A 72,089-nucleotide genomic window follows, 5' to 3' on the forward strand; every position below is an offset into this window, starting at 1 on the left:
TCATCACTTTGAATATATAATGTCACTTTCTTCTGGCTTGCAAAGTTTCTATTAAAAAATCAGCTGATAGTCTTATGGGGTTTCCCTTGTACATAACTGTTTGCTTTTCTCTTGCAGCTTTTAGGATTCTCTTTATGTCTAGGTTTGACATTTTAATTATTATGTACCTTGTTGTGGACCTCTTTGGGTTCATCTTGTTTCTGTGCTTCCTTGTCTTTCCTGGTCTGTTTCCTTCTCTAGGTTAGGGAAGTTTTCAGCTATTATTTCTTCAAATAATTTTCCTATCCTTTTATCTCTCTTTCTCTCTTTTTTATTATGTTATGTTAGTCACCATACAGTACTTCATTAGTTTTTGATGTAGTGTTCCATGATTCATTGTTTGCGTATAACACCCAGTGCCCTTTTATCTCTCTCTTCTTCTCTGGAAACTTTATAATATGGATGTTAGCATGCTTGATATTGTCACAGAAATCCCTTAACCTATCCTCATTTTTTAATTTTGCAGTTCAACTTGATTGCTTTCTTTTACCCTGTCTCCCAGAACACTGATCCATTCTTCTGCAACCTCTAATTTGTTGTTGATTCCCTCTAGTGTATTTTTCATTTCAATTATTGTATTCTTCAGCTCTAACTAGTTCTTTACATATCTATCATCTATCTATCTATCATCTATCTATCTATCTATCTATCTATCTATCATCTATCTACACACACACACACACACACACACACACACACACACACACACATATTCTCTTTTTGTTGAAGTTCTCATAGACTTTATCCACTCTTCTTTCAAGTTCAGTGAGCATCTTTGTGACCATTACTTTGAACTTTTTAACAGACAGATTGCTTATCTCTATTTCACTTTTTCTGTGGTTTTATTTTGTTCTTTTGGAATATATTATTTGGAGCATATCTGTCTTCTCATTTTGTCTGACTCTTTATGTTTCTTTCTATGTATTAGGTAGGTTGGCTACATCTCCTGATCTTGAAAGTAATGGCCTTAGGCAGAAGGGGTCCTTTGGTGGCCTGTAGTGTAATACTCCTGGTCATCAGAACCAGTTGTCCCCTGTGTGGCTGCACATGCCCTCCTGTTATGGCTGAGCTGTGACTACCACAGGTACACTGGTGGGCGAGCTAGCCTTCAACCCATCTGTCTGCAGTGACTCTTTGCAACTGCTGTGGGTATACTGGTGGGTTTGCTCCTGGGGTGACTAGCTGAGAGGCCTAACAGCAGCTATTGCAGGCATACTTCTGTGTGGGTTAGCTAAACCCCTCCTTGGTGTGGGAGATGCTTTGGAGGGGCACCAGTCCTGGCCGGAGCTGCCTACTTGGTATGGTGGGGCAGAAGTTACTTTGGGGGCATCCTGGTCCTGGTCGGTGTGACACAATAGGAACTGCTTTGGAGGGGCACGTGCCAGGGTGGGTGCATTGGATGGGGTAAATCTACAAAGGAACACTGGAGTGGGGCAAGTGGTGCTAGCAAGTAGATGGGGAGTGTCAGAACTGCCTCCCACAAGATCTAGCCACCTGGACTGAGGAAGGGCAAGAAAAATGGCACCTGTTGGCGCTTCAGTTCCCAGAGAAATCTCCTGCAGACCCTTGACCCTCTGGCACACATCCTAAAATTGGTCAGTAGATCTCCTTCATGTATAACCCAGGCACTTTTCAGATTGCAGTTCTGTCCTGGGTCTTGGGCTGAGTGATAAAGTGTACTGTCTTTTTAAGGGTGGAGACTCAGTTTTCTATAGCACTCCTTTTCTCAGGAGTTTAGCTTTACTGATTTTCAAAGCCAGACTCTATGGGGATGCGTTCTTCCAGTGTGGGTCCCCAGGGCCAGGGTGCCCAGCATGAGGCTTGATCCCCTGGCTCCTCCTGCTTGTGATGTCCCTTCCCTTTTTGGGTCACTGCACTGGGGCTCTGGTTTCTGACTGTGTCTCTGTTCCTTTTACCCTCCTCAATGTGGCATTCTCTTTATGACTTTAGCTGTGGAAGATCTGTTCTGCCAGTCTTCAGATTGTTTCCACAGTGATTTGCAATACATATAGTTGTTGCTTTGGTGTGTCCACAGGAGGAAAGGAGTTCAGTATCCTACTTTTAATCTTGTAGGTTTCTTGTAGATAACATTTAGTTGGGTCTTGTTTTTTGATTCACTCTGGCAATCTGTTTTTTGATTGGTTTAGACCATTTTTGTTTCAGGATGGTATTGGTAGTAGTTGGATTAATATCTACCATATTACAATAAATAGCAAGTGTTGGCAAGGATGTGGAGAAAAGTGAACTGTTGTGTGCTGTTGGTGGGACTATAATGCTGGTGCAGCCACTATGGGAAACAGTATGGAGACCCCTCAAAAAATTAAAAATAGAGCTACCATATGATTCAGCAATTCCACTTCTGGGTATTTATCCAAAGAAAATGAAAACACTAAATTTAAAAGATATATGTTTCCCATGTTCACACAGCATTATTTACAATAGCCAATATATGGAAACAACCTAAATGTCCATTGATGGAAGAATGGATAAAGACATTGTGATACACACACACACACACACACACACACACACACACAGGAATATTATTCAGCCGTAAAAAAGAAGGAAGTCTTGCCATTTGTAATATCATGGATGGACCTCAAAGGCATTATATAAATGAAATAAGTCAGATAGAGAGAGACAAATCCTGTACAAACTCTCTTATATGTGGAATCTAAAAAACAAAAACAAAACAACCAAGCTCATAGATATAGAGAACAGATTGGTGGTTGCCAGAGGTGGGGGTAGGAGAAATGGGTGAAGGGGTTAACAGGTTAAAAAAAAAAAAAAGAATTAGGGGCGCCTGGGTGGCACAGCGGTTAAGCATCTGCCTTCGGCTCAGGGCGTGATCCCGGTGATCTGGGATCGAGCCCCACATCAGGCTCTTCTGCTATGAGCCTGCTTCTTCCTCTCCCACTCCCCCTGCTTGTGTTCCCTCTCTCGCTGGCTGTCTCTATCTCTGTCGAATAAATAAATAAAATCTTTAAAAAAAAAGAATTAAATCAAAATTCTAAACAGAAGATCAATAGTACAATAGCATGTCAAAAGAAGTAAAGGCTCCTAGGTGGGTGCCAATATGGAGAATTTGTTTAAGGCAGTAAACCATGCAAGTGTGGCTGAAATGGCAGAGCATGGAGAGAGGGGAGGTAGCTGAAGTTGCAGAGGTGAGCTGGAGACAGAGCATGCATAGACTTGAGAGAAATTCATGACGATGATTTTGGTTTTTTTCTAAGAGCAGAGTGAAGCCCAAAAAGGAATTTAGTCATGTAGTGGCATGATGATAATTGCATTTTTAAAAGATCACTCTGGGTACTGTATGGAGAACAGGTTAGATTAGATTAGAAGACTCAAAGAAACCTATTAAGAAAGGATTTTGAAAAATCTAAAAAAAGGGATGATAACTCTCATTAAAGTCATGGTATGGAGATGGAAGGAAGATAACGGGCTCATGAGAAATAAAAGGGAACATCACATTGCCCTCTTTCCAGACCACATTCCAGGCACACATACCATGGTCCATCTGAATACAGCCACTGTCTAGTGTATGATACCCCTGAAAGTCCATGATTATTAGCTATAATAGAACTTTCCGGTTCAAATTCACACCCCATGTTCCATCCTGTGATTAGTTGATTTCATAAGAGGCAGGAGAAAAACAGTTTGTGATATGTCACAATATGTATACTTTGCCTCCTGGAACTGGCAAATGACAGGTGGTGGGAGGAATATTGACATCCAGCAGGCCACAGTTGAAAGGGGAAAGGCTCATTCACTCCACGGAGGCCCTTGTTTAAAAACCTACCAAACCTGGAAACTCAATTTGCTTCGCTAAGCAGCCCTTCCTCCCATGTGTTGAAAGAACTGTAAAAATCAACAAATCAATCAATCAGTCAGGACTTTCTATAAACAGTTCCATGAAATACACAATGTCCTTAAAAGAATGCATTAACCTTTTAAAATGCAGTACCCATAACTCAACACAATGCCCAGTCCATTAATCCTCTAAATAATGATAATAAGGAGGATGGCAGGGATTATCTTGTATTAGGGGGATACCAGATAGGCAAAGAGGAGAAAGAGTATGAGAACAAATTTTTTGTGATTATGCTTAATATATGATATTATTTGTTATTGGTCTAAATTGGGTTATAAACTGTAACCTGCAAGCTAAGTCCAGCCCACCATCTGATTTTGTGAGTAAAGTTTTATTGGAACATAGCCACACCCATTTGTTTATGAGCTGTCTATGGCTGTTTTCATGCTCATAGCAGCAGTTAAGTAGATGCAAAATTGTATGGCCCACAAATCCTAAAATATTTACATGTACAGTCTGTTGATGAGCCCATCAAAGACATTCTCTAGATCTGTTAGTGTTTTTGAGCTCAAGCATTTCTTTTTTATTCTTAGAATTTTCATATCTCTGCTTATGAATAACCCATCTGTTCTTGCGTGTTGTCTCCTCTGTCCATTAGAGCTCTTAGTATATTAACCATAGTTGTTTTAAATTCCTGGTCTGATAGTTCCAACATCACTGCCATATCTAAGTCTGGTTCTGATGCTTGTTCTATCTCTTCGAATGGTATCTTTTGCCTTTCAGTATGCCTTGAAATTTTTTTGTTTATAGCCAAACATGAGAGACTATGGACTCTGGGAAACAAACTGAGGGCTTCAGAGGGGAAGGGGGTTGGGGAACGGGAGAGGCTGGTGATGGGTATTAAGGAGGGCACGTATTGCACGGTGCACTGGGTGTTATATGCAAGTAATGAATCATGGAACTTTACATCAAAAACTAGGGATGTACTGTATGGTGACTAACATAATATTAAAAAAATATTATTAAAATAAATAAATAAATACATAATAAAAAATAAAGCCAGATATGATGTAATGGATAGAAGGAATTCTGGTAAATGGCTTATAGTGATGTGGTGGTAAGGTGTGTGTGTGTGGGGGGACTGTTCTATAGTTCTATGATTAAGTCTCAGTCTTTGGTGAGCCTGTGCCCCTTGACTGTGACATTTACTAATGTTGCTGTGACAGGGAGAACTTATGTCGGACAGGGTGACTACAGGGGGCTAGCGTTGGGTATTTTGCACCTCCCAGGTCAGCTAGGCTAAAATCCTAGCAGGTTAGCATCTGGTAAAATGGTTTCTCTTGAGGTTAGCCTTGTTGAAAACAGAATGTTTTGTTGTATTTCAAAATGGTTACTTTGTCCTCCTCCTGCTGAAAGCTCTAGGGAATTTTTCTCTGCTATTCACCGTAAGATCCTGTTAGAGTTCCTACAGGTAGAATAAAAGTATGTGGGCAGGGACATCCTATGAGTGGGCCCCCATTTTAACTTTCAGACCCGCCCACATAGAGCCTCCAGCATCTCATCAATTACAGGTTAGGTGTTCTGACCCTGGTGCTGGTTTTCATGGAGGTTTCTGCTTATGTAAGTTGTGCTTCTGTGTATTTGCCTGTCTCTCCAATCTTGGGGACAGTGGTTTTTCCCTCTGACCACACTCTTCTGAGGTATCTAGAGGAATTGCTGATTTTTCAGTTTTTTCAGCTTTTTATTTTGCTCAGATGGACTGGTGACTTCTAAGCTCCTACACCCTGGATTGAGAATCAGAAGTCCCCCAAATAATTTATTTTCACAGTGAGAATCTAAGAAGATTAGTATTATTATTTAAAGACAAAGACAAAGATGTTTTGACTCTTGCCAAACATCTTGAGGACAGGGGAGCCAGAGTCTGAGTCCAAGCAACCTGACCCTGGGATGACTCTAAAGCTGATTCTCTTTATCAGAACACAATGCTTATCTCTTAGATACCTAGTATTCTGTTCAATTGTTGTAAACATTCCAGTGGAGAAGGTTTCTTTGCCTTCTTTACCCATCCATTCTAATGTAGGACATTTTTAGGGGTCAAGAAGTCCCTTCCGAGATTTAATATGCATCTCTTGAGGTGACAGTATAAATTCCTCTGTCCACATTTCTGAAGCAATGAGAACAGCCGTTTGGCACTATCTTTATAATATCTTTGTACATTTCCCTTGAAATCTTGGATCAAGCTCTCTGAGTCAGAAGGAAAAGCAACTTAAAAAATAGCACACACATGTGTGAACAGTTATCACCAAGATAGATATGTACAGGGCAAAGTTGTACTCAATTCTCTTGTAAAGTAAGCTAACTTCATTATCTGTAGACCAGATTGCCTTAATGCCGTATGCTATCGTAATTTGTCTCACTCTTACCCCAAACCAATCTGGAATGACACAGTTAAGCCCCCAGCTGGTGATTTCAGGGTTGAAGAGATGACCTGGCCATCAGCACCAAGCCCCACATTTGATGCTGAGTCCTAATGGATGACAGGGGTGTGACGACTGAGGAATAGGCCAGAGAAGAGCAAAATCTGACTGGGTGAGGTTGAATGCTACATGAAATGGCCAGGTTGTACAGTTCTCCCATGAGTCTTCCCAGAGCCTGCCCATCATCAGAGTCCATGTTCTTGGGGACCCTTGAGTAACAGAATGTTTCTCAGACTTTAATCTCTTCTGTTGGTTTAGCTCTTTGGTACTTTATTGAAAAAGCCTACCTACATCTATCCAGTAGGATTATATAATATGATTGAAATAAAGATCGCTCTCATTTGCTGGTGAAGGACTGGTATGGTCTATTTTAATTTGTTTCCAGTCTCCAAATCTCTTGTGTCAAAACTTTCTTTTTGCTACTTCTCTTGGAGGGGCACTACACAGAAAGACGTTATTTGATGGGTCAGAAGATCCTGTAGCATCATAAGTCATGAACACAAATATTTTAGGCTTTTGTTTGCTCCTCTGTTCTTTCATGTCTCTGGCCTTGGGTCTGTGAACTAAAGGAAAAAAGTTTCCCAAGACCAATAGTAATAGTAAATGAGTTAAGCTATACCAGGATCATACCTGCCCGGTATCCCTTTTTGGTCTTGTGAAACTTCCGTCTTTTTCAAGGCACACATTGCCACTCCGATCAGTGTGATGAGGGCCATCTCCAGACCCGTGGTCATGTAGGCCTCCTGTCCCATAGTGCAACTGTGACTGCTGTATTAGCTAGGCAGTTGCCCCCAGACATGGACTTCCTTAGTGTGTCCCTCAATTTTCAGCACAAGCACCCCATCCTTGCTGCCAAGTTAAGGCCCCTCCTTGGCCTCAAACTGACCATCAACACATCAGTGCAGGAACCAATTGGAACTTTGTACTGAATAAAAAGTTTGGGTCTAACACAAGGATCCCAGTCAGTTACCCTTTTCCTTTTATCGACCCATTAATGACATCTAAATCAGTGTCCTAAGCCTCTTTTCAAAGACCACGATTCTGTAAAGTATCTACTACTCTTCTAAGTGTTCCAACTACACTTGATTTACTTTCCTTCCTTCATCTGGTTGGTCTGTCTTGCCCTGTTTGACAGACAGCTCTAGAGTATGATTTTTGTTGAGGAATATCTTATATGGATAGCTCTTCTGTTAAGAGTACAAATGCCCATAGTTATTTCATAGAGCAATAGAGGATGTATACGACTCCAAAGTCCATGTTTTTAACTATATTATTTCCCTGTTATCTACAGATAGGAGTATTATTTTGGTGGGAGAATATTTTATACATATAGCTCTTCTGTGCAGAGTGTAAATTCCCAAAGTTGGTTCATAGAGATACATAGGATATGCAAAAAAATTAATCCACTAGCTATTTCAGTCATTGTTGATCCACGTTTTTAACATTTTTTCTTTCAAAGGAGGATTTTAAGCAAGAGCATATAACAAGCAGTGAGGCAAAAAAGAGCATGTCACATTTGAGGAAGAGGAGGGGATTGGAGGGCCTGAAGCACAAGGGGTAGAATGATCGAAGATGCAGGGGATGAGCCTCTGGGATAGGATGGGGCCAAGGCAGGAAGGCATCACACACCTCGCTGTAAGTTTTCTTCCCTCTGTGGCGACCTCAGTAGTCTGGTCATTAGCCCTTTTTCTTTACAACCTGGAGAACTGGACCAGGTCCTGATGGATCTCAGCAACCGACCGGCAACCTAAAAGAACAGTTAACAAGCTTATTTCTTTAAAACACCAGTAACCCACCCCATCATGGATAATGGGATGATTCAGTGGGAACGAGCCTGATTTGATCTTTGTGCTCACCCTGAAAAAACATTATGCATGCCAGATGAATAATGTGATTCTGATTGCCTGGAGAATTATTTTGTGAGTCTGTGCCCGAGTCCTCTTAACACAGCCATGTTCAAAATGGCATAGTAAAAATGTAGAAACACTATTTTAGCATTTGAAAAATCAATTCATACATGCCATAGATACACTTGGCCTTTATCCAAGTGCTGATAAAGCTCAGGGATATAGGAAGTATGTGTCAGGGAAAAATATGAGTCAGGAATAAGAGATGGGATGAGCATTTCATACAGCGGTTGCCTTCTAAGGGAAAGTGCTGCAAAATGTAACACTTCTTTAGTGGAGGATCTTAATTAAAATGCAAAATTAGAACTGTAGCTGAGATTAGAAGCAGGGATTGAAGAGAGCAACGTCGGATAAGACGCATGACGAGGAAGGAGAAAGAGAGGGTAGTCTGTTGGTGCAGACTGGAGAGTTGTGACCTTGAGTAGACAGGAAATCCCTGGTGATAAGGCAGAAAGACTCGAAGGCCAGGATGTGTAATGATAAACTTGAAGTTTTTTCCACATGTATGATGTGTGCACCTTCACCTCCCAAAATACAGCTTTAGCAAAATGTATTACTCACGAAAATAGAACTAACGAGAGGGTTCCTTTCCCCTCTAAAAACCATGCCTGGGTTGATTGTAGTGGACAGAAACGGCAGGCATGGGATGCATAAGTAACCCACAAGCTGAAGTCATTCAGCAGAAGCAGGAATTTGGTGCCAGAGGCAGCTCTCCTCGGAATGGACAGTGGTCTTAAGAGCTTTGGGTTTCCCCAGGGCAGAGAATAGTGGGTTTTCCTAGCAGGCACATCTATTCAAGGAGCACAGAGAATGCCAAAATATGATCTTTGGTTATATAACATAATAAAAATAATATTTAAATGATGTAAAAATGTTTCAGTAGTTGCATCCAGGTTATGTTATGACTCCATTTTGAGACCGTTTGACACATAAGCCTTCGTAATGTTTCTGTACTTACTCGACTCTCATCAGATTGGTTTCTGGGTCTCATGTAGTACCAAGGGCACTGCCCTGCCTTTGGCAGAGGCTCAGTAGAAGTTTGAGAGAGAATGCGTATTTGTAATTTTTTCATTACTGTAAATTAGGAGGCTTTACCCTGAAATGTTTTGGCTACTTTAAAGTGAAGTGGGTAGTCACACATTCTTTCAGCTTCTGCTGGTCTTGGAAGCTCCTTGTCTCTCCAACCATCAGAGGGAGAGATGAACCATGAGAGACCATGGATTCCAGGAAAGAAACTGAGGGTCTCAGAGGGGAGGGAGGTGGGGGGATTGGGATAGGCCGGTGATGGGTATTAAGGAGGGCACATGTTGCAATGAGCACTGGGTGTTATATGCAAACAATGAATCCTGGAACACATCAAAAACTAAGGATGTACTGTATGGTGACTAACATAACGTAACATAATAAAGGGAAGTGAGTATTTCCTAAAGACAAACCTCAAAACGTTCATACAAAGTGCAAATAGAGGCCTCCTCCCAGGGCTGTGATGTTATAGGGTCATAAGGGAAATATATCACACATCTCCAGGGGAATTAGGAGAGAGAAATCGTATCAACTGATTCCTCCTGGGTGCTAATTTTTTTCTGTTATTCCTGGGTGTGTGGAAGGGCTAAAGGGTAACAGAATCTTGGCGTTTTCACACTATGATTTTGCATCTTAGTGAGTTCCACCAAAAGCCCAGTCCCCCAGCCCAAGATCCCTTCTTCCCAAGGGCTAGCCTGGGCGCCGGGGAGCGGGGGACTCTTATGCAGAGGATGCCAATGGATGCCCTTCTGCCTGAGTTTCCTATTCTTTCTCATCTCTGTCCCATGTTTGGTTGTGATTACTCATTTTTCTACATATGCATTGAAAACAATACATTCTCATTGTACAATAGTTAGAAGGAGGGGAATATAAACTGTCAGCCTTACACAGGCTCACAATTCTGTTTTTTCTCTGCCCCTTTAAAAAAAGGACACTCTCCACTCTGTTTCAGAAGGAGATTTTCCAACCACCATTTCTACCCCAGAGATTGTTAAGTGTAAACTTTTAGTTGAATAAAAAAACTTTGTTATTGTGAATTCCCCCACCAGGCTTCTGTTAAAAGAAGATTAGACGTCATTTCTCAAAGATGGGAGAAAATATTTGGGGGAGCAGGAGAAGTCATCTGAACCTCCTGGAATCTGTAGAAACTTATGGTCTACCCATCCTTCGCCCCCCTCCCTCCCAGGGGCAAAACACACCAATACGATGTCTGTTCATGCTCATGCCCTCCCCTCCCTCAAGGGAGGGCCTTGGTGACACCAAGTCATTTACTGGCTTATCTTCATAGGCTCTGAAGTGTGTGGCTCTTCTCCTAAGCTGACAGTCCTTGTCCTCCATGCCTTGATCTATTCCCCCCTCCCCCGCCTCTTTTTTTCTTTAATTAGTCTGCTCAGTGGGAAGAAGGCTGGTGCTGGCAGTAATGCTGTTCTAAGTTTTCTAACTTGTATTACTCAAGCCCAAAAGGTTGAGTCTACTAATATAACTCGGACACTGAGTACAAAGCACTTGTCTAAATATCACCAAAACCAGACTTGAGAAGAACCTGGACATCTCGCTTGTGCTCAGCACATGACCGATGCTCTGTGACATTTATGGAAATAAGTTAATGGCATGAAAATGGTCTTGATTTCACATCACAGCGCTTGATTCATTATTTCCTTACTCCTGGAGAAGGTGTCTATTATTACCAAATTTTAGAATTGAAGAATGAATGGAGGTCGCATTGGGGTTCATCTTGTCTGTCCTTTCACACTGTGATCAGTTACATCTACAGCAGATGAAGACAATCAGAGACGGAGCCATTGGCCTTTGGCACTGGGGTAGGGTAGTTCTTTTCTATGAGACTGCTCCAGGCATTTTAGGACATTTAGTGTCCCTAGTCTCTGAGCACTAACTACTGGAAATATCCAACCTGTAGTCGTGCTGACTGGAAAAAAATAAACTCAAAACTCTAAACTCCATATCTTCCCAAAGAGGGCAGTCATCGACAGTCTTAGTTGAGAAGTACTATTTTATAGGTCACTGGGATCCCAGGCTTTGCTAAAAACGTACAGTTTTATGAGCACTACTTTACCATAACTTCATTTTTGACCCAAATCCACCTGCATGTAACTTCCAGATGTTCACATTTCTCTGGCTGTGGTTACCCAGGACGGCACTTCTCCTGCTCCCCCTTCTCTCTTCTTGTTGTATCTGTCTCCCCACTTCCTCTGTGCCTCCTCCTTGACATAATTTCTCAAATCCTAGCAGACCATGAATATGAAAAGATGACCCACAGAACCATACCCAACAAGCCTGCTGTGTGATCTGGACAGGCCAGAGCATAAGGGGACCCTCTTTCCTATAATCTGAAATTGCATTTTCTTTCATAGCAAAGGTATCACATTTTGAGTTTGTGTTCAGTCTTTGTCTGGGACGTCTCTTCCCTCCTTTCTCTTCTAGGCAGCCACTGGGCTGGGGAAGAGTAGCTAGAAGGAGGGGCTACCACTCCCGTTCTGTAGCCCTCACACCTTCAGCTCGAATCAGGAAAAGAATTGTGAAAACTTACCTGTGAGGGTCATGGAAGTGTGGAATTCATTTTTTATAATGTTCAAAACTTCCTCAACGCCATGTTCACCCTGCTCCAAGATGGGGGGTGGGAAAAGACAAAGAAGTGTGAAGAACGTTCTGCCCAGGTGCTGAGTATCTGTTCTAGGTGTGTTCCCAGCTGTGGTAGGGAGGATGGGGATGTCTATGAAATTGGAACCATGCTTGGAATACAGGGAAGCAAAGAGGGAAAGATGGGGGTGAGGGGGCCTGAGAACGTGTAACGCACTGCCGAGGAAGCGGGAGATGCGGGCAAGGGGGAGCTGTCTCTCAGGATCTGTGGCACCTGGAACGGCAGCTCAGCTTGTACGGCAAACCACCGTAAAGTGTGGGGACAAATGAGAAACCCAGTATCTCTCACCTTATAGGCAAGACCCCACAGGATTGGTCTCCCCAGAAATACACATTTAGCCCCAAGGGCCAGAGCCTTGAGCACATCGTTGCCGGTTCGGATCCCACCATCAAGGTACACTTCCATTTTCCCTTTCACAGCAGCCACCACTTCTGTCAAGGCATCGATCTGAGAAAGAGACATGCATGGCTTCAGGGATTTCCATTTTCACTCTCAGGGATCATGGGGCAGAGGTGCCCCCTCAAGGTGGGTTAGGAACAGGAAGTGCAAGTGTGGGTGACGTCTACCAGTTTTTTGCCCTCCCATGTTTGAGCCATGCTTCCTCTCCCCTACCAGAGCAGTGAAGCTACATTCCTGAGCCCCAGGAACTTTCTGTTTTTTGTAAAAGATTTGATTTATTTATTTGAGAGAGAGAGAGAGAGAGAGAGCGTGAGCATGAGCGGGAGGAAGGGGAGAGGGAGAAGGAGAAGCAGGCTCCCCACTGAGCAGGACCCTGGGATCTATGACCTGAGCAGAAGGCAGATGCTTAACCAACTGAGCCACCCAGGTGCCCCCTGAGCCCCAGGGACTTTCTGCAAGCTCTCCCTCTTGCCCTTTTCTGCCCTGACAAAGTGCAGCTTCTCTCTAACTCACTTGTTCGACTATCTACAGCTTGGAAGAAACTCTTGGTTCCTCTTCACATCCTAAAGGGTTTTTACAGTGTTCACCCATTTATGGTGTTCACGTTAATGTTCTTTTTAAAGTACATTTTGACTTTTGATTTTCTCCTACCTTCTCTGTTTCTAGGGTGGCACAGCTAGGAATGCTCTCCATTTTTAAGGCACTGAGTCTTTTTGGCAAAGCAAGTATGTCTGGACTACAGCTTGTCTTGTGTAACTGGGTTGCACATTGTTCCTTACACACCACATTTGAACAACTTGTTCCTGACTCCTGTCTGGGTTATCTGAGACAAGGGTTGGGAATGCAAGCAGCAGTGCTGTTGAGGTAGAGTTGAAGACTCTGAAGGGCAAAACAAAAGCAGCTTATCATTTGGCCTAATTTCTCCCCAGACTTTGTTTCTCACCTTGCCTCCCTAGTTCCAGGGTCTGTAGCTACGAGGCCTTGCCAACTCAGAGTGCCCCAGACTGAGCTGTAGTCCTGAGCACCTCCAAGTCTAGGAGGAGGGGTGACAACAGAGTCTGGGAGCAGAGTCCTTGAGGACAGAGTTCTGGAACTGCCTCAGGGCTCCTGTTCTATGCCTCTTGGACAGACCACTAGGGAGGAGGCGAAACTGGGCCCTGGGGGACTTCTGCTGCAGAAGGAATCAATGGGAATTATATCTCAATGAGATCCTTTGGGTGCCTGAGCAGAATATGAAATCAGGGAGGAAAGAACTTTGTACTCTAATTTACAAGCAGAGGAGAACTGAATACATTTTAGACTTATATGCGAAAACTTGGTGAGAATGCATGTCTAGATAAGGGGTATTTTTATAGCCCCAGCATGGTATTATTTGGAATATTTCTATGATGTTGGGAAAAAGAAATAAAAATATCTGTGCATACTCTTCCAGTGAGCTTTATTGGACAATGGAGCTGATGGAATTTGAGAAACAGACCAGGGAGTGACTTTTAGCCTAGGGAACCGTATTGCTTTAGAGTTACTTTCTTATAGGTCACAATAGGACATCATTAGAGCCTTCTGGGGACAACAGCTAGCTGACCCTTCTCCCAGATCCCAGAAAGAAATATAGGAACTATATGGAACCTTCTAGAGATGGGAACTTCAAAGAGTCACACTCACAGGGAGGAGTCTGGGGTGAGAGAAGTGAGGCATTGGCCTCAGGCACAAAATTTAAGGAATGTCAAAACACTCAGATAAATAACATTTGAATGCAATATTTAAAAATCAAATGGCAAACTTTGACCTGTGAGCTGGGGGTGCTTGTTTTTATAAATAAAGTTTTATTGGATCTGGGGCCAGGATGACAGTGAGATGAGTGGAGGCAGGTTATGCAAGTGCAGGGACAGATCCTATCTTTATTTAAAATGTTGATATTTTGTTCACCATGGAATTTTTTGCATTAATTTTAATTTTTTAAATAGTCCATTAAACTATTATTTATCTTACCAAGTTTTCCTGGCACCTTCCCAAATTCTGAGCCAGAGGTACCTCACTAGCTTCACACCAATCTCAGCACTCTCCCCGGATGACCTAGGGTTTGGTTGTTAAGTCAAGTGGCTTGGGAGAATGACAAGTTGACCAGTATGATGGGGAAGGAGAAATTCTCTCTCTGGCTCCTGCCTTTGCCAACAGTTGTTCTCTATTGAGGAAGTGCAGTGGGGAGCAATTACTCAGCTTCTTTCTCCATGTATTACTCAGTCCTCCCCCCAAGGGAGTAAGACTAGCTAAACTGATTCATGAGAGAGGGTCTGTTGCATAATGTTTTATTAGAGTTATTTCAAAAGTCAACATTCTACTCTATTTGCTGCTTGCTGGTGGTGGGCTCTTTTTTTCTTTCTGTTCCTACCTGTAGGCACAACTGGGACTGCTCAGGACCTGCTATACTTTTTTGCATCCTGTTCTGCCAGTTTCTGGGTGTGTGGGAGGTGGACTGTGGGTATCCTTGCAGAAGTTGGATGAGGGAGCTAGCATGTGCTCTGCCTATCTACTTTCTCCTGGGGTCACAGGTCAAAATTTGGGATGGGAAGTAGGATGCCCAACTGTTCCCTTCAATCAGCTCTCATGGAGATCTACAGTAAACTGTACCCCTTATTCTCCAATTGGGCTTGTTATTCGTGTCTGTTCTCTCTCGGGGAGAGCCTGGTGGGGAGGAGGGGGCGAATCATTGGCACCTAAACCTCCAAGCTTCACAAGCCGGCTGATATGTACAAACCAGCTGATACAGCTTCTCCATTTCCTGGAATTGTCTTAAAGAACTAATTGAGACTGTGCTAAAGATTTAAGGATGGTCATTGATGCATTGCTTAAAATAGTGAAGGCTTGGAAGTCATCAGATGTTCAACAATAGGCAGTGGGTTATATAAATTGTCCATTCACCATTAAAAATGAGAGAAGTGTATACATTGAAATGAAATGATGTTCTTAATATACTGAAATTGAAAAGAGAAAAATTACAAAATAGTATGTAACTTTTAAAAATCTAAAATGTTATCTTTGCATTAAGAAGTTGATAAAAAACGATTCCCATTGATGAAATTAGGGGTGATTTTTATCTTCTTTTTGCATATGTACATTTTATAATTTATCTGCAGTGAACATGTTTTACTTACATAATAGAAAGGCTGAAAAAACTTAAGAGAGAAAAAAACCCACTTCCTTTTCTTTCTTTTTTAAAAAGATTTATTGATTTCTATGTTTAGAGAGAGAGAGAGTACAAGCGGGAGAGGCAGAGGGAAAAAGAGAGAGACTCCCAAGCAGACTCTCTGGGGAGAGTGGAGCTTGCCATGGGGCTCGATCCCACGACCCCGAGACCATGACCCGAGCCAAAACCAAGAATCGGAAGCCCAACCCAATTAGAAGCATCACCCAGGCACCCCCACCCCACACTTCCTTTTCTTAGAATGAATCAAGTAGTGATAGAAGAATCTCTTGTTAAAGATTCCCAGTTAAAGATTCTTTCCTTGCCTGCCTGCTCTTCATCTGTAACGGACATAAATGCAAAAGACAGGGGGAAAATCACAGACTGTCACAGATTTTTAGGAAAGGATTCATATAGCATTTTTTAGTTTTACTGTGAAAGATGGTTATTTATTCGTTTAAGTGAGGAGTTGTTCCTTCCCAGGATGTATCATATGAGAAAATATGTTGTTACACTCCATGCACTCAGGCAATCTTCAAACTGAACACTTCCTCCAGAAGGCAGGAGACCTCAGTGCCTTTGTTACGTCTCTCCTAACTGTGTGAACTTGGAAAAGTTACGTAACGTCTCTAAGCCCTAGGACCCCCATCTGTAAAAGAGTGATGATGATACACATCTTGCAGGATGGTTGTGAGATTTAGAGATGATATATGTGAAGTTTGCAAAAATAACCTGGCACACACTAGGCTGTTAATAATTAGAAGTTCTTGCAATTAACAGGTATATACCAGCATATGTGGTAAGGGAGAGGGGAGTGTGGGCCAAAGTGCACAGAGTACCGTGCTGTAGGCACACACACACACACACACACACACACACACACACACACACACCCTATGAAGTGACCCTACTTACAGAAGCGGGAACGTCATCAAGCTGCCTCCCACCGTGGTTGGAAACAATGATGCCACGGACATTGTGTTTCACAGCTAACTCTGCATCCTCTTTTGTCAAGATCCCTTTAAGGATGATGGGCAATCGAGTTATGCTCTGAAGCCAGGAGAGATCATTCCAGCAGAAGGATGAGTCAATGGGGCACATCTGGAAATAAGGCATTGAATTTCTCTGTGGGGAAGAAAAAAGAACCTTAGACCTGAGCTCCTTTAGGATGGTTTGATCCATTCCAAACTGAGACACATTCAGATAGCCACCTTTCATAAGCCTTAAAAGAGGGGTAACAAAATAAACAACACTTTCAGGTCCTTTTCCTAACAGAATTTGTGCAAAAGAATTACTATCTCAACTGCTTATTCATTAACTATTAATTTTGTCCCTGCTCTTTAATTATTACAGGATCTGGGGACACAAAGACAAATAAGACACAGTCCCTACTTTATTATTTTTTTTGTCAAGTTCAATTAGCCAACATAGAGTATATCATCAGTTTTTGATGTGGTGTTCAATGATTCATTAGTTGTGTATAATTTCTAGTGACACAATCCCTACTTTAAAATAACTCAGAGTTTAGTAAGTGAAGGGGATAAACAAAAGCAGTTATAGGCCGATGTAACATGTTATGCTTGAGATATGCCCAAGGTTATAAGAACGAAGAAATACTTCAATAATCCTGAATCAGATACTACCTTATACCTAGCCTTGGCTCACCATGTGAATCAAATATCCATAAATCCCAATGTATCTCTGGAATCTGAGATAAGGATTCCCGAAAACTTCAAAGCTAATTTGTGGTTAATGTGTGAACTGTTGAGTCACTTGACTGAGTATCACAGCCTCCCATTGGCTGAAAAGACTGGTACCGTTATCTTTAATGTAATCAAGGGACTCCAATGTTACCACGACTTTCTCTCTCTGAAGCACTCCATCCCATCTGACTGTAGGATTTAATGCAGAAGTAGCCTTTGCAGTCACTTATTTCGGAGATTCCAAACAAGTGTGCTGCAGCTCCAGGGAGGAGTTCTAGGTGTAGAGAGAGACGGACCCTCAGTTCTCAATGTAGCTGAGTGAGGGGTCTGGGCTGGCTACACTCTGTGGGCCAGTCACCTTGTCTGTAAGCATCCCCTTCAGGAGGTCAGTTTACCTAAATGTGCTATCCAAAATTATCATTTTCTAAGTGTCCCATAGCGTAGACAATGTTGGAAGAACTTGGTTAATTTATTCTCCTATGCCATGAAAAATTCCTCTCCATAGCTTTGCTATTTCTTAACACCCAGTCCTGGCCAGGACATTTCTTGTGACAGGTTGGGTAGCTCCAGGAGTGAGGACATTTTATGTTATATTCTGTTCATCTGGTAGCTCTGGATAGCAGAAACCAGATCTGCTTTTTGAACCGTGGCATCTGTTGTGTCTGGCAAGAGCAGGCACTCGGTGACTTTTTGTGGAAAGAGAGAAGGAAGGAAGGAAGAGAGGAAATTTGCTTCCTGTCATGCCTGCCCATTGGATATGGTATCCTTCCTACCTCTTTAGGCGAGCGAAGGTCTTTCAGCAACAAGTTCATGTGTAAGTCCAGTTCGTTTCGAAAGTCACATCGCCGGTTGCCAGTTTTGGGTGTATCCACAGTGATGACCAGAGCTTTGAAACCCAGGGATTCAGCCCTCTGGACCACCTGTTTGTTGAGCTGTCGGTCTGACTGCACATAGAGTTGGAACCACTTGAGGCCCCTGGGGGCAGTAGCAACAATGTCTTCGAGGGTACAGCTGGCATAGGTGCTGGTGATGTAGCAGATCCCGGCTGCTTGGGCAGCTGCAGAACAGACAGCACAACTCAGATTGGAGGGAGGGCAGGGTTCTGGACCGGGGTGAGAAACCCTCAGAGTCTGTGCACCTCTGACCTGTTTGCCCTGGGAGTGAAGATAAAGCTTGACTTCACGTGCCTCCCATTAAGGCAGGAGGCACAGGGGGCATTCAGTCAGCCCAGGAGGCCCCCCACTGTATAGCCTGTCTTCCAGTCTCTGTCAAGTTTCCTAGCTAGAGGGGTTATTTATTTATTTATTTATTTATTTATTTATTTAAAGATTTTATTTATTTATTTGACAGAGAGAGGCAGCCAGTGAGAGAGGGAACACAAGCAGGGGGAGTGGGAGAGGAAGAAGCAGGCTCCCAGCAGAGCATGGAGCCTGATGTGGGGCTTGATCCCAGAACGTCGGGATCATGCCCTGGGGCTAAGGCAGACACTTAACGACTGAGCCACCCAGGCACCCCTATTTATTTATTTTTAATTTTTATTTATTTGTCAGAGAGAGAGAGCACAAGTGGGGGAGTGGCAGGCAGAGCAGGCAGAGGGGGAAGCAGGCTCCCCGCTGAGCAGGGATCCCAATGCGGGACTTGATCCCTGGACCCTGGGAACATGACCTGAGCTGAAGGCAGCTGCTTAACTGACTGAGCCACCCAGGCGTCCCTACAGGAGTCATTTAGTCCCCAGAACAGTTTTGGACATGCTGCAGCTTTCAGATGGGAGAATGGGCAGCTCGTGAACTCATTAATAAAGCAGAAGGGAGCTAAAGAGGACACAGGGTGAGGAAATGTAATGCCAGTGGAGAAGGTTGAGTTCTGTACTGGAGAAAGCCTGATATCCTAGTTAGAAGAATGCTAGTTCGATCCCTTCTTAGCTGTGTGCCTTGAGTCTCATTTTCTTCATCTGTAAAATGGGGGGAAATAGTAATACCTTTCTTTATAGGGTTGCTAAGAGATTAAACAAGATACTAGATATGGAAGCATTTTTATGTTTTTTATTTATTATCATTTTTTTAAGTAGGGCTGGGCGTGGACCTCACAATCCTGAGATCCAAGACCAAAGTGGAGATAGAGTTGACGCCTAACCGACTGAGCCACACAGGAACCCCTGGAAGCATTTTTAAAATTACTAAGTGATGTCCTGTACAAAGGCTTAGTGATAACGAGGTTGGCGAGGATGGTGGTGACGGTGCTGTTGACACTGCTGCATATTTTTCATTTCCTACGGTAATTGTTGTTTTCGGTAGGATTCTCCAGTAGGTTAATGTCACTACCATTCCACAATCCGTAGGCAGAGAATCTGGCCTAATCAGGATTTCATATTTTCAATTCCTAACATCAACAGGAGGTACCCCATTCTTCTGCCCCACTACAAAAACACCATCACACGTCCAACCATGAAGATTGAGTAGAGCAGTCATAGTCCTACAGGGTATTCATATTTTAGCCTAGCCAGACTTGGCTTCTAACCAGACAGATGCCACTTGAAGCTGTAGAATCCTTGGATTCATTGCTTCCTATATTACGGAGTCAAAGGAAAAGATCCCAGGGAAATCCTGGGCAACCTGCAAATAAAATATTTCCTAGATGTGACCTAAAGATTCTAAAGGGGTCACAGGACTATTTTCAGCCTCTCCCCCCGCCCCGGTCTTCCTTCTCTTCTCATTATTTTTTGGTGCAGAAGGATGAAGGAAGAGAATAAGGGGGCTACCAGGAAGGAGACATACGCCATAAGAAACTTTTTGTCATATAAGATGACAAAGTCAGTCAAGAAAGGAAACACAACATTTGGGCAGGAACACCTGCCAGGGGCTTTGTTAGGACTTCATGTCACGATTCCTCATCCTAAATTCAGAGATTCACCATTCAGCCCCAGCCCTGGCCCAGGAGGGGTCAGGTCAAAGAGATCCCTATCCTTGAAGCCATGCTGAGAACTCCTTTCCCCATAGACTGTGAGTGGCTTGCTTGATTTCCATATCTATTCATCTGTAGCTGCCCTGTCTAACCATTTGTTATGATGGCAATGGATGTTTTCTCAATCTTAAATGAAATGTTATGCAAACATCCCTCCTTAATTCTGACCAGATTGCTGTCCCTAAACTCCTTCTGGGAGAAATCCTGCTATTGATCTGAAGGATACCTGCATACTTCAGGGCCCCTGGGAAGAGAGCCTCGAGGTGCGGCTGGTTCATACCTCTGGCTGTGCTCATTTCTCCATCCGGCCAGACGAGGCAGTGGAAACCTGTGGGCGCAATGCAAATGGGGGCCGTGATCTCCTCCCCTTGGATTGTGGTCCGGGTGTCCACCTCTCGCACATCTCTCAGGTACCGGGGACGGAGGCGGATTCTGTGCTCAGCAACAAAGATTCTTCTATTAGTGGGGTTACTCTCCAGCATGCAGCTGCTGCCTGGGGCTGGGGTCTCCAGATTCGGATGCAGGTCTACACCAGACTGGGTCCCAAGAAATCTCTGGTGAGGTCAGTTGGCTGATTAGGCCACACAGACTAACATTTCCTTCAGAAACCTTTCCTGACACCCTGGCCCACATTAACCCCACTTTCTCCAAACCCCCAGGGCACGTGTGGCCCACACTGCCTCCAGCCTTGCTCTGGCACAGTTCTATGTCTTTGAGTTTTGCCTTCCCAAGCAGACTCTCAATACTTGGATGCTTTGATTGATTTACCATAACAAGGATTAGAAAAGAAAAGAATGAGCAGGAAGGAGTTCATGGGTTAGAAACAAGTCTCTATAAAGTAAGAAAAGGTCACTGAAAGAGGACAAACCCCAGAGAATGATCATGGTGGGAGCTTGTTTTGTTTTGTTTCTGTTTTTCGCTAGAGGCTAATTCATTTGAAGATTTGACTTAACTACTGCTTTAGAAGAAGGTAGGGAAATTCACAAGTAGTAAATATAGAAAATACACTTTTATGTCCAATAGAGACATAGTCTCAGGGTCCAAAAATGCTTGTTTTTCACAAAATATTATTATCCCTATACACAAACATAGAAAGGTTTTGCTAGCTATACTGTTTGTACAAACTTGGGTAAGATACAAACTTCATCTGTGAAATGGGAGTAATAATCCAGACTTCACAGTTACCTCATGAAGGCAGAATGAGCTAAAGCAAGTAAGAGGTCTAGGATAGTGCTAAACAAGTATGAGAATACAGAACATGCTGTTCACCTTGTATCCCATTTTTCAGTGTTTTTCTGACCTCTCTATTACAGAGGGCAGCAAACTTTTTCTGTAAAAGGCCAGATAGTAAATATTTTAGGCTCCATGGACCATGCAGTCTGTCACAGCTACTCAGATCTGCTGTTGTAATGCAAAAGCAGCCATAGATAACATGTAAATGACTGACCGTGGCTGGTTCTTTTTTTTTTTTTTTTAAGATTTTATTTATTTATTCAACAGAGATAGAGACAGCCAGCGAGAGACGGAACACAAGCAGGGGGAGCGGGAGAAGCAGGCTCATAGAGGAGGAGCCTGATGCGGGACTCGATCCCAGAACACTGGGATCACACCCTGAGCCGAAGGCAGACGCTTAACCGCTGTGCCACCCAGGCGCCCCTGACCGTGGCTGGTTCTAATAAAACTTTATTTATAAACACTGAAATTTCGAATTTCATATAATCTTCACCTGTAACAAGTTATCATTCTTCTTTTGATTCTTTTTTTCAACCATTTAAAAACAGAAAACAAAAATTCTCAGTTTGTGGACCGTCCATAAACAGGTGGTGGGCCTGACGTGGCCTGTGGGCTGTTTACCACCCTGCGCTCTACTCACTGCTGTTCCAGTCCAGCTCTTCTTTGAAATCAACCTCCTTTCACCCTTAAGACTCTTTGGGTCTCTGTATTTCTTGTGTCCCCTCTCCCAACAGACATTATCTCCTTCAAGCCAGAAGTTTAAGAACTCAGGAGATTTAGGCCTACCCCACTGGCTTCTCCTCCCCACTCAGGTAACTGGTAGCCCTGGACTCTTGTCCTATCTTGTCAGGTGGCACAGTTGCTGGGATGCAGAGGGAGGGTGACTCGTGCTGGTTCTGCAGAGGCACTAAGATAAGTTCTTTCTCCATTCATCCTCTCCCTGGCCCACCTATCCCCTACTCCCCCCCAAAAAAACCCAAAACCCAAAGCAATAACAACAGAATCCACTAATATATCTTGAGTACTTTGTGTTCCTTGGAGGCAGAGAGCATGGCTGCTACCTTCCAAGAACCCCTTACCCAGTGCACCTTAGCTTAACAATAGAAAGGATACAGAAGACCAGACTTTTTAAATGCTGCGATGTTATCATCCCGGGTGAAGCATTCATCAGCTCCTCCTTCAATAAAATCCCAAGTTGACTTAGACAGATGATCCTGGGCATAAGCCTGGAAGTCTGTCAAACACACCAAGGGCATTTCTGGACCTTCCAAGGAAAAACCAAAACCAAACAAGACACTGAGAATATGTCAGACATAGAGGAGAGGATAATTGTGGGCGCTATGGCCTGAAGCTATTTGGATTCAACATTAACTCCCCTGTATTCCTTATCCCAGTGGAGGTACTGCCAAAGATGCTGATCCCCAAGCTTCCATTCTCTCACCCCACACCCAAATGCTGATTATCTCGCCTTCTAAATATCCCTCCTGTTTGTCCCCTCATCTTTACAATTCATGGCCTCAGATCCAGTTGAGGGTCTGCCACCTCTTGCAAGATTATTACAAAAATGCCTTCTCTTTGTCTCTTAGCCTCCAGGTTCACTCTCAATCTCATCTCCCTCCAGCTCCCTGGATCTTTCTGAAATGCAGGTCTGATCAAATGCCCCTGCGACAGCATTCACAGCTTTCCTGGACCAGCTCCTTACTGTCTTACCAGCTTCCTTTCTGGGTGGTTTTTCCTTGTCATCTGAGTCACTAGGAGCATTTTCTGAACATGCCCAAGGGCTGTTTACTACCTCTGCACTGGAAGGAGGAGGAGGAGAGTAGATCATCAGGCTGGAAAATTGGGGCTGAACTGATACTATTATCCAGGAGTTCCTGGGAATCTGTGGATGAATGAATTGCTTGGGGCTCTGGTTGATATCAGGGAGAAGCTTACCGTTTTTGACTCCTTGGCAGGGTCATTGAACATGTTCATTCTGAGACCAAGAAAACAGCATATGTGTCCTCCATTCATTCCCACCCCCAATTTGAAGTAACCTGGAGCTTGGTACTTCTGATACCCCCTCTGCCCCACCTAAAACAGAAAAAGAGTGTGGTTTGAGGGCAGATCCGTCTAGTAGGAGCAAGGACAGTGGGAACTCTAGCTGCAGAGATGCTGAAGGCTGTGGTTACAGTCAAGGACAGCATGTGGAGCTCCTGCAGGAGAGGATTCCAGCAGGAAAAGCGGAGAAATCTGTAGTCCATAGTCCTGGGCATCTCCCTGGCAGCTGGCAGTGGGCTGAAAATTAGCCAGAGGCTGTAAGTAGAAATGGAATGACTTTTAAGTCATTGACTGAGGGACAGGGATAAGCCCCAGGAACTAGGGCTTCAAACGTGAATGAGGCGGCTCCTCTAATGGACATGGGGGCCAAGGAGGCCAGATGAAATGTGGAGTGTTGGGGATCCTGGTGGGGGTAAGGATGGGGCAGAACTGGTGGAGGGGATCCAGGGCCATGCCAGAATCTAGTCAAGCCCAACAGAGAAGTAGTCCCAAACACCTACCCAAGGGGCTAAGCAGAATAAAGTTATGGCAGGCAGAAAACAGAGCCCTTGGGATGTGCAATGAGGAATTTGGAGCACAGCCACAGAGCTTTTCATAGGCAATGCACTTTGTCAGTGGGTGGGCAGGGAGTTATTGAGGTGTTGAGTTGAGTTTGACAAGGTGCAGCCACCATGTCTAATTTATCTCATTCCTGCCCGACACTTCAAAGTCTCAGTGACTTCGGTTGAATGAATTTATTGTTATATTTATCCATCAACATTGCGATCACTGATTTAAACCTCTGTATGCATAAGAGTTAACATACCAGGCTTGAGAATGGTACCCCTCGAAAGGCCTGCTTACAAAGTTGGACCTTGGTTGGAGTCTGGGAACTTGGACTTCAAGACGGTTCCCACTACTCCTTGATAAGAATGGCATGGCTCACTGGACTAAATTGTACAAACAATGTGGTTTATGCTGAACATCTGCTTTCCCTCTGAGGGTCTAGAATTTTGGCATGGGTTTGGCAGACAGTGTCAATATGACTGGCCCCCAACAAAAAGACTCGGGCAATGAGTCTCTAAAATGAGCCTCCGTGGTGGATAATGCTTCACACGTGTTGTCACAACTCACGGCTGGAGGAATTAAGTACATCCTGCCTAATTCCACTGGGAGAGGACTCTTGGAAGCTTATACTTGTTTCCCTCTAGATTTTGCCTCATGAGCCTTTTTCCTTTGCTAATTTTGCTTCTCATTCTTTCTCTGTAATTAATCATAGTCTCAACTACACACTGTGTCCTATGAGTCTTCCTAGTGAATCCCTGAATTAGGACCCCCAACATGCTTTGTATCCCCAGGTGTTAGGATGGTATGTGACAGTGAATTGCTGTTCATGAATGTTCATTATTTGAATGTAACATTCCCCTGTCATTTCTGCTTTGTCGGGTGAGAATTCTCCACCAGGTTTCTACTCCCAATGTCTCAACAAATCTCCGTATCCTATACATCACACACTCACAGGAATGCTCTTCTGCAGATTTCTATCATAAAGCTTGAGTCTAGTCTGAGAGAAATGGCTCAGATTCACTCAGAATTACTTGCCTGGAATAGTGGGAATGATAGCATAGGAAACTGCTTGGAAATAAAGGATAGCATAGGAAACTTCTTGGAAATAAAGAAATAGCCCAGCATCTTTGTATATACCAAACATTTTATTATCACGTTTCTATTTACTATTTTTTTTTCTGTCTACTGTTTCTTTTCTACTTCCTTGTGAAGTAGACAGAGAAGGTATTAGTGTCTTCATTTTGCATTTGGAGAGAATGAGGCCTAGGATATGGAATAACTTGTGAAAGATAAGGCAGTAAATTACGACAGGAGAAGGCTCAGAGTCATGTCTTTGACAGGCCCTAAAGACAGACGTTTTCCTTTTTCGATTTCATGGTGCAGAGCAAAATAGTTGGTTCACATAAATTACTTGTTTCATTGAATTTAAAAGAATTTTGCCGGGTGAAAATGTAATTATGATGCATTTTTGTCTTTTCATAGTTTAGTAAAGTACTGAGCCCGTTATTTTTTTCAGAAGTCCAATATGAGGTCTCTAGTTGAACTGAAGGACAACTTCTTTGTTCTAAGCCTTCCCCACATTTCGAAGGAAGACTTAGGACTAAATGTTTTTATGTATCTTGGTTTGATCCATACCAGACTTAAAGCCACCAGGTATTCAAGGGAGGATCCAAGTTATCGAGTGTTTTTCTTGTATTCCCATTTTATTTGATCTCCACTGCAGTATTTTTTCTTCTTTTCTCCTCTATCCCAACTACCCAAAAGGAAGAGAAAGTGGAGAAAAGGCTAGAAAGGGTAAAAGTCTCTTGCAAGAACTTTAGCTCATCGTAGGTCATTTAATTTCTTCAGGCTTTTTGTCTCTTGGTAAAAAATGGTGAGGTACAACAAGCATACAGGAGATAAGAAAGCTCAAACATAAGAGCAAGGACATTCAGTGGTACCCATTGCTCATGATTGGAAGATCAAGCAATTTTCCCTGACCGGGAAAGAAAGAATGACATAGACTATGATCAGTAGGCATTTCAAGGCAGACCTTTTCTTCAAGATTGCCATTTGATCTAACGCAATTAAGCTAGATAAACAAGTTGTCTGTCTTTGAAGATTGTAGATGACTCATAATTCACTTTGGTGTCACTTTAGGAATCTGGTTTATCAGAGCTTCTACTTGTGTGAGAAACCCCTAGGTGTTCTGTAAAAAATGTCAGGGTGGAAATCACAGGGCAGGTCATTGAGATACAAGGGAGAACAAAGGCTGCCTCTGAGGACCCAGCTCCAGGTGCAAGTGCTGGATGATGAAAGGTGGTGTCCTTGAAGACCCTCTGGCCTGGTCCCCTGGGAACTTATGCCAAGTTTCTCAATGGAGTGGGAGAGATAACATCAAGGCTATACTGTGGGGACCTTGTCTGAGGGATTACACTGTTCAAGGTTGGCTGAAAGTGCTTTAATCACTGTATATGGGGTGACAGCCTCAAGGAGAGTGGCTGCAAAGCCTACAGCCATTACCATAGCAACGGTAGCATTGGGACGGGAGACATGGCAGCAGGAGGAGGCCCTGGTAGTGGAATGTGTGGTGGCAGAGGGAGGGGGAGCTCAGGGCTGGGGCCACAGTCAGTGTGAGGACCAGAGAAGACATGAATCAACAATGCCTGTGACTGAGGTTCATGAGCCCCTAGAGAGTCTTCCAAATGGGGAGGAAAGGTCAGGGTAAAGGAGTTGGATTTCTAGCAACATCTGGTCAGATATCAGAGTGTCCGTAACATTGGGGTAGCCTAAGGAACCAAGGATTACATTTGTGTGGGAGTGAGGGAACAAGGGGCCCAGTGTGGGGCTGACAGCCACCAGCCTAGTGAAATGCTGTGAAAATTGACTTAGGTTTCTATCAGCCCAGGATCAGTTCTGGTCTTTCTCTTGAGCCCTCACACGGTATGAATCCAGGACTCAGAACCCTGTCTAGGCCATGATGGCCATTTTTTAAAAATTTTATTCTGTTTTGTGTAATAATCATCTCTCCTCTTCAGCCCACCACCCCTCCACTACTCCCGTTCACTGGTCTTCCTTTTCAGTAATTAAACTTCTCTTGACCTGTCGTTATGTTCTACCACGGGGAGTAGGATGTTCTGGTTCTTCAGAACCTCTTCTGCAGGAATAACTCATGTCTTTGTTTTACCCCAGAAGCTTTGTTTATCACAAGTTGAAGGAGTTTCTGAGGTTCTGAGGGGAAGCACATTTATGTTAGGGATATGCTTGCCCTGGAGCTATTATGACCCGATTAGGTCATTAGCTACCCATTGCCCCACCTCCCCAGGCCACAAGACCACAGATCCTGCCTGGTGAGGATTAGAAGACAGTAAGAGCTTCAAGGGACATCAGAGAGAGGGAGAGATGTGTGCAAGCTTATGCCATAGCAGAATTTAAAATGAACCTAGGTCTTCTGTCTCCACATACAGTACTCTTGCTGTCATACTAGATGACTCTTGCAATTTCCCCTGGACAGCCTGGCAAGGGTACCTGGATTCACTGCTCCTTATTCGAGAACTAGATTCTCAGCATAAACCTAAGGCTTCCAGGGGCTCCTGGCTGGCTCAGTCGGCGGAGCGGGAGACTCTTGATCTTGGGGTTGTGAGTTCTAGCCCCATGTTGGGAGTAGAGATTATTTACAAATAAAATCTTAAAAAAAAAAAAATTCTAAGGCATCCAGAGATTTATCTACACTGGATTTCATTATTCCAGTTCCTCCTCTATTCCTTCTCACCCTACTTGGTTAGCCGATATCAGCCAGAAGGGCTGAGGTTGGACGTAGAGCACAAACTGTACTAGTGAACCGGTCAGTGGACTAGTGATGGCAGCAGACGGAGAGGCAGCCTGCTTCAGGAAGATTACGGACACCTAGTAGTTATATGAGCATAGGCAAGTTACTTCCTCTCCCTGGGCCTCAGCCTCTCATTTGAAAACTATAGGTTTTTATGTATTTCCTTTTAATCTCTACCAGGTTTGAAGCCACCAGAAATTAAAGGTTGGGCTGAGGTCCTTGGGGTCTTCACATTCGGCGCTTCCCTGGCTAGTAAATGCAAAGACCTCATTTAGATGAGGCTGTGTTAACATTCTAGTCCGCCATTTACTTCGTGGCAGTAAAGTTCAGAACAGGGCACCAGCACATCATTTGGGCTTATTTCCTAACACAAGTAGCTGGGTGCTCACAGCCTTCCTTCCGTCTCGCCCCCCAACCTTGAGGCCTCTCTTTCTACAAACTGCTCTGGCTCTATAGCACCACCTTAAGGCTTCAGTGGGGAACTGTTTGACGGGTCACAGCATGGCTTCCCTTCTATGAGAGGCTGTGGGCCCTCACCCAACCTGTGTTCCCTGCTCCCAGACACGGGGAATCAATCTTACTACACGTGTATGCTTCTTCCTCCTTCCTCAGTATTCAAACCATTGGCTGATTCCCGCCCCCGCCCCGGGGAGTCTTTCTCACCTCTGCTTCCCTTTCCCAGACCTTTCCCATTTCTTGCCCTTTTCCATTTGCAAACCAAAAATAACTCCGTTGTGGTGGATAAGATTAGAGCTATGTAGTCTCTTGGATTAAGAACAGAAATGGTAAAAAAAAGTTGAGATTCTTTACTTAAGGGGCCTCTAAATTCTCTCTTCTTCCAATGAAGCCCACTTTTCCTCATCACCATCATTTATGAAAAATAAAAGGAACTATCTATTGCATAATTTTCTTAGTTTTCAGTTTCGGCCTATGACTAACAATGCAACAGCATTGCTTTATGCTCGTTTGCATTGCAAATAATGCCAATTTTCTGCTACTTTGCGCATCAAGTGGGTATTTCCAGGGACCTGGGAACCCAACCACTATTTTAATAGCGTTCTTTCTATGGGAAAATATGTGTTGAGTTCCAAACAAATAACTTCCAAGTACAGTTTTGGAGCACAGCCATGTTGTAAATTGTGCGCTTTCTGCGGGGGCGTTGGAGACTATTTGGGACATAGTGGGAGACATTGATCTGAGTGCTCATGTGGTGTTTTGAAAGGTGGGGGATTTTCTAATTCTATTGAGCAGTGGAATGATTTGACTACACAAAGACACTTGGAGACAGCATGATGGTTCCTTGATAATAAAATGACAATAGAATTGCAACCATTTATCAAGTGCTTTATGTGCCGTGCACCATGTAGATTGTTTTATGTGCATTACTATTTCAGCCCTTATAATAATTCCCAAACACAAATGTCGTTATTCCCATTTCACAGGTGAGACACCTGAAGTTCAGAGAGATTAGTTATTAATTTGCCCCACATCACACATATGGTCCTATGTTTTGACTTCCATGGCGGGGCTCTAAAGCATCATGAAAAAAAGCTAATGTGTACGACCAAATGTGGTTTCTAGAATGAGAGAATTGGCACTTAAATGGCACGGCCATATGTAGCTTTGCTCAACAAGTTCCCTCAACAAGCTGCAACTCAATCAGAAAGTGAGAAAATTTCATTATTTGGCTGGTCATGAACAAGAACTACTCAAGCAGTTAAGCGAGCTTAGCAATCTAAAAGCACTGTTACATATATTATTCCATTGGATTCCCACAATAACCCAGGGAGAGAGTGATCAGAGAGTAGATGTGCAACAATCCCATTTTATAGATGAAAAAGTTAAAACCCAGAGAAGCCAGGTGAATTTCTATGTGCACACGAGGAGAATAGCAAAGCCTGACCAGGAATCCTTCTGACTTGCTGTGGATATAGTTGAGCTGGTGTGCAGTGTTTGTGGTGCATCTCTGTCTTACAGGGTTGGGAGAGCTGCATAAAGTGAGCTTGGCCAATTCCCGCAAAACCTAGGCTGTTGGGTGGAGCTCACTGCTCCTGCCTCTTCATTTGCTCAACAGATGGTGTGTGCGAAACAGACATCACAAACTACACAAACGTTTAGAACAAGCTCTGAACTCTATTCTTTTCACCACTGACTTTAGGTCTTGTAGGTGCATTTCTGTCTGACAGTGGTAGTCCCCAGGAGGAGGTAGCAGGAGGGAGATGAGAAAAGGCAGAGCCGTTGGAAATGGGGAAAACCAGCTATGGAATGGAACCCTGTCTCTCTCTGCCTTCCTCCTAGCACCTCTCACTATGGCAATGCCTCCAGGTCGTATTTCTGAAGGCCATTGCATTCAGCTGCTAATGATGTTCCCTAAGGCATTCATAGCTAAGCGAGTTCATGGAGTCAAGAACATAGACTCTCCTAAGCTTTGTAACTTGGCCCACTTGGGCTAATGTCAGCTCTGCTATTTGCTCACCATGGTTTTGTGAAAAAGTGATTTGTGAAAGAAGAATATGACAGCCTATCCCATAGGGCCCTTGTGCAGACTAAACACTGTACCATGTAAAGTTCCTAGACCAATGCCTTGTGTAGAGTGGTCTTCAATACATGGTAGCTTCATGCACATTATTCCCCGAGTTGACGACATGTGCATTCACATCTGAGGCTCAGGAGGCTGCAAGTTGCTTCGATTCTGTGCTAGCGTAATGTAGACCCTGTGTCAGGCTTACTCGTTCGTTTATCCAACACAATTTACCGAGTACACACAGTCAGCCAGGAAGGCAGAGACCTTTACTACTCATCATATGCCCAGACATCTCCCAGTTGCTAAGAGATAGGGAGGGCTCTGCGACTTCTTCTGGCCAGTGGGCTAGTAACATGTGTTAAATCCAGGGCCAGGAATTTAAGAACTGTTGTGTGGCCCCTCATCTTCCTCTTCTTTTGGCTACAACAATGCAGAGGCCATGTTCCCCAGAGGACGTAGCTACAAGAGAAACGCAGCACTGGTGCCTGAATCACCATTTGGACAGAAGGTAGCCCTGGAGATCAGCTGATTTTGTATGAGCAAGAAATAAATATTTATGTATTAACTCACTAAGACCTCAGGGTTTATTCTCTACTACAGCACCGCCAAACCTAACTAATATATATATATATATATATATATATATATATATATATATATATATATACACACACACACACACACACACACACACACACACACACACACACATATATAGGCACTGTGCTGAACAATAAAGATTTTAAAAAAACTTTTAGGATGTCAATCTCTGCTTTCAAGAAGCTTACAGTCAAAGAAGACAGACTTCGATTTCTCATCCTCTGTTCAGAGGAATCTGGCATGGGGTGTGACAGGAGTCCCCTCCTGGGGGCTGTTATCTGGGGATTTAGGAATATTCCCGTTGCTTCTCAAGTAACATCCATAGGTGATGTTCTCCTCCATCTAGTTCAGACAAGCTCCAATTCTCAGCTTACCCAGAAAATGAGGAAGTGACTGGCTTCTAGAGATCTTGTACAAATGAAACGACACTATAAAATGCAGACCAGCCTAGTGGTTAAGAGTAAAGTTTTGGGACTTTTGCTTCCTGTTTGGAGGTAGGAGAAGGCAGAAAGCCATTTCTCCTTTGATTCTATTTCAAGACTCTTTATTTTGTTCCACTGATCTGTTTGTCAATCTTTATACCAATACCACACTGACTTGATCACTGTTCTTGGACAGTTTCCTCCAGATTGATCTACAGACTTGGCCGGGCCCAGTCACAATCCCGGAAGGCTCTGTATTGGAGGGAATTGGTACCTAGTTCCATGCAAGCTTATTTCTCAAAGAAACTATCCCAGTCCAACTGTTTAAGAAAAGTTAACCTCTTTGCCTTTTGGAAGTGATAGCCATGTCACTGGTTTCTTCTGCCAGTGGTCAGGAAGCAATGGTCAAGTTACAGTGTAATCCCCAAGGGCTGGGTCTCTTTCCTCTTAGGGACACTCATAAATATTCCACTGAGTGGTTTCTAAGACTTAACTTTGCTAGGCATAACCTTCTCTGCAGTGTCTTTGAAGCAAAGCCTTCCTTTGCCAGTCCCCTCAGTGTCACTTGACCTGTCTCTGTACAGCCCCTTTTGGCCACATCGCTCCCCTTGAAAACTCACTATCAGCACCTATAATGCCCATGCAGTCTCCGGCCTCTCTTCTAGTCCTCCTGCCACTTGACCTGCTTCCCCCCTTCCAAGCACACAGAAGATACCCAGGAACAAACCTGATGCTAGCGTCTTCCAGTCCCTGGGGATAGCGGTGTCCAGTGCTGTTGAAAACCTGGCTCACTGCAGGACGTGGTAGAAAACATAGGTCATTACCCACAACTCCATGAGTTTAGAAGAGGTGCAAAGTACTAAGTTAAATTTCCAGCTTGTAAGTAAATGAGCAACGAGGCTGGCACAAGGTTTATCTTGAAATGGACTTTGTGGGTTTCACAAGTCACCTCAAATTTGAGTGAATTCATTACAAAATAAAACTTCAAAATAGAATAGTTGCTTCTTTGCTCCCGAGACATATAGTTTCCCAATTCATCAAAGATGATTTCAGAAAGGGAGCCGGTGATTTCAGGTGGAGAGTTACAAAAGCGTCTGTGTGGTAAAGGAAAGGCTTGTCTGGGAAGGTTCACTGAAGGTCAGTAACTAAAAAATAATCTGTTTAGGTCCTTCCCTCTGGGCCTGCCCCAGCTCTTGTCACATCTCCTTAGCAGTGTAACAGCAGTGAACATTTATTAAGTGCTTACAATGTGCCTCACATATTGCCTGAATTATTTTACTCGATCCTCACCGCAGCCATATGGGCAGATATTTTCCCCATTTTTTCAGAAAAGAAAATGAAGTTGTTTAACTTGCCCTCTCCTCCCTACAGAGCAGAGTTGGGATTTAACTCTAGCTTGCAGCCACCATTTGGTGGCATGTGCAGATTGTAGGCAATTCTGTGGACCATGGCAGTGGGATTTCTCTGTCTTTTAGGATCTGTGGTTGGAGCAAAAAAATCACTTTGCTGCTGATTTGTTATACCTTCTCCACTGACTTTATACTGTTATTTGCTTTGAGAGTAATTGCTATCTATTGTATTACCACTAGATGACAGTATGACCTCAGAAATGCTTTTCAAAGGGCCCATACTCGGGGATCTGGACATTCCATAGTAATTTTCACTCCTCCACAGTCAGCCTCTAGGCCTCTAGGCCGTGGCCACAGTCAGCTCCCCCAACACCTGGTCTGCTCACTGTTCCCTGATCCAGGCTTTCCATTGCCATTTTCCAATCTTGGATCGTGTCCCTCCTTTCCAGGGGACATTAGTGTAGTGGTTAGGAACACAGACCCTGGAGCATAATGCCCGTGTTCCAATCTGTGGCCACTTAATTTCACTGTATTTCAGTTTCCAATAACATCTCCCACACTTTAATGGCAAGTAAATGAGTGCGTGCTTTTAAGGGTCTGGTAATAGATACAACATATAGGTCTCATAACTAGATTCATAGTTTGAATCTGGTTGAAAGTAGATTCTCAAGTTTGAATCTAACACAGTGTTTTGGGGGACATTTTGAATCTGATCCCTGAGCTAAGGAGCATCCTCTCTTCCAAGGTGACACACTGTCATGTCACCTTCACTGCTTTAGCCTAAGTGCATTCATCTCAGTGGAGGCATCGAGGGCCACATGTGAGAGGATGCGGGATCCTATCAACAGCCCACTGGTGGGAGAGCCACTGGCATCTTGGAGACGGTTTGTACCCTTTGGAAGGTTTACATTGATCAAGGACTAAGCATAACTTACATATGAGTTAGGTTGCAGGGGAGGGATGGTTGGAGCAGGGAAATTTCTTCTACGGAGAAAGCACTCATGTCTTCCCTAAAGTCACCTCATACCATGACACCCCCTTTCTGAGCCCACCAGGGTACGTCTCAGCTGACCTGTGATAAGGTGTGTAAAGGGTCTGGCCCTGTGCTTATTACAAGCAAGTGCCCAATAAATGGTAGTTAGATTATCCTCAACAATAACAATAATAATTAACAACATTCACAGAATATTTACTGTGTGTCAGACAGTGTTCTTAGATATTAACTCATGAGGTAGGGATCATCTTTATCCCCATCTTACAGATGAAGAAACCAAGGCACACAGAGGTAAGATAAGTGTTCCAAAACCACATAGGTAACAGGCAGCAGAGCCAGGCTCCAAATCCAGGCATCTGGCCCCAGAGTTCACACTGTCAACTATTATGCTATTAATTAATCCAAAGACGGTAGCCTATAGGAGACTGGCTGGGGTGACCAAGGCAGTGGGTGACCTGAATAAACAGGTGTTTCAGCTGGCCCTTTAACATACATTCAAATCTATTTTCTGCTCTGACCCCAGTCGCTGGGCCTGAAGTTGAGCCCAGTGGTCCTGCTCTGACTTAAATGGGGGTAAAGATATTTAGCTGAGGCCTCAGACCCTCTGAACCCAGGGACTGTTGGGATTGTGACGAGTGGCCCAGCTAGTGAGGGACTCTTAGAGACTGCATGGTCTTCAGGGAAAAGTTCACACCTGACTGGCTAACTTCTGCCTCTACTTGCACCAAAACACATTGTTTTCATGCCTCTGCCTTATACTTGCTGTTCCCTCTTTCAGGAATATTCTCATTGTCTTACTTGTCTTTAAGACTGAGCTGATGTGTCTGCCCATCCATGAAGCCTTCCCCAGTCTGCCAGGCAGAGCTAGCAGCGTGGGGTTCGTGTGTGTGTGTGTGTGCGCGCGCGCGTGTGCGTGCAAAACCTGTCATACTACTCCAGGTGGTCTAGTATGGTGGTGGCTTTTGCAGGATTTTGAGTTCCTTGAGGCCAGGAACCATGTTGTATTGACTCTTGAATCCCACTGCCCAGCAGCAGGGCCTGGCACATGGTAGGCACAGGATGATAACTTGTTGTAGGATTAGGAAACAAATGTTACAACCTGAATTCTCAAAGAAACAGGCATACTACGCAGCCAGCATCATTTGTTCCCATTTTTACCTACTTCACCCTCCTCTTTTTCCTTTCTCCTACGGATCACACTGGAAGAGTATGACCAATTTAACGCAAAGGTCAGGATATCTTTGGTTTCTGAACTGCTGGCTGAGGTTCACATTTCTGTACTTGCAATGACATGAGTAGAGCCAGGGGCCGAATTCCAAGTGAGCACATACTCTGTTGATACAGTCAGCTTCTTAGGAGATAGGTTTATTAAGTCCCAAGATTCTGACCAGCCCCCAGCCCCTTGCCCACATGCCACCACACCACTGACTCCCGCTGGAGCCCACTGTTGTGAATGCTGAGTGAGCTAGCTGGGCCTGCCTACCGCTACGGGTAAGAGGATTTTGGGCGCCTCGGGAAAGCAGCTGCCTGAAACTGCCCTTCTCCTTCCCCCTTGATACACTGAATTTGCAAGTCCCCTTTCCCTGGAAGCATTCTGTGGGCGCTCAAGGTTCATTCCTTGAAGGAGGGAGATTCCGGCTCTGTGAACGTGCTGCCTGGCTGTTCTCACAGTTTGCTGGGAGGTGGCAGCAAGCATTTGTCGTGCTTCAAACCTATTCAGACTGGATCTACTTCCTAGAATCCTGGGTTGACGGCAATTTTGAACATGAAGCTACAGTTCTACCCCATCCCCCGGGCCCGTACCCTAATTACTTCCACTGTATGATTCCTGGTCACTTACAGTCTGAGGCATGAGAAGAGAAATGCAAGAGAAGGCAGGAGCAGAAGTAGACACAGTTATGGTTTCCCAGTTGCTGAGACCGTCTTAGGTTTCACTTTTTTAAGTTCTAGTATAATTTACACATAATAAAACAAACTCATTTTAAATGTACAGTTTGATGCATTTTGACAAAAATGGTATAACCACTGACACAATCAAGATGTTGGATATTTCCATCACAGAGAATTTCCTGTTTCTTCCCAGCCAATGCCGTCCCACCCACAGCAATGAGCTCTGCTCTGATTTCTATCACGGTGGCTTAGTCTTGCCTGTTCTAGAACTTTAATTTATTGGAACCCATTAAATGATTATTTATGCATGGTTAGCTTCTTTCACTCAACAAAATGCTTTTGAGATTCAGCTATATTGTTGCTTCTATGAGTAGTTTATTCTTTTTTCATTGTTTAGTGTTCTATTATGTTAGCATAACTCAAATTTGTTTATCCATTACCCTGTCGGTGGGCATTTGGGTTGTTATCAGTTTGGGGCTTACTAAGAATAGAAGTGCTATGAACTCTGCTACACAATTCTTTTTATCTTTTTTTAAGATTTTATTTTTAAGTAATCTCTACACCCAACATGGGGATTGAACTCAAAACTCGAGATCAAGTGTCGCATGCTCTCCCGGCTGAGCCAGCCAGGTGCCCCACTATGCCATTCTTTTTGTGAACACGTTCTCATTTCTCTTGGATAGATGCCCCAAAGTAAAACTGCTGAGGAAGAGAGTAGGTATATTTTTAACTTGGTTAGAAAAACTTCTTCCAAGTGGTCATGCCATTTCACATTCCTAATCCCCGAGTACGAAATTTGCAGTTCTCTGGCTTCACGTAGGTTTGTTCTGTTAGCCCCTAGTCACCACTTAGAACAGTTCAAAGAACCATCACACTGGGTCTCAGAAACAAATTTCTGAGTGTTCTTTCCCTAGGAGATGCTTCATACTTTAGTACCCTTGTTAGGAAAAGGGTTTTCCCTTCACTGGGATCTTAGACGCAGCACGCAAAATTAGAAAGGATGTCCAAGGAGCAAAAAAGGAGGAAGGCCATACAGCTCAGCCCACCATGCAGGATGAAACCCAACAACCAATTTGATGACAGATGTTCAAGCCAGATCACCCTTAAATTGGAGAGTGCCTTTGCAACAAGTCACTATCCCATTCCTGAGTAATCAGAGAAATTTATTTGCAATCCGTTAGCTAATTGTTCCCATACTGAGCACAGATCTTAACTAAATGCCCTAAATGACATTTAAATTTCTGGTCTGTTATGAAACAGTTGATAATTTACCATGCTCATATCCTGCCAGTAGAGTTGACTTTAATTTGCTTGAGATTGTGGCTGATTTCTGAGATCCTTAAAATAAGATATGAATTAAAGATCACAAGATAATACATAAATGCTGTGGAAGATACAGACTTTGCTGTTAGGATAGGGACATGGCAGGCAGCTGCGTGGCATTTGACAAGTCACGTCCCTTCTCTTGGTGTCAGGTCACATAAAACCGAAGTGGGAACAATCATTCTTATTTCTCCCCACCTTCCTGCTACGGTGGGCGTGAGATTCAAATGAGATACAGCTGCATTCACATCCTGACTGCCACATCCTACCAAAAGCTTGACTGTGCTTCTGCTTCTTCTTCTTCTTCTTCTTCTTCTTCTTCTGCTTCTTCTGCTTCTTCTGCTTCTTCTTCTTCTTTAAGATTTTATTATTTATTTGAGGGGTGCCTGGGTGGCACAGTGGTTAAGCGTCTGCCTTCGGCTCAGGGCGTGATCCCGGCGTTATGGGATCGAGTCCCACATCAGGCTCTTCCGCTATAAGCCTACTTCTTTCTCTCCCACTCCCCCTGCTTGTGTTCCCTCTCTTGCTGGCTGTCTCTGTCTCTGTTGAATAAATAAATAAAATCTTTAAAAAAAGATTTTATTATTTATTTGAGAGAGAGAGAGACAGAGCATGAGTGCAAGAGCAGGGGGAGAGAGCAGCAGACTCTCCACTGAGCAGAGAGCCCTGGGTGATCCCGTTACATCTGCCAGATCATGACCTGATGGCAGATCAGATGACCAGAAGGCAGATGCTTTAACCCTTTTACTGACTGAGCCATCCAGTAGCCCCTTGACTGTGTTACTTACTTAACTTTCCAAATGTGGGTTTTCATCCCTGTAAAGTGAAGGTAACAAGAGAATACCTCAAGGTTGTTATAAGAATCAGGTAATGTTTGTAAAGCACTTATCACCGTAGGTGCTCAGTAAATGGGAGCCTCACTGTTTAGCAGCCTACTGGGTTAGGACACAACAAGGATGCCCTTAACCAGATGGCAGTTTTTCAAATGGCAGAGCCACTCAATTGACAACCCACTTTTGTTGAACTAGGCACCAGGTCCCACTGATAAAGCTCACAGGGTTTCAGCAACAGTGCCTGGGCTGTGATGTGTAACCCGGGTCATGTGGGGCCACATTCTTTTGAACACTAAATAGCAGATAAGCCTACTCTGGCTCCCATCCCCCATGAGTGGGGAATTCTCAGCCTTCCCCTCCATGCTTCCATGGATTCTCAGCACCTACATTTCTTAACAGTTCTTCCCGAGTTTTGGCTTCTGTTGAATTCTTGATCGTGTCTTCCCTCCTGAAATTGTTGTCCCATTTTCATTCTTCACTGATCCCAATGGAAAAATGCATCTCCTTTTCTCTTCCATGAAAGTGATTTCCTTTTATCTTATTGCATATAAATAACCAGGTTGGTCTGTTAAGATATATCAAAGTACAGGTTTTATTCTAGTGTGCACCTGTTTTTTTTGCTCTTTTACTTTCCTGCATTTCTCATAGAGAGTGGCTTCTGATGTCCTTACTTCTCTTAAATTCACAATCGTTTTATGGAGGTGCAAGCGTGTGACCCAATTATATGTTCTAGTTTGTTCAATATGTACATATTGAAACACATTTTTAAAAGTCACCTGCTACTATGTTTTCACCTTTGTGTTACAGTTAGGACATTATATTGATTTTTATAATAATGTGCATTGGTAGGTATATTACCAATGAAGTGAATTATAAGATAGTAAAGGGGGGGCAAAAACTAAATATATATTACAAAGAGAGGGCGCTGGGTCTGATAGTGTTGAGAACCAAAGCTGTGGGTGCTGTCTGGGTGAACTGGAGTGACATTTTTCCATTCCTATGGCTTCTCTGTTTACCAGCAAGCGCTCTGATTAGGGCAGGGGGTGTTGAATGCAAGCCCCACAGTATAGAATGAAGTCTGGATGGGACCCTCCCTTTGTGAGTGCCAAGTACTTTCACATGCCAGCGGCTTCCCTGTCTTTCCACTAGATGCCAGCAACATCCCAGGAGACTGTATGGCCTTGCAGCTCGGAGAGTTTCCAAAAGCAGCACAAGCAATGTTGTTCCAGGTCCAAGCATACTGCTGTCCTCTGGAGTTGGGTGGCTGCTCATAGCATCGTGATTGTTTGGTTCCCTACCTGTTCTGATTTCAGAACAGCAGGGTCAAGTTTAGGCACACAGCAATATATCAAGTGAGAAACAGGGTAACCACAATGGGATTCCAGCATCTATGCCGATGGCCTTGCTGACCCAACAGCCCCCACACCCACCCACAGCGTACATCTGCTGGAGGCTGACCGTAAGTATTTACCTTACATTAAACATGTCATCACTGCCATTCACTCAGAGTATCGAGCACCCACACAGAAGTCAGGGGCTGAAGCTCGGCGAGGGGAAACAGTGAACCTGTGGTTCCTTCTAACTGCTGGAAGACAGTCTTCTCCATTCTGCCCCCATCCAGAGCCTGGGATAAGGCTCTGTCTGTGCTGAGACACATGTTAGTCTTGGGTTTTGCTGAATGGAATTGAAAAAGAATGGGTACTTTCTAGAAGTGAAAATAGATCCCTCTGGGTTCCTAAGGATGTGATAATAATATGGAGAGATACAGAAAGACATGGACAAATGACATGGAGGAATGCAGCCCAATAGAACCTTAGTGATGGGGGTTTCGTTCCAAGATGGAGGAGGAGCAGGAGACCTAAAGTTTGTCTGGTCCCAGGAATTCAGCTAGAGAGCTACCAAACCATTCTGAATACCTATGAATGCAACTGGAGAACAAAGAAAAGAGTAGCAGAAATTCTATGAACAGAGAAGCGACCACTTACTGTAAGGAGGAGAAAAGATGGCAGAGGAGTAGGGGACCTGTTTCTCAGCTGGTTCCCTGAGTCGAGCTGGATAGGTACCAGACCATCTTGAAAACCCACAGAATCAGCCTGAGATGCAGGAAGATACATCTGGATCTCTACAAACAAAGATCTGCGGTGAATATTGAGGTGAATATTGAGGTACGAAGTGGGGAGCCATGAATCCGCGCAGAGATATTGGAAAATAAAGGGAAGGGGGAGGGAGCCGACATGCTCAGGCACCGGGAAGCAGTAGCCACTTGCACTGGGGAGCGGGCCAGACTCGAGGACTGGCACCCGTGAGAAAGCAGACTGAGACCAAGAGCTCGGGAACGTGTGCATCCAGACTGAAAAACGGAGCTCTGGAGTGCTCACTCGAACTAGACTGAAACCAGGAGTTCAGGAGCAAGCGCACGTCCAGACTGAAAACCGGCGCTGTGGAGCATGCAAACCACACTGAAACAGGGAGCTCGGGAGTATGTGTGGGACCAGGGGCGGCTGGTGGTGGTAGAAGCACAGAGGACAGAGACCTGCCAGCCCTGGAAGTGAGGGCTGGGAGAGCAGCTGTGGGGCACACAACCTGGGATGCTGCAGGGTTTTCAGCAGCACCGATGGAAACAGAGTTAAAGTGGCCAGAAGAGCTCAGTGGAGAGCGGACTGCAATCTGTCTGTTCTGGGACAGAGGTTAGGATATGGCCACTGCTGCTCTGACTTTCAGAAGAGTCACAAAAAACCACCAGGGAAAGCCACCAGAGAACAAAAGCCTGGAAATACCAGCTCACATTGTGCCCATCCCCATCCACCCTTGCAGGGCACAGGGCAACACAACCTAAACAGGGTTCCCTGAGTATCAGCACGGTGGGCCCCTCCCCCAGAAGGCAGGCTGAAAAATCAAGAAGCCCACATCTCTAAGGTCCCTATAAAACAAGTGCACACTGCCTGGGTCCTGGTCAATAATTTCGGGTCTGGGAATCCCTGCCACCTCTCCTCATCAGAATGATGAGGAGGAGAAATCCCCCCCCCAGCAAAGAAAAGATAATGAGTCTGTGGCCTCTGCCACAGAAATGATGGATATGGATATAACCAAATTGTCAGAAATGGAGTTCAGAGTAACAATGGTCAAGATGATGTGTAGGCTTGAAAAAAATATTAACGAAAATATTAACAAGAATATAGAATCTCTAAGAGTGGAAATGAGAGCGAATCTGGCAGAAATTAAAAATGCTATGAATCAAATGCAGTCTAAACTAGATGCTCTGACAGCCAGGGTAAACGAGGCAGAAGAACGAATTAGTGAATTGGAGGATGAGATGGTAGAAGAGAAAGTTAAAACAGAAACTTGCCTCAAAAAAATCCAGTCTCAAGAATATAGATTATGGGAGATTACTGACTCAATGAAACATTCCAATGTCAGAATCATCGGCATCCCCAAGGAGGTGGAGAAAGAGAGAGGTCTAGAAGAGATATTTGAACAAATTGCAGTGGAGAACTTCCCTAATCTGGCAAAGGACACAAGCATTCATGTCCAAGAGGCAGAGAGGACCCCTCCCAAGTTCACTGAGAACACACCTACACCACATCACGTCATAGTGCATTTCGCAAATATTAGATCCAAGGATACAGTATTGAAAGCAGCCAGGGGGAAGAAACTCCTTACGACAGAGGTAAAAATAACAGAATAAAGTCATACCTGTCTACAGAGACCTGGAAGGCTAGCAAGGGTTGGCAGTGTATTTTCAAAGCTCTATCTGAGAAGAACATGCAGTCAAGGATCCTTTATTCAGCAAGGCTGTCATTCAGAATTGATGGAGAGATAAGGACCTTCCAGGATCGGCAGAAACTGAAGGAATTCATAACCACCAAACCAGCCCTACATGAGATATTAACGGGGGTTCTATAAAAGTAAAAAGGCCCCAAGAGTGATACAGAACAGAAATTTACAATCTATTGAAACAAAGATTTCACAGGCAAGATGACATCATTAAAATCATATCTCTCAATAATCACTCTCAATGTGAATGGCCTAAATGCTCCCATAAATGCCACAGGGTTGCAGATTGGATAAAAAGACATGACCCATCCATTTGCTGTCTTCAAGAGACTCATTTTGAACCTAAAGATACAACCAGACTGAAAGTGAAGGGATGGAAAACCATTTTTCATGTCAATGGACCTCAAAAGAAAGCTGGGGTAGCAATTCTCATATCAGACATATTAGATTTTAAGCTAAAGACTGTTGTTAGAGATACAGAAGGACACTATATTATTCATAAAGGATGTATCCAAAAAGTGGATATGACAATTATAAATATCTATGCCCCCAACAGGGGAGCAGCTAGATACACAAGCCAAATCTTAACCACAATAAAGAGACATACTAAGATTATAATATGTTAATAGTACGGAACCTCAACACTCCACTCTCAGCAATAGACAGATCACCTAAGCAGAAAAACAACAAAAAAACTAGAGCTTTGAATGACATACCGGACCAGATGGACCTTATAGATATATATAGAACACTACACCCCAGAACAACAGAATACTCATTCTTTTGGAATGCACATGGAACTTTCTCCAGAATAGACCATATACTAGGTCAAAAAAACAGGTCTCAACTGATACCAAAAGACTGAGATTATTCCCTGTGTATTCCCAGACCACAATGCTTTGAAACTGGAACTCAATCACAAGGAAAAATTTGGAAGAAACTCAAACACTTGGAAACTAAGAACAATCCTGCTCCAGAATGATTGGATAAACCAGAAAATTAAAAATCAATTTAAACAATTTATGGAGACCAACAAGAAAGAAAACACATTGGTCCAAAACCTATAGGACACTGCAAAGGCGGTCCTAAGGGGAAAATACATAGCCATCCAAGCCTCACTCAAAATAGAAAAATCTAAAATGCAGTTTTTATATTCTCACCTCAAGAAGCTGGAGCTGGAACAGAAGAACGGGCCTAACCCACACACGAGAAGGCAGTTGATCAAGATTAGAGCAGAGATCAATGAATTAGAAACCAGGAGCATAGTAGAGCAGATTAACAGAACTAGAAGCTGGTTCTTTGAAGGAATAAATAAGATCGATAAGCCACTGGCCAGACTTATTCAAAAGAATAGAGAAAGGGGCGCCTGGGTAGCGCAGTCGTTAAAGCGTCTGCCTTCGGCTCAGGGCGTGATCCCGGCGTACCGGGATCGAGTCCCACATCGGGCTCCTCTGCTATGAGCCTGCTTCTTCCTCTCCCACTCCCCCTGCTGTGTTCCCTCTCTCGCTGGCTGTCTCTCTGTCACATAAATAAATAAAATCTTTAAAAAAAAAAAAAAAAAAAAAAGAATAGAGAAAGGACCCAAATTAATAAAATTATGAATGAAAAGGGAGAGGTCGCAACCAACACCAATGAAATAGGAAGGATCATTAGAAACTTTTATCAACAACTTTATGCCAATAAATTAAACAACCTGGAAGAAATGGATGCCTTCCTGGAAACCTATAAACTACCAAGACTGAAACAGGAAGAAATGGATTTTTTAAAGAGACCGATTAATTATGAAGAAATTGAAGCAGTGATCAAAAACTTCCCCCAAAACAAGAGTCCAGGGCCTGACGGATTCCCTGGGGAATTCTAACAAACATGCAAAGAAGAAATAATACGTATTCTCCTGAAGCTGTTTCAAGAAATAGAAACAGAAGGAAAACTACCAAACTCATTCTATGAGGCCAATATTACCTTGATCCCCAAACCAGGCAAAGACCCCATCAAAAAGGAGAATTATAGACCGATTTCCCTGATGAATATGGACGCCAAAATTCTCAACAAGATCCTAGCTAATAGGATCCAACAGTACATTAAAAGGATTCTCCATCATGACCATGTGGGATTCACCCCTGGGATGCAAGGGTGGTTCAACATTTGCAAAACGATCAGTGTGATAGATCACATCAAGAAAAGACTCAAGAACCATATGACCCTCTCAATTGATGCAGAAAAAGCATTTGACAAAATACAGCATCCTTTCCTGATTAAAACCCTTCAGAGTGTAGGGATAGAGGGTACATTCCTCAATCTCATAAAAACCATCTATGAAAAGCCTACAGAGAATATCATTCTCAATGGGGGAAAGCTGGAAGCCTTTCCCTTAAGATCAGGAACACGACAAGGATGCCCACTCTGGCCACTATTACTCAACATAGTACTAGAAGTCCTTGCAACAGCAATCAGACAACAAAGAGGGATAAAATGTATCCAAATTGGCAAAGAAGAAGTCAGACTGTCTCTCTTTGCAGATGACATGATACTCTATATGGAAAACCCAAAAGAATCCACTCCCAAACTACTAGAAGTTATAGAGCAATTCCGTAATGTGGCGGGATACAAAATCAATGCTCAGAAATCAGTTGCATTTCTATACACGAACAATGAGACTGAAGAAAGAGAAATTAGGTAATCCATTCCATTTACAATAGCACCAAAAATCATTTATCTCGGAATTAACTTAACCAGAGATGTAAAAGATCTATATTCTAGAAACTACAAATCACTCTTGAAAGACATTGAAGAAGACACAAAAAGATGGAAAAATATTCCATGCTCATGGATCAGAAGAATTAACATAGTTAAAATGTCCATGCTACCCAGAGCAATCTACACTTTCAATGCCATCCTGATCAAAATACCAATGACATTTTTCAAAGAACTGGAACAAACAGCCCTTAAATTTGTGTGGAACCAGAAAAGGCCCCAAATCACCAAGGAATTGTTGAAAAAGAAAAACAAAGCTGGAGGCATCACGTTGCCAGATTTCAAGCTCTACTACAAAGCTGTGATCACAAGGACAGCATGGTACTGGCACAAAAACAGACACATAGACCAATGGAACAAAATAGAAAACCAGAAATGGACCCTTGGCTCTCTGGGCAACTAATCTTTAACAAAGCAGGAAAAAACATCCAGTGAAAAAAAAAAAGACAGTCTCTTCAATAAATGGTGCTGGGGAAGAGGGAGGAGTTAAGATGGTGGTGGAGTAGGGGACCCCTTTTTCAGCCGGTCCCCTGAGTTGAGCTGGATAGGTACCAGACCAGCCTTAACATCCACGGAATCAGCCTGAGATGCAGGAAGATACACCTGGATCTCTACAATTGAATATCTCCAGCACTGAGTATTGAGGTGCGAAGCGGGGAGCTGTGAAACCGGGCACAGATATCGGGAGATAAATGGAAGGGGGAGGGAGTCACCACATTTGGGCACCGGGAAGCGGGAAGTGGTAGCCACCTGCACGGGGGAGCAGGCGGACTCTCGGACCGGCACCCGCAAGAGAGCGGACTGAGACCATGAGCCAGGGAACGTGTGTGACCAGACTGAGGGCCGGAGCTTTGGAGCGTGCGGGGGGGGGGGGGGGGGCGGGCAGCTGGCAGTATTAGAAACACAAAGGACAGAGACGCGCCGGCCCTGGAAGTGAGGGCTGGGACGCCGGGTGAGGGGCGCACATCCCGGGATGCTGCAGGGTTGAGCAGCACCAACAGAAACAGAGTTAAAGTGGCCAGAACATCAGTGAAGAACGGTCCACGATCCCTCTGTTCTGACACAGAGGCTGAGATTCGGCCACTGCTGCTCTGACTCTCAGAAGAGGCACAGCAAACCGCCAGGGAAAGCCGCCAGAGAACAAAAATCTGGAAAGACCAGCTCACAGTGTGCCTACCCCCATCCCCCCTCACAGGGGACACGGAGACTCTACCCAAACAGGGTTGCCTGAATATCGGCGCGGGAGGCCCCTCCCCCAGAAGGCAGGCTGAACAATCAAGAAGCCCACATCCCTAAGATCCCTATAAAACAAGGGCACATGGCCTGGGTCCCAGTCAATAATTTGGGCTCTGGACAACCCCGCAACCTCTCCTCATCAGAATGACAAGAAGGAGAAATCCCCCCCAGCAAAGAAAAGACACTGAGTCTGTGGCCTCTGCCACAGAACTAATGGATATGGATATAACCAAATTATCAGAAATGCAATTCAGAGTAACAATGGACAAGATGATGTGTAGACTTGAAAAAAGTATTAACCAAAATGTTAATGAGAATATAGAATCTCTAAGGGCGGAAATGAGAGCGAATCTGCCAGAAATTAAAAATTCTATGAGCCAAATGCAGTTAAAACTAGAGGCTCTAACGGCCAGGGTGAATGAGGCAGAAGAACATATCAGCGAATTGGAGGATGGGTTAGTAGAAGAAAAAGCTAAAATAGAATCTGGACTCAAAAAAAATCCACGCTCAGGAATGTAGGTTATGGGAGATTACTGACTCAATGAAACGTTCCAATGTCAGAATCATTAGCATCCCCAAGGGTGTGGAGAAAAACAGAGGTCTAGAAGAGATATTTGAACAAATTGTAGCTGAAAACTTCCCTAATCTAGCAAAGGAAACAAACATTCATGTCCAAGAGGCAGAGAGGACCCCTCCCAAGCTCAACCATGACAAACCTACAACACATCATGTTATAGTGCAATTCACAAATATTAGATCCAAGGATACAGTATTGAAAGTGGCCAGGACAAAGAAATTTCTCACGTACCAAGGCAAAGGTATCAGAATTACGTCAGACCTGTCTACACAGACCTGGAATGAGAGAAAGGGTTGGGGGGGGGGGGCATTTTTAAAGCTCTTTCAGAGAAGAACATGCAGCCAAGGATCCTCTATCCAGCAAGGCTGTCATTCAGAATGAATGGAGAAATAAAGACCTTCCAGGATCACCAGTCATTGACCAATTTCGTAACCACGAAATCAGCCCTACAGGAGATATTAAGGGGGGTCCTATAAAAGTAAAAAGGCCCCAAGAGTGATACAGAACAGAAAGTCACAATCTATAGAAACAAAGACTTTATTGGCAATATTAAAATCATATCTCTCAATAATCAGTCTCAAGGTAAATGGTCTAAATGCTCCCATAAATGCCACAGGGGTGCAGATTGCATAAAAAAACATGACCCATCCATTTGCTGTCTACAAGAGACTCATTTTAAACCTAAAGATACATTCAGACTGAAAGTAAGGGGATGGAATACCATCTTTCACGCGAATGGACCTCAAAAGAAAGCTGGGGTAGCAAATCTTATAACAGACAGATTGGATTTTAAACTAAAGACTATAGTTAGAGACACATAAGGGCACTATATTATTCTTAAAGGATGTATCCAACAAGTGGATATGACAATTATAAATATATATGCCCCCAACAGGGGAGCAGCAAGATAACAAGCCACCTCTTAACCACAATAAACAGACATATAGATAAAAATACGTTAATAGTAGGGGACCTCAACACTTCACTATCAGAAATAGACAGAACACCCATGCAAAAAATTGACAAAGAAATAAGGGCTTTGAATGCCATACTCGACGAGTTGGACCTCATAGATATATATAGAACATTACACCCCAGAACCAAGAATACTCGTTCTATTCTAATGCCCATGGAACATTCTCAAGAATAGACCATGTTCTGGGTCACAAAATAGGTCAGAACCGATACCAAAAGACTGAAATTATTCCCTGCATATTCTTAGACCACAACGCTCTGAAATTGGAACTCAACCACAAGGAAAAATTTGGAAGAAACTCAAACACTTGGAGACTAAGAACCACCCTGCTCAGGAATGACTCGATAAACCAGGAAATCAAAAATCAATTTAAACAATTTATGGAGACCAACGAGAATGAAAACACAATGGTCCAAAACGTATGGGATACTGCAAAGGCAGTCCTAAGGGGGAAATACAGAGCCATCCAAGCCTCACTCAAAAGAATAGAAAAATCTAAAATGCAGTTTTTATATTCTCACCTCAAGAAGCTGGAACAGCAACAAAGGGACAGGCCTAATCCATGCACAAGGAAGCAGTTGACCAAGATTAGAACAGAAATCAATGAATTAGAAACCAGAAGTACAGTAGAGCAGATCAACAGAACTAGAAGCTGGTTGTTTGAGAGAATCAATAAAATTGGAAGACCACTGGCAAGACTTATCCAAAAGAATAGAGAAAGGACCCAAATTAATAAAATTATGAATGAAAAAGGAGAGGTCACAACCAACACCAATGAAATTGGAAGGATTATTAGAAACATTTATCAACAGCTATATGCCAATAAATTAAGCAATGTGGAAGAGATGGAGGCCTTCCTGGAAACCTATAAACTACCAAGACTGAAACAGGAAGAAATTGATTTTTTAAATAGGCCAATTAATTATGAAGAGATTGAGTCAGTGATAAACAACCTTCCAAATAACAAAACTCCAGGCCCGGATGGTTTTCCTGGGGAATTCTAACAAACATTCAAAGAAGAAATAATACCTATTCTCCTAAAGCTATTTCAACAAATAGAAACAGAAGGAAAGCTACCAAACTCATTCTATGAGGCCAATATTACCTTGATCCCCAAACCAGGCAAAGACCCCATCAAAAAGGAGAATTACAGACCAATTTCCCTAATGAATATGGACGCCAAAATACTCAACAAGATCCTAGCTAATAGAATCCAACAGTACATTAGAAGGATTATCCATCATGACCAAGTGGGATTCATGCCTGGGATGTAAGCGTGGTTCAACATTCGCAAGTCGAACAGCGCGATACATCATATCAACAAGAAAAGACTCAGGAACCATATGATCCTCTCAACTGATGCAGAAAAAGCATTTGACAAAATACAACATCCTTTCCTGATTAAAACCCTTCAGAGTGTAGGGATAGAGGGTACATTCCTCAATCTCATAAAAACCATCTATGAAAAGCCTACAGCGAATATCATTCTCAACGGGGAAAAGCTGGAAGCCTTTCCCTTAAGATCAGGAACACGACAAGGATGCCCACTCTCGCCACTATTACTCAACATAGTACTAGAAGTCCTTGCAACAGCAATCAGACAACAAAAAGGGATAAAATGTATCCAAATTGGCAAAAAAGAAGTCAGACTGTCTCTCTTTGCAGATGACATGATACTCTATATGGAAAACCCAAAAGACTCCACTCCCAAACTATTAGAAGTTATAGAGCAATTCCGTAATGTGGCAGGATACAAAATCAATGCTCAGAAATCAGTTGCATTTCTATACATGAATAATGAGACTGAAGAAAGAGAAATTAGGGAATCCATCCCATTTACAATAGCACCAAAAACCATACGTTACCTTGGAATTAACTTAACCAGAGACGTAAATGAGCTATATTCTAGAAACTACAAATCACTCTTGAAAGACACTGAAGAAGACACAAAAAGATGGAAAAATATTCCATGCTCATGGATCGGAAGAATTAACATAGTTAAAATGTCCATGCTACCCAGAGCAATCTACACTTTCAATGCTATCACAATCAAAATACCAATGACATTTTTCAAGGAACTGGAACAAATAGTCCTTAAATTTACATGGAACCAGAAAAGGCCCCAAATCGCCAAGGAACTGTTGAAAAGGAAAAACAAAGCTGGGGGCATCACAATGCCGGATTTCGAGCTGTACTACAAAGCTGTGATCACAAGGACAGCATGGTACTGGCACAAAAACAGACACATAGACCAGTGGAACAGAATAGAGAACCCAGAAATGGACCCTCAGCTCTTTGGGCAACTAATCTTTGATAAAGCAGGAAAAAACATCAGGTGGAAAAAAGACAGTCTCTTCAATAAATGGTGCTGGGAAAATTGGACAGCTACATGCAAAAGAATGAAACTTGACCACTCTCTCACACCACACACAAAGATAAACTCCAAATGGTTGAAAGACCTTGATGTGAGACAGAAATCCATCAAAATCCTAGAGGAGAACATAGGCAGCAACCTCTACGACATTGGCCAAAGCAACCTTTTTCATGACACATCTTCAAAGACAAGAGAAACAAAACATAAAATGGACTTGTGGGACGTCATCAAGATTAAAAGTTTCTGCACAGCGAAGGAAACAGTCAAAGAAAACTAAGAGGCAGCCCACTGAATGGGAGAATATCTTTGCAAATGATGCTACAGATAAAAGACTGATATCCAAGATCTACAAAGAACTTTTCAAACTCAATACACGAGAAACAAATAAACAAATCATAAAACGGGCAGAAGATATGAACAGACACTTTTCCGATGAAGACATACAAATGGCTAACAGACACATGAAAAAATGTTCAAAATCATTAGCTATCAGGGAGGAGCTGAATTTGAAATTCAAATCAAAACCACACTAAGATACCACCTTATGCCAGTTAGAATGGCAAAAATTGACAAGGCAAGAAACAACAATTGCTGGAGAGGATGTGGAGAAAGGGGATCCTTCCTACATTGTTGGTGAGAATGCAAGTTGGTACAGCCACTCTGGAAAACAGTGTGGAGGTCCCTTAAAAAGTTAAAAATCGAGCTACCCTATTACCCAGCCATTGCACTACTGAGTATTTACCCCAAAGATACAGATGTAGTGAAGAGAAGGGCCATATGCACCCCAATGTTCATAACAGCATTGTCCACAATAGCTAAATTGTGGAAGGAGCTGAGATGCCCTTCAACAGATGACTGGATTAAGAAGATGTGATCCATATATACAATCTAATATTACTCAGCCACCAAAAAGAACGATTTCACAACATTTGCAGCAATATGGATGGGACTGGAGGAGATTATGCTAAGTGAAATAAGTCAAGGAGAGAAAGACAATTATCATATGGTTTCACTCATTTATGGAACATAAGAAATAGGAAGATCAGTAGGAGAAGGAAGGGAAGAATGAAGGGGTGTTAAACAGAAGAGGGAATGAACCATGAGAGACCATGGACTCTGGGAAACAAACTGAGGGCTTCAGAGGGGAGGGCGGTGGGGGACTGGGATAGGCTGGTGATGGATATTAAGGAGGGCACATATTGCATGGTGCACTGGGTGTTATATGCAAATAATGAATCATGGAAAGTTGCATCAAAAACTGGGGATGTACTGTATGGTGACTAAAATAACAAAATAAAAATTATAAAAAAAAAACTTTAGCGATGCTCTTATAGGAGCCACTAGCCACATGTGGCTACTGAGCACTGGAAATGCGGCTAGTGTGGCTGAGGAGATGAATTTTAAATTTTATTCAATATTAGTTAATCAAAGTTGAAATAGCCATATGTGTCTCATGGCTCTCTATTGAATGAGATAAAGAATATGAGACAAAGGCAAAAATCAATTGGCCTCAAAGTGTCAAGTGCTATGTTGGATGTAGATATGCACGTATGTATGTATTATATATAATACGTATGTAACCCACACATGTGTGATTTACATGTAATTTAAATATACGTAAATGAGAACCCAACCTTCAGAGAGGTAGTTGAGGACCTGGAACCAGAAGGTACAATAACATTGGGAATGGATGGGTGGACAATGATGGGGAGGAGAATTTGCGTTAAGAGAGTAAGACGAGCTAACGGATTGGGGCCAGAGGTTTTCTAAGATGCGGAGATTGAAAGGAGTCCCTTTGTACCAGAAAGAGAGGAATCAAGGTGGAAGTGCCAGAGAGGAGGAACGAGAGGAGGTGACCGCAGAAAGACAGCTGAGGTTATCCTCTCCATAAGGACTGTGGATTTCAGGGTAAAGGGGAGGGGCAAGCACACAGCAGAAAGAGCTGGGGGCAGGCAGTCCAGGAAAGGAAGAGGAAGGAGGCCCTCTGCCTGGTGGGAAGGTGGGTATGGTGGGTGCAGCTGGGACAGCAGCAGCTACACCATGAAGCTGTTTGCTTCTTTAGCCCATGAGTGAGATGAAAGATATGCGGCACTGGGTAGCAAGAGGAATTTTCAAAGATCATGGAAATCTACTGGTTTAATTCATCTTCCATGTAATTTTTTAAAATTATAGTTATTTCAATAATTTTTATTAGTGGAGTAAGCAAGGCAGTCAGACCTTACCAATCCCAAATAATAAACAAGGTACTCTGGGAGAGAGTCCATCAGGGCGGTCAGAGAAGGAGCACCTCATGCAAATGTCACAGGGATTGTGCCTTGTGAGCTCCAGAGCAACATTTTGTGCTAAGTGTTATGGGTTTTACAGCTGAGGAAACTGAGGCTCAGAAGGGATGAGAAGCTTACTCAAGGGTAAGAGCTAGGAAGAGGCAGACCTCAGTTTTATACCAAGATCTTAGTACTTTGTGTTTAGTGTTCAAATTCAGTGGAATGAAACATACTAAACATGCTCGCTCTCTTGCTTGTAATGACCCAATAGACAAATGATTGGAGAACAAGAAAATGAAATTGGTATTTTATAGACATTGAGGTTTTTTCTTTTATTTTTTGTTTATTGAGGTATAATTGACATATAATATTTATAGATATTGTGTTTTATAACCCATTGAATAACTTTATTTATTTATTTATTTATTTATTTATTTATTTATTTATTTTGAAAGAGAGACAGCCAGCGAGAGAGGGAACACAAGCAGAGGGAATGGGAGAGGAAGAAGCAGGCTCCCAGAGGAGAAGCCTGATGCGGGTCTCTATCTCAGGACTCTGGGATCACGCCCTGAGCCGAAGACAGACGCTTAATGACTGAGCCACCCAGGCTCTGCATAGCTTAACTTTTAGATACCAAATAGTTAACGCCCCTAGGTTTTTTTTAATATTTAAATTATTTTTATTGAAGTAAAATTGGTATATAACATTATATAAGTTTCAGGTGTACAACACTATAATTTGATACATGCGTACGCTACAAAGTGATCACCATAAGTATAGTTACCATCCATCACCATATAATTGAGCCTCTTCATCCATTTCACTCCTCAATCTCCTTCCCCCCCTTGATAACCACCAATCTGTTCTCTGTATCTCTGAGTTTGTTTTTGCTTTGTTTGTTCATATGTTTTGTTATTTTTTTGGATTCCACAAATAAGTGAAATCATACAGTATTTGGACTGCCTTATTTTGCTTAGCATAATACTCTCAAGGTCCATCTATATTGTTACAAAAGGCAAGATTTCCTTCTTTTTTAATGGCTGAGTAATATTCCATTATGTACCTATACCACAATTTCTTTATCCATTCATCCATTGATGGACACTTGGTTGTTTCCATATCTTGGCTATTGTAAATAATGCTGCAATGAACATGGGGATGCATATATCTTTTTGAATTAGCGTTTTCATATTCTTCAGATAAATATCCAGAAGTGGAATAGCTGGATCGTATGGTATTTCTATTCTTAATTTTTTTTAGGAATCTCCATACTGTTTTCCATAATGGCTGTACCAACATTACAGTCCCACCAATGGTATATAAGGATTCCCTTTTCTCAACATCCTCTCCAACCCTTATTTCTTGTCTTTTTGATAATAGCCCTTTTAACAGGTGTTAGGTGATATCTCATTGTGATTTTGACTTGCATTCCTGTGATAATTAGTGATGCTGAACATCTTTTCATGTGCCTGTTGGCCATCTACATGTCTTCTTTGGAAAAATGTGTATTTAGATCCTCAGCCCACTTTTTACTCAGGTTTGTTTGTTTTTCTGATTGAGTTGTATGAGTTCTTTATATATTTTTGATATTAACCCCCAGTTGGATATATGATTTGCAAATATCTTCTCTCATACAGTAGGTTGCCTTTTTGTTTTGTTGATCCTTTCCTTCACTGTGCAGAAGCTGTTTAGTTTGGTATGGTCTCATTTTTAAATTTTCGCTTTTGATTTCCTTTGCTTTTGGAATCAGATCCAAAAAACATTGCTCAGACCAATGTCAAAGAGCTTATCACTTATGTTTCCTTCTACAAATATTATGGTTTGAGGTTTTACCTTTAAGTTTTTAATCCATTTTGAGTTAATTTTTGTGTCTGATGTATGGGTAGTGGTCTAGTTTCATTCTTTTGCATGTAGCTGTCCAGTTTTCTCAACATAGTTTCCTGAAGAAATTGTCCTTTCCCCATTGTATATTCTTGACTACTTTGTCATAAATTAATTTACTGTATTTGTGTGGGTTTGTTTCTGGGCTCTGTATTCTATTCCAATGATCTATTTGTCTGTTTTTATGCCAATGCCAATGTTTTGATTACTATAGCTTCATAGTATAGTTTGAAATCAGGGAGCATGATACTTCTAGCTTTGTTCTTTCTCAAGATTGCTTTGGTTATTTGGGGGTCTTTTGCAGCTTCATAGAAATTTTAGAATTATTTGTTCTAATTCTGTGAAAAATGTCATTAGGAAATAGATAGGAGTTGCACTGAATCTATAGATTGCTTTGGGTAGTACAGACATTTTAACAATGTCTTCTAATCAATGAACATGGAAGATCTTTCCACTTATTTGTGTGTTCTTCAATTTCTCTCATCAATGCTTTATAGTTTTCAATGCACAGGCCTTTTACCTTCTTGGTTAAATTTGATTCTAGGTATTTCATCTTTTTTTGATGCAATTGTAAATGGGATTCTTAAAAATTTTCTGTTTCTGATAGTTCATTGCTAGTGTATAGAAATGCAGCAAATTTCTGTATATTCATTTTGTATCCTGCAACTTTACTGAATTCATTTATTAGTTCTAATCATTTTTTTTGGTAGAGTCTTCAGGATTTTCTATGTATAGTATCATGTCATCTGCAAATAGTGACAGTTTTACTTCTTCCTTTCTGATTTAGATGACTTTTATTCTTTTTCTTGCCTCATTGCTATGGCTAGGACTTTCAATACTATGTTAAATAAAAGTGGTGAGAGTGGGCATTCTTGTCTTGTTCCTGACCTTAGAGAAAAAGCTTTCAGCTTTTCACCATTAAGTATGATGTTAGCTGTGGGTTTGTCATGTATGGACTTCATTATATTAGGGAACATTCCCCTCTATACCCACTTTGTTGAGAGTTTTTATCATAAATGGAATTTGAGTTTTGTCAAATGCATTTTCTGCATGTATTGAGATGATCAGATGGTTTTTATACTTCATTGTGTTAATGTGGTATATCATGTTGATCACTTTGTGGGTGTTGAAACATCCTTGCATCTCTGGAATAAATCCCACTTGATCATGGCATATTATCCTTTTAATGTATTGTGGATTTCAGTTTGCTAATATTTTTGTTGAAGATTTTTTCCATCTATATTCATCAGGGATATTGGCCTGTAATTTTCGTGTGTGTGTGTGTGTGTGTGTGTGTGTGTGTGTGTGTGTGTGCTCTCCTTGTCTGGTTTTGGTATCAGGGTAATGCTAGCCTTGTAAACTGAGTTTTGGAAACATTCCCTTCTCTTTAATTTTTTGGAAGAGCTTGAGAAGGGTAGGTACTAAATCTTCTTTGAATGTTTGTTAGAATTCACCAGTGAAGCCATCTGGTCCTGGACTTTGGTTTTTTGGGATGTTTTTGATTACTGTTTCAATCTCCTTACTAGTAATCAGTCTATTCAGATTTTCTATTTCTTCCTGATTCAGTCTTGGAAGATTGTATATTTCTAGGAATGTATCCATTTCTTCTAGATCATCCAATTTGTTTGGCATATAATTGTTTGTAGTAGTCTCTTATGATCCTTTGTATTTCTTTGATATCAACTATAACTTTTCCTCTTTCATTTTTTGTTTTATTTACTTGAGCCCTTTCTCTTTTTTCCATGGTGAGTCTAGTTAAAAGTTTGTCAATTTTCCTTTTCAGAGAAAAGCTTTATCTTTTCAGAGAACCAGCTCTTAGTTTCATTGACTTTTCCAATTGCCTTTAAGCCTCTATTTCATTTATGTCACTCTGATCTTTATTATTTCCTTTCTCCTATTAACTTTGAGCTTTGTTTCTTCTTCTCTTTTTGGTTCCCTTAGATGTATAGTTAGATTGCTTACTTGAGATTTTTCTTATTTCTTGAGGTAGGCCTGTATTGCTATAAACTTCCCTCTTAAAACTGCTTTTGCCATATCCTATAGATTTTGTACTATTGAATTTCCATTTTCATTTGTCTCTGGGTACTTTAAAAATTTCTCCTTTGATTTTTCTGTTGACCTAATGGTTCTTCAGTAACATGTTTAATCTTCACATAATTGCCATTTTTTCCAGTTTTCTTTCTGTAATTGATTTCTAGTTTTACACCATTGTGGTAAAAAATGATGCTTGATATGATTTCAATCTTCTTGAATTTATTGAGTTGTGTTTTATGGCCTAACATGTGATCTATCCTGGAGAATGTTCTATGTGCACTTGAGAAGAACATGTATTCTGCTGCTTTGGGATGAAATTTTCTGTATATATCTCTATATATCAATTAAGTCCATCTGGTCTAATGTGTCAGATGGCTGCTTCATTTTTGATTTTCTGTCTGGATGATCCATCTATTGATGAAAGTCCCCTACTATTATTGTATTGCTATCGATTTCTCCCTTTAGATCTTTCAATATTCACTTTATATATTTAGGTGCTTCTATGTTGGGTGCATATATAAGTGTTATATATACTTTTTAGATTGACTTTTTAAAAATCGTATAATGCCCTTCTTTGTTTATTCTTACAGCCTTTGTTTTAAAGTTTATTTTGATTGATATAATTACTGCTATACCAGTGTTCTTTTCACTTCCATTTGCATGGAACATCTTTTTCTATCCCTTTACTTCCAGTCTGTGTGTGCCCTTAGATCTGAAGCAAGTCTCTTGTAGGCAACATATATGTTGGTCTTGGGTTTTTTTTTTTTTTCCAATCCATTTAGCCATTCTATGCCTTTTGACTGGAGAATTTAGTGCACTTACATTTAAAGTAATTTTTGATAGGTATGTACTTACTGCCAGTTTGTTTGTTTTCTGGTTGTTATTGTAGTTCCTTTCTGTTTTTTTCTTCTTCTCTTGCTCTCTTCCCTTGTAATTTGGTGATTTCCTTTAGTGTTCTGTTTTGATTTCTTTCTCACTGTCTTTTGTGGATCTACTATGGATTTTTGCTGTGTGGTTACCATAGGGTTATATGCTATCTTTACTTTTTTAAAATTCTTTTTTCTTTTTGCTGCCCTGTTTAGATGATGTCCACTTCCCTGTTTTCCAAGTCACTAATCCATTCTTCTGCTTCATCCAACAGCAATCTGCTGTTGAACTGCTGTAGCATAGTTTTCAGTTCAGTAGTCTTCAGCTCTGTGATTTCTGTTTGGTACTCTCCAATCTTTTCTTTCTCTTTCTTGAATTTCTGACTGTGTTTATTTTCTTCTCTGGAATTCAGTGAGCATCATTATGACCATTACTTTGACCTCTATCAGGTAGATTTCTTATTTCTATTTCTTTAAGGTCTTTTTTCTAAAGTTTTGTCTTGTTTTCATTGGGAGCATATTTTTCTGTCTACTCATTTTGCTTCACTTTCTGTTTCTCTGTATTAGGCAAAACAACTATCTCTCTTAGTCTTGAAGGAGTGAACTTAAGTAGGAGATGAAACTTATCATTCAAACTTTTCTAGATTGTTTCTTTCTTGGACCTTTGTGATTGTCTAAGTAGCCTTATTTGTCCTTAATAGTTCCCAATTGTTGAGGATGTGCCAAGACCTGTCAGTGTTCCAAAGGGAGGGATCACAGACAGTGCCCAGTTTCAGGCTAATTGTAACCCAAATCCTCAGGTAGCAGCTTTTTAAGTGTGCAAATATGTACTATCCTATGGGTTGGCAACTATAAACCAGGCTGACCTCCAGACTAGGAGATCTGGAGATGTGCCCTGGGTGACAGTTGCAAAACTCATGGCTTTAGACATGTGTATAAACTCCTTTTGGAAGCTATCAGTGAGCTGTGGTTAGGCCAAGGGAGGGTGCTAATATGGTGTGTTTCTACCTATGTTCCTTGGGAGCACCTCTGTAATCTCTGGAAAAAGGAATAGGGCTTTTTCACATGAAGAGTGGAAGTGTGTTTCAGTCTGCTGTTTGTGCAGTGGTCAGGGGGTGGCAGCCTACCAAAAACTTTCTCTCTGATTGTTTCGGACCTGTGGAGCCCGGAAATACAATCCCCCTGGCCACCAGGCCACATGCTCAGTGGACATCTATGTGGGCTGCATGTGCCTGCTGGCTGTGGCCTGCTCTGCCACAGCCATGATGCATGGGGAAGGGAGCTCAGCTGGTCCCTGTGGCAGAGTGAGCGGTGGCTGTGGTGCACAGGGGCTGGGCACTATCACTGGAACTAGAAGCTGGGGGTCAGGGTGTGAGGAGTACAGTGATGGTACCCACCAGTGCCTAAGTCCCTGGAGAATGTCCCAACAGATCTCTGTCTTGCAGTTGCTTTCAGATAAGCAAATGAGTCTCCTTTGCATATGGTCTAAGTACCTTTCAAACTATTTCTTTTGTACTGGGCTTCTGGGTGAATGAGTCTGTTCATGAGCCCTTTAAGAGCAGATTTTCTGTTTCCTATAGCCCATGATACTCCTGGAAGTAAGCCCCACTGGTTTTCAAGGCTAGACACTTGGGGGCTTATCTCTCTGGCCTGGGTCCCAAGGGTTGGGGTGCCTCATGTGGGACACAAATCCCTCACTCCTCAGAGATGAGCTCTGTATTGTGAGATCTCTCCCAACATGAGTGGTTGTGCCTGGGGTGGGGTTTCTTGCAAGACCATGTCTCCACCTCTTCTACCTGTCTCATTGTGACCCTTTTATCCTTTGTTGTGGAGGCACTGTTCAGCTACTTTTCAGGTCCTTTTCTGAGGGAAGTGTCGCATATGTACCTGTAGATTTGTTGTGTTATTGAGGTGAGGTGAGTTCAGGATCCTTCTACACTGCTATCTTTTTTTTTTTTTAAGATTTTATTTATTTATTTGACAGAGAGAGAGAGACAGCCAGAGAGGGCACAGGCAGGGGGAGTGGGAGAGGAAAAAGCAGGCTCCCAGTGGAGGAGCCCGATGTGGGGCTCGATCCCATAACACCGGGATCACGCCCTGAGCCGAAGGCAGACACTTAACGACTGCGCCACCCAGGCGCCCCTCTACACTGCTATCTTGAACCCTCCCCTCCCCCTAGGTTTTAAATGTTAGTAGTAGAGGATAGTTTTGAACTGTCAGCCTCTGAGTCATGGGCCCAGCACCTTCCATGCTCCATCCTACAGCCTGGCTATTTATCAAATGATAATGATGATGTTAGTTAAATAATAATATCACAACCACTGACAGTCCCATACTCCAATTAGAAAGATACAGCTATGGCCCTTACCTAACCAAAGCAGAACTATTGTCAGTGCAATTGGTTTTTGCTTTAACGAGGAGGTTGCTTACAGCCTTTTTGCTCAAGTTGAAGCAAAAAAAAAAAAAAAAAAAAAGGAGTATCTTAAGGTGGGCTATTCATTCAACAGGTATGTCTTGGGTGCCTTTGTGTGGCATGCACTGTTGCAGGTGTCATCTACACTCTTGTCATTCTAGTGTTCAGAGCCTAGAATTCTAGTGCATTCAGAGCCTCCTGGTAATTTTAAATTCACTCTCTTGACATTTAGGATTCTTCCATGTCCAGCCCCCACTTGCCTATGAGGGCTGCCACATCTGTCCCTTCATGCATGATCTTGGCTGATTTGGCATTGCTACCTGGCCACGTGTCCACCCCTCATTGCTTCCTAGGCATCCTTCTCAAAGCTATGCACTGAAACACCCCAGAAAGTGGGGGACCACTCTTTCATCAAAGGTATACATGTATAAAGCCCTCCTATATGTAGAATTCTTCTATGATACCTAATGGCTCTGGATGTGGCAAATCCTCTAAGAAACCAGATTTAGGAAAATTCCACAAGTCTGTTGAAACTACTAAAGCAACATGAATTGCTATAAATTCTATAAGTAGCTAATAGGAAAAAAATTATTTTTGGTAATTACTAGTTTGGTAAACTGATCATTTAACAAATTAATGATTTTACAAAACAATTTTTGGCTCGTTTGTTTTCAGCCAATTGGTTTTTGTGAATTTCTTTTTGCTTGCTGATTTTGCTTCCCTGTTCCTAGGAAGCAATGAGGCAGTGTAGAAGAATCCTGAACTAGAGGAGAAGCAGTTTAGAATTATGATGATATGTCAAGAGTCAACTAAACCAAAGACAGTGAGGTTCAACTTCATAAAGGGGTGTGTTTTATCTGCCCTCCTCCTCATCCCTCTCTACGTCTTTCTCTCTTCCATATCTATCCTGTTTATGGACCCCTTAGTATGCACAGTGAGTTCATCTCTGAGTCCCTACAACACTCACACCATTGCCTTGTGCAGAATAGTGTCTGTTGACACTATTTATGATGGAGAACTTTCTTTTGGATCCATTCTTACCTAAGTAATCCAGCTTGAAGGTTTTATTTTGGTGTAAATGACAAAAGGGGCTTGGGTAAAATGACTGAACCATTATCAGTCTTCTTTCCACAAGGCATTAATGTGAAGAGGAAAAGAGATTTGAGAGGGCAGACATGGCTTCTCTCCCTGACTCTTGTCTGGTTCCACATCCTGGAAGATAACCCCAAAGTTCCCTGTTTTGTTTGTTTATCATGAAAAATGAAACTGAACTTAAGATGGGTCAGGACCTCACATAACAAGTAAGTGGGGAATCAGAACTAGAATGCTTGGTATTTGGACCAGTTGGGGGTAGGGAGTGAGAGAGCTAATGCTTACCTTTTTTCTTTTCCTTTATTATGGAAATCACAAAGTCAGATAAAAAATCCTTGCTTCTGCTTCTTCCCGATGAAGATTTATGAAATTATCCTAGTGGTTGCTTGCTGGAGTGCTGCAGGGAGAAATATTAGTTTTATACACCGATACAATGTCCACAATTCCACATGAAAATTAATTTAGGGGCCACCAAACCTGGACAGGCCGCAAAGCTGTATAGTGCTCTGATGAATGAATAGAACCACATGATAAGGTTCTCCAGAGAATGGGGCAAAAGGAACCAACTGTCTTTCTGAAATATACCAGCAAGAATTCAAGCCTTAATTAACGAAGCCCAAGGTTGATTTTTCTTACTGCCTTTTTCTCTAAAAGACAAATAATAAGAAATGAATGAGGTTGAAAGCAAATGAGAACCATATTTGGAAAGCAAAGCACACTCAAACTTTTGGCTGAGCTGGTTGCAAGGAGCTAAAGTTCTTTAATCATCTTACTGGAGATGTAGCCAAAAAATGCAATTTGAATCTCTCTCTCTCTCTCTCTCCCTCTCTCTCTCTCTCTCTCTCTCTCTCTCTCACACACACACACACACACACACACACACACACACACACATACACACACACACACACATTTCCACACCTTACCCCTTACTTTTTCACTGTAGATGAATCGAGATGGTGGAGACAGGATATGATGAGAACCATTCCTGCTCCCCATCTACTTTATAAAAGCCTTTAGCAATTGGTAATCTTTGCTGTCATGGCTTGGGGAATCCATCTATCAATTCTTATTCTCTAAACATTCATTGTGCATTTTTGAATTGGCTGCAAGGAAGTAATAAATAGCTGGAATAGGTAATGTACTGTGAATATGCAGAGAATGGCAAACTATTTAAGATCCAGATTCTTCTAACAGATGATTTTTCTAGAAGAAGATGAACCAGTTTGGGCCAAAGAGCTTTGCTACATTTGAAGGTGGGGATAGGATGACAAGTTCACTAGAATTAAAATAGTGTCTAATAAATTGATGAAACACAGAGGATTTTCCTTGTGTCAGACAGAGTTAGCCGGGTCCACTTTATACAGAAGCAGAATGGATGGTTGAATATGGTGGTGTGATTTCAGGATGGTTCAGTAGACACTCCATCCTACTCTACTTCACAGTACCTCAGGATCTGTTTAAGGTTTGAAACATTACTAACGTCTTTGTTAACGTAGAGACAGAAGACCTATCAATCTGGTTTCATGGATGTGGGGAGGATATGGGCTTTTCTAATGAAATCTAACTTACATTGATATCAGGTAAATCTGATGTACTGTAGGAATATTTTTACTCAATTCATGATGTTTCTGTTTGTTAAAGGGAGCTCATTTAGTGTAACTCCTGGCCCCTTTCAGTCCATTACTCACACTTCCCAAGGGGAGATGGAATATCTTAACTGACTGATATATCTAGGCATGCTCAGCTCAGTTCCACCCATGTTCCTCTTGGGAGTGAGTTGCTCACAGACACAGTACTCAGGATCAATGTTTGTGCTCTGGAGACTGATGGCTGAATAAGGCAAGGTGACCTTGAAAGAGTTGCAATCTTTGCATGGAGGATTATAGTAACCTAGGCAAGGTCTTCACAACATCAGAAGTCAAGAGTAGCTGTTAAGTCATAAAGGGCCACCACTGACTATGGTGGATGCCAGGTTCTCTTTCCAGAAAATAATTACAAACCTCTTTGCAACTGTGTGAGCTCCTGGAACTCTTGTAGGTGAGATATTGGGGGAGGATTAAAAAATAAGATTCTGGGCTTTCCAATAAAACAACATGCCAGAGATTTTGGAAAATTAATTGATATAGCTATAAATGAATTGATATAGCTAAAATGAATTGATGACACAGATAATTTCATGCTCAAAGGAAAACCACTCAAAAATGGATCTACCTTGTCTGTCCCACCATGCTCCTCTTCCTCCTTTCAGTTTCCTATTTTCTTCCTAATTTTCCAAAGTTCATAGTTACAGATATTGAGGAAAGTGTCATGATTCCAATTTGGAAAATCTTCAGTGTTATGGGTGAAAGGAATTAGAAGTATCATTGTGTTTCCTCCCCTTCCTAGAGTGAGTTTTAGGATAATCCTCCCGACATCCCACAGTCAGGTATGTGATAAAAAATCTAACCCTCAAGGCTTTGTTCAAACAGGGCAACCATTTTGTTTCCTGTCCCTAATTCAAATGAAGAATCTGTTCTTCCTACAAGACCATGAGCAATCTGACAGGAAATCAGTGGTACTGGCTGGCTATGTGTCTAGAGGAGAACAGAGATTTGATAGAAAAGGATATTCTTCTGCCCTCCCTTCCCCAGTACATATGGTCTTCCAGTGTACCCCTTCCATGCCCCACCCTGTCCAAAGTTTGGGGTCCCAAAGGTTAATGAGCAACATTTTTAATCAACAAAGAAAGAACTTCAGGTCTGTCAGACCTTTGAAGGGGTCTGCATCTCAAAAGTTTACTGATCTTATTTGCTCATGAGGGCACAAGGCCATCCCAGCCCACACTGCCTGCTCATCCTGTTAAAGGAAAGGATTGCTCTGTTGCCCAGCTAGAGTCTGGGTCTAGAAGTCAGTGCTTTATGGACAATTATAATGAAAAGATGAGAAAGGAATTCAATGGTTTGTGAACATCAGTGTGCTTTTGAGCAGGGAGGACATGGAGATTGGAATAATGTGTCATAAAAATCATGAACTTCAGTTTTATTTTAATTATATTTATTGTTACATAGGTAACAGGGGTTTAAAATTCAAAGGTATAAATGTTATCCTGGTTAAACTCTCCAATCCCAAATATCACAGAGTTGTTATGATTAAATGAGATGGTGTGTATAAAGTACTTCATATAATATTAACACTCAATAACCATAAACAAAAGCTAATGCCTATTCATTTCACAAAACACAGACTCAGGTGGGCAAAAAAAGTACCTTTCTTTATTTTTCCTGTTTCAAGCCTTACTTTCTTTCTTGAGTCCTCATTCAAATAAATACAGAAAAGTTAATGAAATTATTTTGGGGTAAACCCAGTTAAATTCAGTGATCTCCCAGCCATTATGCGTCATAAGCAAGTCACAGTCAAGATTTCCTTCTCCCCCTCTCTTCCTATCCCTGGCTGGTCTTTGTTCCAGAAGGGAGAGGGCTGCCTAACCACTGACTGGCTGCTATCACACTTGCGAACGTGGTGTTGTAGGCTGGGTACCTATGTATTCTCAGCTACAGCTTGCCTTGGTGTTCTGATGACCCACTGCTTCAGACGTGCCCTCCCCTGTATCCATCCAAGACGCTCTCCCACACACCAGCAATCCTCCACAATACACCTCCATCCTTCCAGAACTTCTCCGGTCCTATGCATGGGCTGCATGCTTCTGATGTGGTGTTCCGTTATGCTGGTCCCAAGTCCCCACCGGCTTGCTCTCTTTCAGATATCTTTTGTGTTCCACTCAGGAGCCTTGGGTATTCTCAGATGGTCATCCGTACCCTTTTAGGGATATAGAAAACTCAGAGCAGTGTCTGTTTCCATTGTGTTTGGCTACCATTTCTACCCCATTCTTGATACATAACAACAGATTATGCTTGCAATCTCTCTGGACTTCATGCAGGTAGCAAGACACAGGTCTTCTCCATTCTCAGATCCCCAATTTAAAAAGGGTTCCTTTGTGTGCCCCTACCAGATGCGCACACACGTGTGATTTGACCAATTAGGAGGATGCACAACTTCCAGCCTGCACCTAACCCTCCTATTTCCTCTTCAGCTCTCCCCTCTCTACTCAGCTTAGAGGGCTTCCTCTGTTGGTTTAGAAGTGGGGGAGGACACAGATGGAGGGAAGGCAGGAAGAAATGGGTGCTGCCTGCTCACAGCTTCTTTTGTACTTTTTCTGTCTTATGCCTGGATAATTCTTTCTGAAGCTAAGAAGTTTGGTGTTTTTGTTCCCTGTTTCTGCAGTGCTTGGATTATGGAAGCTATTGAGGGTACAAATGAATGATGTATGTGAGGATATGCTTGGGAGAACATCTCCATTACTACTATACATGTCATCCCATATCAGTTTCCTATCATCCCTATGCATCTGGTTGGTGTTTGTTCCAGTAGGGAGCATCCTGTCCAGTAGTCCCAAAGAGGAGTTTTGTTTGCTCCCAAAGGCAATAGTGGATTAAGGAGAAGAGCATTGGCCTTGACCTGAGATGACCTGGGTAGAGTCCAGACACTGCCTCTTCCTTGTTAGGTGATCCTGAGCACTTAATCCCTTTGTACCAAGGTTTCTAATTTCAAAAGAGACAAGGATCATAATACTTTCCTCTCAAGGTGGTTAAAAAAATTGTCAGGTAATGTCTTTGAAAGTGGTTTTATTATCTGTAAAGCCCTTTAAAATTTCAACTATAGTTTCCCCAAATCTTCCACCCAGTTAAATTATATTATTGAAGGTCATGCAGATGAAGAGGGAAGAGAAAAGTTAACTGTCCTTCCAGACATCTTGATGAAATTAGTGAAGTGATCATGCTGAAACAATGGCTGGCAATGACATCAACATAAACAGGTAGTTCACAAGAATTGTCCTGTCACTTTCTGAGGTTCAAAGCTCTATCAGATAGGATTCCCATAATAAATAGCAGACCCTTAGACAAACTTGGAGAAACTCAGTTGTGATCTGATGTTTGACAAAATTTTATATACTTGCTATGGACTTAACTGCATCCTGCCAAAATTCATACATTGAGTCCCTAACCCTCAGTGCAATGGTATTTGGAGATGGGGCCTTTGCGAGACAATTAGGTGTAGATGAGGTCATGACAGTGGGAATCTCTCTCTCTCTCCTCTCTCTCTGTCTAGTGAGGATACAATGAGAAGGCAACCATCTATAAGTTAGGAAGGGAGATCTTACCAGAAACAGCTTGCTGGCACCTCAATCTCAGACTTTCAGACTCTAGAACTGTAAGAAAATAAATTTCTGTGGTTTAAGCCACCCCATCTGTGGTATCTTGTTATAGTGGCCTGAACTGGCTAATACAAATACCCTTATAAATCCTCTATTTCTCCATGGTTGGTTCCTTCCCATCAGCCCTAGGCAAAGTCTGTTTATAGAGCTTTCTGTCTGCTACATTGGAAAGGCAAGCAAACATTTATCCTTAACTGTCACATTTTCATTTCCTCCACCATGGAACTAAAATCCATCAACTACTTACCACAACTTTACACCCTTAAATCCACCTTCAACCAATACAGTCATTTATAGAAAGAATGTGAGCAAGTTTCTGCATTTTCTAGTATGCACGTGGTAAAAAGGTATTTTTCTTTTTCTTTTCTTTCTTCTTCCTTTCTTTCTTTCTTTCTTTCTTTCTTTCTTTCTTTCTTTCTTTCTTTCTTTCCTCCCTCCCTCCCTCCCTCCCTCCCTCCCTCCCTCCCTCCTTTCTTTCTTTCTTTCTTTCTTTCTTTCTTTCTTTCTTTCTTTCTTCTTTCCTTATTTCTTTCTGAAACCCAACCAGTTCTCTTATCCTCTCTGGTAAATCATAAATTCTTTGAAAACAACAACAATATCATTCTTGTTTTTGAATGATATGTAACTTCTAGATCAGACCCATCTGGGTTTCATGATAGTCTTTCAGTTGTCATTCCATCACTTAGTAGTTGCATGAGTTGTGTTTTTCCATAACCTCCCTGAGCCACCCAATTTTCTCATTCATTAAGTAGGAAATGTGCCTAGCACACAGGGTTTGTGGGACTATTAAAGAGAGTGTGGGGAAATCTTTAGCACATGGCTTGGTTCCCTGTACACCCTGTGTGGAAGGTATTGCTGATTTACCATCCCCACAATGCAGCCCCAGAAAAGTAAGCATCTATTATACCTCAGGCAGTGGTTGGTGAGAGGGAAAGGGGCTCTCCCAGGGGCTGGGAGTCTCTGAGCCTAGACACAGATCTGGACATAGTGGGAGCACAGCCACCCCTAGGGGAGCACTGGGGAGCTCAGGGATGCTCAAGGACTGGTGAGACCTTGAGTCAGAGAGATAATCAAGAGGTCAGATCGAGGCCTTGGGCTAATTCTACAAAGCCTCTTGAATCCAAAAGGGAGTCACCCTCATATCAGGACTCTGTACTCCAGAGCTGGGGAGTCCTTCTCCTTCCCCATACATGCCTCAGGCCCCATTCCTGGGCACCCAGGCAAGGGGCTCAGTGCTGGGGCATGGTCATGAAAGAGGGAAATAAAGACACAGATTCCTGACAGAGAGAGACAGGGAGAGAGCGAGAGAGAGAGAGTGAGAGAGCATGCGTTGGGGATTGAATCCATACCCAAAGCCTTGAGAAAAAAAGCAGGGAAACCACACCACAAACTAATGCCAGGTCCCAGCCAGGAGAAGCAGACTGAAATGGGGAGCCATTTGAAATTGGAGAGCAGTAGGAGCAGCTCTAGAATGAGGATTGGAGGACCTGGCCGCTGCTGAGGGTAACACCTAGCCCTCAGGCTTCCTAAGAGGTCAGCTGGCATGTGGGGTGCACATGCAGGGCTAGTTCAAATACAGGTTGGGGGCCAAAATGTTATCACTGTAGTCATCCTCATGCTGTTCATCCAAGAGGAATTTCTTCTCATCTTGGTTCTTTCATAATACTTCCATCCGTGCACGTTGCAGGGATTCAACCTTTGTTGATATCAACTGAGAGTCATTGTGCATGGAGCTGGGATTCTCTTGGAGCCTCCATGGAAGACCTACTTCACTTCAAATTACATTCAGAATAGCAAATAATTTTTAGAATGCATTTCGTAGGAGCAGGACACTTATTTTAGTGTCCTGGACATGGTCCAGGGGACTGCAATCTACCTTCTCCCTTTCATATGCTCGCATTTCTAACATTGCCCGAAAAGGTCATTCCTGGGTTACATGGGATTGTGAAGCAGGAAATAAGAATTCATCCTCAGCCCCACCCCCAACTCCTGTGCTTCTGGGTCACTGAGTAACCCTCTCCTGACTCTGTTCTCAGTTACTCCATCTGGGAAATGGGAATAATAAACTCCCATTTGAAAACCTGAAGATGGATTAGAGATGATATTTTGAGAGTGCGTTCTCAGCTAAGTAAGAGAGTGCTGCATATCTCAGGATGCTCCTAGGGACAAAATCACACACATGTGAAAGCCATCGTCTCTCCGCTGTAATTGAGAAGAATTCTAGAACTTGAATGGGGCAATTCATCGTTCTAATGTCTGACAGGGTGTGTAACCTAAAAGATCGATCATTCCCAGCTAACATCAAGAAGGGATATATACTAGTGGAATCAGTTGGCCTTGGAAGGAGGCAATAAAACTCCCAATAAAATAGCTCACTAACCCCTAGCCTTGGCTCTGGCTCAAATCTCCACACTAGAGCCTTAAAGTCTGATGAAAAGTTTTTGGTGTTACACTTGGCATCAGCACCACCTCAAGAGCCAGCAGGCCCTTATGAAACCGTGTTCCCCCGTTCACGAGCCTGCTCGTGCTCACTACGCAGGGGGTACACCCACTGTGTGCTCTGCCGGTCCGCCCAGGGCTCAGCCAAGCTGGGAGTTCCACAGAATGTTGCCTCCCCAAAGCCCCCCAAGGGCCTGATACATCTTCTGTGCTCCATGCTGTCCGTCCAATGAGTGAAGGAAGGTGCCCGCTCCGTGAAGCTAAAGGTTGGGTCGGCCCCACTAACTCTCCCTCGAGAGAAGATATGACAGAGTGCATACTAAAGGGATGCTTGGTGGGTTCCCAAAGCTGGAGAGGGGCCCTCAATCATATTTAGCACTTGCTGAATGTGGCAGTTAGGATTGCAAGCGTTTTATACGTTTTAACTCTCTTAATATTCACAATAATCCTGGGAGATATGTTCTAGGATTATTATTCCCACTTTTATAGATGAGGTCAACGTGGCCCAAAAGAGGTTTATAATTTGCTTTTTTTGCCTAAAGGTGACCGACTGAGAAACACCTGCTATGAGTGTGGGTCCTTAGGCACCAGATAGAAAGCCAGGAAAGGAAGAGACTTTAAGGGATGTTTAATCCAGCCCTTCATTTCATGAATACAGACACCAAGCAGCTTGCTCGGGGTCCCAAAGTACTTGGTAGCAGTGTGAGAAGTGGAGGCCAGGCCGCTCCACAAGACATCTCACGTGGTTTGGCTACTCTGTCCTGCTGTGCTGGGCAGTGGCCACGGGTAGGACCAAAAGCCCCTGCCTACTGCCTGCAGAGCTTCTGTGGTTCTAAGGAGACGCTGCAGGTCTGGGTACCCCCTTCTCACTGCACCCCTGTGGCTGTCAGTGCACAGGTGAGCCCTGCCATATGGGGTGAGGCACCCCGCCTTGGGGATTCTCCCAGGGCCTGTGCATAAAAATGATCCTCAGCAAGCCATCCGTCCCTACCATCCCCCTCCCACTCCTCGCCCGAAACTTAATTAATCATGTTTGCATCTGGATCTAGACAAGACAATAGCAGGGATGTGTTTTTGGTTAGGAACTGAAGCTGCATTCGCAAAGGAATGTTGATTAGTTAGTGGTCGGTATCATTTTTCATGCCTTTTTAAGTTACAAAAATTTTAATATCAAAGCATTTCTCCCTGTACCGCACATATCTATTTCTCATAAGTGCATTCTGCTGGCATAATTTTCTTTTCCTTCCTGCGGGCTCTGTTTATGAGATGATCCATCAGATTGTCTCAGAGTCTCCGTCCAGCCCTTCAGCAACCGGAGGCGTTCCAGGTGAGCCGCCAACTACAGCCCACAGCCTCTGCCCATGTGGGAGGGGAAGGAGAAAGGCAGGCTTAAGGCCACGGCCCATCAGGGAGACAACAGCGCTCCACCGCAGGGACAGCAGGCTCTCCTTGGCCAGACTGAGCCCTCGTTTTAAATCCCGCTGTTCCTCAGAACAGGGGTAGACCCCTAAAGTGAAGAAAACATTCCAAATCTACTCTAGACCCATAGATGTTGAGGTCAATCTGAATACCTCAATTCAGTCTTCAGTTCTGCACCAGGAAAATATCCCCGATCCGGGAAAATCTCCTGACGCAGGAAGCATGTCTTAATGTGTACAACATGCCCATGTGTGGAGAACATGTCAAGTTGCAGATGATAAGTCATGGCAGTAAGTAATGTTGGAAATATGTGGGCGAGCCGGAAATCTGTCTGCCCCGCCAGCCCTCGAGCTAGACTTCCCTTTCAGACAAAGGTGATGGAGGGGTCACGGAAGACGGTGAGGGACTCTTCCTTTTGTTCTGCTCAGCTCCAAACCTGGCTTAGGCACCATGAGTGCAGTTGCAACAGGACTGACCGGCAGGGCCAATGAGAACAAGGTGTTCGAAGATGCTCAGAGGCAGGCAGACCCTCCCTCTGTCTTAGAAACCATCAGTCACATGGCCACCAATTCCCCAACTGTCCCTAGTTCCAGTGGAGGGGAAAGGGCTGATTACAGGACAGAAGCACTGCAGAGAAAGCAAGAATTCAGGGTGTGTTGGGCACGCATTGGTCCCCAGCATAGTTTGCGTTTGCTATTTGAATTGGTTAGTTAATAGCCCCCAGATAATTGTTCTCGCTACTGACTTTGGCAAAGAAGGTTGATTGTAGGATAGGATGGTGAAGCTGGTGGCTGGCCTGGAGACCGATGAGTACTCTGAACAACTAAATAGCAAACTCAAATTCCCAGAAATAATCCATGAATCACATCATTGTTAATTCAGAAAATAAATAAAGTGCCAATTGTGTGCCCCGGGCATGGTGCTGGAGATGGGCTATACTGGTCCCAGCTACCCCGGCCTCACCATGGGGTTCCACCTGACATGGCTTCATTCTTTGCGCCTCTACTCCCAGGACTTTTCTACGACCTGACCTCAGGGTTGGATAGGCACAAGGGCAGATGTTCAGTTGTAGCCAGCCTCAGCTCTGAGGAAAAATTTTAGTATGTCTAGTTTTACACTCAGAGGCACAGATGGTAGAGAGCCGGAGACAAATCTGGCTTGCTGCCTTTTTTGGCAAATAGTTTTATTGGAACAGGGTTGTACCCGTATTACGGCTGCCTTTACGCTACACGGGCGGAGTTGAGGAGCTGAGACAGAGAGTGTACAGCCCTCAAGCTCTAAAATATTTACCATCTGGCCTTTTACAGAAAAAGTTTGCCCTGGTATAAAAAAATTTGCCATTTCCATGTAGAGAATCAGTGATCCAATAGGGAGTATACTCAGTTTTCCTGACTTTCTTCCCTGAAACCTACACCATAGATTGGCCTCTTCAGTAGAATGTTCTTTTGTTCAGGCTTTAGTATTTTTAATCTTTGTGATTCCTGCCCCCTGGTGGAAGATGTCTAAAATATCAAGTGGCTGTGATAGAAAGCAAAGGAGGAGAAATGTTTTGAAATCTTTTACCTAACACCGTAGTTTAGAAACTAGGGGACAACTGCAGGCTCTCAGACTTCCAAGGGCCCGATCTGAGTTCAGACTGTGACCCTGTTGACTCTAGATGGCCATCTGTGGGACACACAAAAAATCAGGTAACTTACACTCATTTATTTTAGAATTTAAAAGTATTTATGTATTGATTCATTGATATTTACCACAGATAGAGGTCTGTGAAGCATGCACAAACAAAACAAACCTTTCAGATATTGTGATTATCTAAAAATGCCCTTTGGGGAAAATTAAGTATTATGTAAATACTCAGTCTTATTATCATCTGGACAAAAACATAGATATTTTTGTGGTACTGTTGGGACTTTGGAGGCAAGTGAATATATGAAGAAGGGAGGGCAGAGGTGTTGGGTTTCTTGTACAGGGTCACATTACCCTCAGTCTGGCTAACCCAAGTCAGCCTTATGGAAAACCCACATCTCAAACAGTCTACTCTACACACTTGCTTTTCTGGGGGTGCTGGGGGGAACTTGGCGCCTTGGAGAGTCAGGCTGATGACATGGCCCTGGGACACTTCTCAGAACTGGGTTCATGAAGATTCTTCGAGGCCACTCTCCCAGATGCTTGTGTCCTCAAATCACACATGAAACCGTTCCCTTGACTCCTTTCCGGACCCCAGATCTTTTTCCCATTCTTGTTGGAAAGCTGAGTGAGAGTTTCAGAATATCCAAGAATTTGCCAGAACTGAGTGTGCCTTGGCACCTTCTCCCAGATCACTGTTTTCTTGGAGTATATGAGCCATGGTCCAGCAGGGATGGGTTGGACAAAGATGAGGAGGGTCACTGTGTTCACACAACTCATGAGAGTGAAAGAAGAGGCACCAATAATAAATCTTCTGGGAAATTTTCCAAACTGACAGTGGGATCTGCAATGGAATGAAGGAATATTGACAATTACCACAGCTCCAGTTCAGCTCAGCCCAGCGTTCCAGAATTTACTGGGGACTTGCTTGGTGACAAGCCCATAGAGAGTGTTGAGTCTCGGGAAATCTGGGAGGAACAAGCTCCTGGCCTTGCTTTGGAAGCTCTCACTGGAGGCCACTGGCCTTGGCCTTGCCAACTGAGGGGCGGATGTAGACATGAATCCTGTAGCAGAAAGATCTGAGGGAACGCCCGGGCTCTGTGGGGTATGCAGAAGTCCTGCCATCAAGCCCTGACTACCTGTTGCTCCGTACTCTTAAAGCCCCTTCCAACTCAAAGTTTAGAATTATCTCTTAACCCTCCATCTTATAAAATGGGATCGTCATTAAAAACATGAGGGATGGGCCTGGACTCTCCAGATCATTGCTCAGTGGGAATCACCTTTCCCCCACAAGAGCCCTGTGAAGGAGGTAACCTTATTTCCACTTTACAAAAGGGGAAAGTAACTCAGGAAGAGTAATTGAGGAGCCCCAATCACACAGATTA

The 72,089-nt window shown here is 42.9% G+C and overlaps 1 protein-coding gene across 2 annotated transcripts; it reads right to left on the reverse strand.

The window, feature by feature from the left end:
* Window positions 1-7,743: 7,743 nt before the first annotated feature.
* On the reverse strand, window positions 7,744-32,216 carry HAO2 (hydroxyacid oxidase 2). Of its 2 annotated transcripts, XM_057310333.1 has the most exons (9): window positions 32,064-32,190; window positions 23,332-23,469; window positions 22,522-22,660; window positions 20,444-20,595; window positions 17,976-18,259; window positions 16,415-16,624; window positions 12,208-12,366; window positions 11,809-11,878; window positions 7,744-8,077 (listed from the first exon to the last, which is right to left on the reverse strand). In XM_057310333.1, exons 3-9 carry the CDS (start codon window positions 22,650-22,652, stop codon window positions 8,022-8,024), a joined length of 1,062 nt encoding a protein of 353 aa, XP_057166316.1. In that variant the 5' UTR covers window positions 22,653-22,660; window positions 23,332-23,469; window positions 32,064-32,190; the 3' UTR covers window positions 7,744-8,021. The 2 variants fall into 2 exon arrangements, with proteins under 2 accessions (XP_057166316.1, XP_026339420.1); XM_026483635.4 differs by lacking the exon at window positions 23,332-23,469 and having other exon boundaries at window positions 32,064-32,216.
* Between the last annotated feature and the right edge of the window lie 39,873 nt (window positions 32,217-72,089).

The sequence above is a fragment of the Ursus arctos genome, unplaced genomic scaffold (assembly GCF_023065955.2).
Source record: "Ursus arctos isolate Adak ecotype North America unplaced genomic scaffold, UrsArc2.0 scaffold_12, whole genome shotgun sequence".
NCBI lineage: Eukaryota > Metazoa > Chordata > Mammalia > Carnivora > Ursidae > Ursus > Ursus arctos.

Coding starts and splice junctions, on each gene's coding strand:
- HAO2 (XM_026483635.4), bottom strand. CDS start 22,652: ATGCCCTTGGTGTGTTTGACAGACTTCCAGGCTTATGCCCAGGATCAT. Junction 16,625..17,975: donor ACCTTCGCTCGCCTAAAGAG/GTAGGAAGGATA, acceptor TCTTCCCCACAG/AGAAATTCAATGCCTTATTT. Junction 8,078..11,808: donor CACTTCCATGACCCTCACAG/GTAAGTTTTCAC, acceptor CTGTTCTTTTAG/GTTGCCGGTCGGTTGCTGAG.